Source organism: Ostrinia furnacalis, unplaced genomic scaffold, assembly GCF_004193835.3.
Source record: "Ostrinia furnacalis isolate ACB-3 unplaced genomic scaffold, ASM419383v2 OfSCF1132, whole genome shotgun sequence".
Classification (NCBI taxonomy): Eukaryota; Metazoa; Arthropoda; class Insecta; order Lepidoptera; family Crambidae; genus Ostrinia; species Ostrinia furnacalis.
The window spans coordinates 29,798-85,137 of record NW_021131371.1 but is presented as its reverse complement, the minus strand read 5'-3'; the positions used below and the strand labels follow the sequence as shown (position 1 = coordinate 85,137).

The following is a 55,340-nucleotide window of genomic DNA, read 5'->3' as shown; positions in this document are numbered from 1 at the left end:
ATGTTTAAGGTAAGGGACATTTTTTTAAAGATATCAACATTTCAAGTATACCAATCGATAGAGCCGAAAATTCTGAATGCGTTGGTATATATAACTCATTTTGGCCAAAATGTCCCTTACATTAATTGATACTTCCACTATCGATGTATGATGTACTGTCTTAGGTACGATACAACTACGGATTAAGATCGTTTAGTCGACGCAGCGTTGAAATTGTACAGATAAATGCAGTTTGCGCACTCACTACGCGACGTCAAGTAATAAAAACCTAAAATTCGAACGCCAACTTTTTGCTACAACGCTCTTAAGAAGTTATAGCGATTTGAATTTTCCATCTTCATAGTAGAATGTCTCTAACCTTCGGCAGGCAACACTTTTTTTGTATACGTAAAAGGCAACAGGGGTGACCAGTCACCCCACAAATATAATTTGAAATAAAATAGCTTTGTAATGAAAAATCAAACTTATTAATGATTAGATCTTTTACTTTGTTTCGTTATAAAACTAAAAATGCTTTCATTTAACAGTTTATATATTTTTAATAAATTAATTTTTAACATAAAGCACAGTTAAAGCAAATATCTTTTCGATTTTCAGGGCATGAGGGTAGTTGACATTTTATACGAGATGTCATAACTTTTTTGTTCAGTTTTCTTTGACACAGCACTCACCTTGCCTGCTTCTATAACTTTGCTGAAGGTGCACCCTCAGGAGGTCCCTAGTTCATATTTAGAATGCCATGTGTAATTGCTCTATAATAAAATTCTCGCATCTCTCGCAAGAGTTACTATATTTCGTTGAGGTGTTTAACTCCAAGGTGATGAAACCAAGAAGACCAAACATGTCTGTTCTTACATAGTAGCACATTTTATTTGAATTGTGCTAGTAGAACGTCATCGTCGTAACAATTCGCTATTGGAAATAAAGTATTCCTCCTCCGACTGAACTGAGATTATCGTCTTCAATTTTAGAAATCTTATTATCACCTGAGCAGCGTTTATCATAGGAATTGACATCAGCAAGTCCATGAAAGTATTTTTCGATTTGATAATCCGAAAACAAAGCCATTTTTACTCCAAAATCAACCATTTACTTTAGCAACACGAAAAAATAAAGTATACGTAAAAGGCAACAGGGGTGATGAGTCACCCCAGCAGTGTCAAAATATCAAAAACATGAACCTAACGCGATATGTTGACGCATGCAACTGATAGCTCTCCCTCCAATTAGAGAATAGACCAAACGACAGAAAGACACAACAACTGCAACTAAACGTATGAAGACTTTTTTGACCTAGTGGGGTGACTGGTCACCCCTGTTGCCTTCCGAAGGTTAAAGATGCATCTCACATTCTCATTGGGATATATTTATAGATAATTATGAGGGCTTATTCGCAAGAACAAGGGGCACGCTTTCATCAAAATATAGTGGGATTTGAGAGACGACGTTACCAAGGCCAGTATACTGAAAGCACGTTAGGGTTAGATTTTTATGAGAAAAATCTTCTATGGAACATGACAGGAAATTATAACTTCACATTTTTAATAAATATTTGGACTCTATTTTAAATTTTCTCTTGTGAGAATGAATCTTAAATGGATATTTGGTATGTTTTAATAATTAGAAAGAATGAAAGAAAGAAAGAAAAAAAATATTTGGCAATAAATAAAATTGAATTATCTCTATGTTCATGTTTCATACATTCATTGATATGGATTTTTCTATTTTTACACATACAAGCAAATTCAGAACAATAAATAAAATAAATAAATAAAATAAATAAATTCTTTATTGAATAACTTATTTGACAGTTTAAACTTTAGTCTAATCTAATGCTACAAAAGGTAAAATTATACATGTGCCTGAACTAGGAAAGGACATTGTCAGAAACCGCCTAAAAAACCGCCCAAAAACATTAACCCATCATAATTATTTTCTATTTTTTTTAATACATTAAGCACCCTTTCATTCTAATGGACACTTAAGCATTGAAAAATTAAATAAATAAGTCTTTTAACGTTTATTCTATAATACTATTACAACTTCCGGACGTTTTGGTGCGTGGCATGGTCTAAAACCTATCAAGTTCCATAATTTTTGCCGATAAAATCTGTACGAGGCATTACCGTACTTTATTGCTGGGAGTCCATGTATAGTGATGTTCCTGCGGCCATCATAGACAATAAAATATCGATTTTGAAAATAAAATAAATCGATTAAACTGCTTTGAAGACTAGATTTGCGTTAAAAGCTAAAAAGATATTGACAGTTTGACACTATTACAAGAAGATATCTAAAGTGTCCAACTGGTCGAAGGTCGTAAATAAAATAAAAATAATTAGGACCATAAACTGATATTCATGGTATCATAACTGTAAAAGTGTCAGAATCCGATGTTGAATCCAATGCCAGTTGAAGTGTGAGAAACATATATATTTTTTTTTTATGTGACAGGAGGCAAATGAGCAGACGGATCACCTGATATCAACCTAGTATAGTTGCCAGTCTCTCATAATCTATGCCAATGAGGGTTTTCGCGATTGAAAAATCCGCCAGATGGCAATACGTAGACGTGAGGTCCAAATGCTGCATGATTGGTTATTTTTGACATGACATTGACAGATATCCACCAATCATGCAGCATTTGGACCTCGCGTCTACGTATTGCCATCTCGCGGATTTTTCAATCGCGAAAACCCTCATTCATAGCACATGTATAATAATAGACCAAATGAACTTTTATAGATTGTGAAAGAGAAGATAAAGATTTTATTATTTTATTAAAATCTTGCCACGAGGTAGTTTTTCAGTAGAAACCAGGATTGGATAATCGCTACAGGCAAGTATCAGAACATTTTATAAATATTTTTAATCGATTATATCCATGTGAATCGTTTTAATAAATTGTCATTTTACTTTTTCAATTAAAACTTTTTCAATCCCTAGTCTTGTCAAACTGTCATAATGTCAACAAATTATAAATGTCACGTCAGTTGACTCAATTTCAGTCTTCTGTGCGTTTATTGTATTTTTATTTCAATGAAATAGTGCTAAAGGGTTAGTACTAAAACTGAAAGCCTTTTTTCAGAAAGAAAACCAATGTGGTGCCCTTATTATTCATGCTGTTTGAAAGTTACAAGTCAGTGATACAGAGTTGCCGACATTATAACTCCGTAGTGATACCATACCAAAGAAGAAGTTTTCCTAAACACTTGTGTTGTTTTTATATGTGATCGAATAAAAAGGATTAATTCTACTGCTCAAATGGAATAACTTATCCCAAGAGACCGAATAAAAAAAAAACCTCTCCATAGAAATTATCACCATCACGAGGATGTGAATTTTTTTGAGAATTTGATATTGGTCCTGTAAGAAAAGTAGTTGTATTTCAGTAGTAGAATCAACCCTTCTTGTTTCATCAGCAAGAGTAACTATAAAAACGCCCTGTAGGTAGGTATTATTAAGCTGAAGAGTTTGTTTAGTGTCAAAGACTGTCACACAGTGTAACTTAAATTGGCATATTATGATAATGAACATAAAAACTTAAATAAATATTTATGTTAATATTTTTTCTATTTATTTATTTTCCCAAAGCTTCACAGTGACAGCTGAAACAGCAATACTGTTAACAAAACAGTAAAACTAAACTTGGAACAAACTGTTACAAATATGAGGGGTTTAATATTTTACAAATTAAAATAAAACCGCATGTTGCTTTACTTTCTCGTATAGGTAATAAATGTAATTAATGGCTAGATTATTAATGTTACTTTGTTACCCTCAATAGTGAGGAAATCTTATAAAATGGTAACCCTGATTTTTATTGTCATTCAAGTGCTCTTTCTTCGCATAGGCTTCTGTGATTTGGCCAAGGGCCACACACATTGCGATAACATTATGCGACATTGATTTGACAGCAGCGGAGTGAAGTCTTGCGACTATGCAAAATGATACCCTGTAATCGTAGCGCATACAGACATAGACGGGGCGGGGCACATAGCTCGTAGAGCTGATGGCCGCTGGGGCAGGAAAGTTCTTGAGTGGCGACCACGAGCCGAAAGACGTAGCGTGGGCAGGCCTCCCACTAGGTGGACCGACGATCTGGTGAAGGTCGCGGGAGGTGCCTGTATGCGAGCGGTGCAGGATCGGTCTTCGTGGAAATCCTTGGGGGAGGCCTTTGTCCAGCAGTGGACGTCTTTTCGGCTGAAACGAACGAACGAACGATACGTATTACCACTATTTACCAGACATTACTATTTATTGCATACTCGCCGGATTACACGTAGGAGCACGCGCGTAACAGCTTCGGCCTTGCATTATTATAAGATCTTGTTCCGCCCTTTTACGAACTTCCTCCGTGAGGATATCCCCGCCGAATTCTATGATGAACCTATCAAAAGTCATATTCTGCAATGTCAACCCACCACAAGGTGGACCGACGACCTGATAAAGGTAGCGGGAAGGCGCTGGATGCAGGCCGCTACCAACCGTGCGATGTGGAAGTCATTGGGGGAGGCCTATGTTCAGTAGTGGACGTCCTGTGGCTGAAATGATGATGATGATGAAGAAATGAATGAAAATGACAAATCTTCGAACGTGTATAATACCGTGCCAAAGTAATCATATAATTTTGGCACCTTAATAACTATTGCCGTTTTTGTTGTAAAGATCATGCAGCGCTACTTGCGGATATTATTGGAAAGAAAACTATGTGGGCTCTAGATCTGAAGCCGCTTTAACGAACACGAAGTGCTCATACAATGCGGCGTATTTTCTTCCAGTCTTTAGTCAGGACTTTAGTCGAATTAAAACCCCGGTTGAACGTGATATAGCCGCACTAGAATACGATGCTTTTTTGCATAATCGCAAGACTTCGTTCCGGTGTCGACCGAATGTTATCATGATGTATGTGGCCCAGGGGTTACCGTAGCCGCTAAGGTTTGAAACTTCTTGCTTAAAATATTGTAGTCTTTGGCATAGACTACGATGGTAGTCATGGAGATAGGAGTTTGTTATCTCGTGTCAGATGTAAATGGTGAAAAGAAAACTCATGATTCGTGGTATTTTTATGTAATATGTAGGTATTTTATAAAAGTGGAACCCCGAGTGATCTCCAAAACCCATTCTATTATTATATACGATTCGGCTTCGATATCTATAATACAATAGGAGTTTATTTCATGTGTCAGATGACAAGGGTGGAAACAACCTACGATTCATGTTGTTTATTTACGTGCAATATGTGGGCATATTGTAAAAGTGGAATGCCGAGTTGTATTTCTAAAACTTGTTCTATTATTTTATACTATTTGGCTGCGACTCGGCGTGACGACAATACAAAACATTTTTCGCGAATCGGTGTTCATACATTCACACAATACATTAGACGCCATGTTGTCATAAACGACATATTATAAAATCGCTGTGATTTAATATTCTTAATCATTAATTTTATGGCAAGTGTCCATCAGGAATCATTGTTCTTACACACAGAATCGTATTATTTCGCTTTCGGGTAGTAATATGTCAAAATTGTTGGTTCTTTAGGCGAACAATGTATGGAGAACGAACATTGTCCTTTATCCTGTATCTCAGGCGAAATAAAGGCTTAACGATACTTTATTTAACTACAATGTTTTGTTGTTATTCTTGTTTCTAGGTTATAAAGCAATAAAAATAAGCTATGCATAACCCATGCGCAAAAATACTGTAGACAGTTGTAATAAAAACCCTAACTTGTTAACAAAACTTATATTCTTACCGCAAACAATAAATCATATAAATTAGTGGGTAACCTAACTACTTAAACTTTAGAATTTAACTACCATTAAGCTAAGCACTGAAAATTACCTTACATTAAAGTTTAGCACTTCTTAGTAGGTAAAAGTTAATTTTAATGCCATCTAATGTCTTTTTATGTTCTGGAATGGCATTACTTAATGTTTTAGTCATAATATAATTACCTTTTATTACAATGATCCTACAAATTGTATTTAATGACTTATTTAGTTAAGAATTCGACGAAGTTACACTGTAAATAAGATTGAATAACTTTAAAACTCACCATTACAATTTGTTATTAAATTTTCATTTACTGAATTCCAAAGATTTTTTAGATTCATAACCCTGTACCCAATATTGTCTCGAGTTACAAATATTTGTTAATTTATATAAATAAGAACTTCTTATAATTTGTACCATAATGCCTAATGTTATCAATGGGAGAGCCTCGAGAGGTATTTATTTACTAAGTAACTAAGGAACTGCTAAAGTTCAAAAGATACAAAGCCTGTGCAGTGACTAGAATACTGATCGGCCACTGCAAACTAAACAAACACAAATCAAACATGAACATGACCGAGGAAACTCTGTGCAGATTCTGCCATACAGAAGAAGAAACGGCCATGCATGTTCTTTGCTCATGCGGCCCGCTTATGAGCAAAAGAAGTATCCATCTCGGGCGACACATCATGCACCCGGATGAGATAGCAGATATCACGCTCCAAAGAATCTGGAAATTTATAGACTCAACGGGACTAAGCAGTGAACTCTAAAGACAAGGGCTGCCACAATAGATCAAACCTGGTCGAGCTGGCGCAAATAAAGGCCCAAAAACCAATAATAATAATAAATATTCTATTTACTATTTTTAGATTAAAAGAAAAACAATCGTAGTTCGTAACTCAGTAAATTTTTAAGTTGACTTGCGATATTAACTTTATAAGTTAAGACAAACTACTTCAGTTTCACAAACACTTTTCAAACTTATTGTCTAAACTTTTAATTGAGACATGTAGTAGGAACTGCAGACATTACAGAAAGTTTAATAATCATTTTATATTTTCGAGCTGTGAGAACTTATTCTCGTAGTTTTAACCGTATTTTTGATATTTTTGCTGATAGAAAATAGAAACGAACGTCGAACTTTAAAATACTAGGTTCTGCATACCAAAATATAAATTTCGTACTCGTACCTTCCTCTTCCATTCTTTTTTATCTATGGAACAGCAAGATCATATTTTTGCAAAGATTTCACTGACTTAGCTGTTTCTAGCTAAAGCCCTAAAATCTTGCGAAAGCCTAAGACCCTTGAGGTAAACAAGACTGATCGCAACACCTCAACGTGAATGAAGAGTAAGAACGACTTCATTACCCCAGCCGCGGTAATGGCGCTGTCCAAACACCATTTACAACGCTGACCGAGAGTTCCGACGCCGCAGTAACCGTACTCATACCTAGGCGCCGGTATTTGGACAAGGCAAGAGCGAGCGCGAGTAATAAAACAAAGATTCTTTCAGGGTCAATTCTTCTTCTTTTTGTGTCGACAACAAACTTACACAGTGTCAGCCCAAAACTCCGCCACAAGAGTGGCGTTATCAGCAGCATTCATCAAATCCTCCTGAGTGCAGTTGTTCGGGCACTCAGGGCACGACATCAGGTGCTTCATCGATTGGGGAATAAAACCGCATCTGCACTCCATGTTTAAGCCATCCAAGAATCCCCACCTAACCAGATTGTCCTTACTACGGCCAACCTGCGTCCGAAGTCTATTTAGAGACTTCCAGGTAAGCCAGGGGAGCTCATGTCCAGGTGGAGGACTCTCAGACACAGGGACAAAAGGGCAGGGGAGATCAGCTCTCTCGCGCCATAGCCTGTATTTCTCTTTTTTTTAGGGTCAATTTAAAAACAGTAAGAAGCCCACTTTTCAGGAAGATTACATTGTCATCTATTCCATAAAAGGTTTTATGGACAGAAACAGAACGACTTCATTACCCCAGCCGCGGTAATGGCGCAGTCCAAACACCATTTACAACGCTGACCGAGAGTTCCGACGCCGCAGTAACCGTACTCATACCTAGGCGCCGGTATTTGGACAAGGCAAGAGTGAGCGCGAGTAAAAAACAGACTATTATAGAGCTAATTTTAATATACTAGAAAGCGAAATTTTCAGGAAAATTACTACAGCTATATTCCTTATAGATTGAATCTAAAGAAACAGTCAAAACGACTTCATTTATTTCAAAGGCACTGGTATTTCACGCAAAGTAAGAGCGGACGTAAGTAAAAGAAATATTATAATAGAGACATTTTAAAACAGTTTTCTGTGGATTTCAGCTGCTTTTTGTATGGAAAAGCTGATTTTTTTCTTGCGTTAAACTTACAGTGATTTATTTTTTATAAGTATGAAAAGAACTCTAATTGAAAACATAACTGTTTTAAAAATAACCACGTCTACACAGTAATATCATTTAAATAGAAGACAGTACGACAAAATAATAAAATACAATAAAGCCAACTACTTACGCCCTCGTCGCTTGTTTATTAGTCTTCTGTTTAAGTTTGATAACTGAAATCTATTGAAAATGAAATCTAAGGGACTAAACTTAACTTCCAAAACACGGAATCTTGTTTCTCTTCAGACAATTAGGTAGACTCAGACGGGCAATGTCCTAACCAAACTAGGAATAGTAACATTACAAAGCGATTGTCCCCGTGAGACTTTGAATTGCTTTACCAACGACGCTACTCTAAACTGATATCAATCTGAATAAGAATAGATTTTAAAATTTAACTAGCAGCCGCCCGCGACTTCATACGCGTGGATCCCATTTTACCCCTTAGGGGTTGAATTTTGCAAAATCTTAGTGAGCACCTACGTTCTAAAAGGAACCCCCATGCAAAATTTTGAGACTCCTAGCACTTGTAGTTCCTGAGATTTCATGATGAGTGAGTCAGTCAGTCAATCAGTCAGTGATCTTTCGCTTAGATGTAGATCTCATTTCTACTGAGTTGGCGACCTCTGCCTTAGATGATATTGAGAATTCGAAATAACCCTCCTTCTGGCGCAGTCGGGTAAAAAATGTTGTCAAAGAGGTCCCCCACCTCTGTTGTGATGATAAATCATCATCATCATCATCATCATCATTTCAGCCATAGGACGTCCACTGCTGAACATAGGCCTCCCCCAATGCTTTCCATGTCGATCGATTGGTAGCGGCCTGCGTCCAGCGCTTCCCTGCTACCTTTACGATGTCGTCGGTCCACCTTGTAGGTGGACGTCCCACGCTGCGTTTTCCGGTACGCGGCCTCCATTCCAGAACCTTTCTGCCCTATCGGCCGTCAGTTTCTGCGTACTATGTGCCCTGCCCATTGCCACTTCAGCTTGCTAATCCGTCGGGCTATGTCAGCGACTTTGGTTCGTTTACGGATTTCCTCATTTCTGATTCGATCTCGCAAAGAAACACCAAGCATAGCCCTCGCCATAGCACGCTGTGCAACTTTGAGCTTCTGTATAAGGCCCATAGTGAGAGGCCACGTTTCCGAGCCATAAGTTTTCACTGGTAACACACATTGCTTGTACACTGTGTGATGATTAATATGATTAATGTTTGTGTGTATTATTTAGTTGTCAAATAATTATTCTACTGTGTCCGCGCCTGCCTTAGACCAAAACGTCTGTCTGTTCGTCCGTTGCAAAACAGACCATTTGTTGCGACCACTTGATACATTATTCAAGTCTGTGTTCGAAGGGTTTCCTCTGTTGTGTAATATTACGACTACACTGGTACTGGCATATTGATGGCTGGTTAATAATAAACTGGGGAGCAATTATTGTACGGTCATTAAGTAAAAGGTGCTTTACGAGTAGAAATTGCTAAGATGCAAAAATAATTTTTGAGAGTCGCCATACTATGATAGCTTCAGTAATTAATTAAAGGAAGAGAACTGTGTTTTAAAGAAATATACCGTTATTTTTACAGAAGCTAATAATTTTACTGTCCCTAGGATTTAATTGTGAAAACAATGATTTCGTTAAATAAACCTTCGGGTGTAAATTATTAATAAATTGATAAAATCGCTAGTGTTACTAAAACATCTGTTACATAAGAAAAATCTATACTTATAATAAATCTGTAGAGAGGTCAATTCTGTACATGAAATATATTTTCAAAATAACTATCAGGAGGTGATTAGTGATCGATACTGATGCCAAAACTGCAATCAGTAAATTTTTTATCTGTCTGTCTGTATGTTCCTTATAGAAACAAAAACTACTCGACGGATTTTAACGAAACTTGGTAAAATTATTTTTCATACTCCTGGGCAGGTTATAGTATACTTAGGAATTCCCACGGGAACGGGAATTAGCGGGAAAATCCTTTTGTATGAAAAATCTAAACCGCTTAAGTTAGACGCTTGAAATTTGGCATGCAGGTACCTTAGTAAACTTAAAGCTTAGTTACAACAGGATATTTCAAAATTCCCACGGGAACGGGAGTTAGCGAAAATAAACATTTGTATGAAGAAATCTAAACCGCGTAAGATAGATGAAGGGGGTATAACGGGATCCACGCGTACCTACGAAGTCACGGGAGGCCGCTAGTTCTTAAATAAGTAGTTAAACTTTCTCATTTCAATTGATGTGGTTTCTTCAGTTACTATTTTACTAAGTTACTTAATTTATTTCACAGTCTACACTGCACTCGAATCTAGAGCGCAGAACAATTTTCTCGGTTTCCAAATGACATAATTTATTCACCACAATGCAGTCGCTCTATTAATACTCTTCAGTCTCTGTCCCCATCCTACTCACTAAGCTCGAATGCATCGGTATCCGTGGTACTGCCCTGGACATTTTTGCCAGCTACCTTTCGAACAGAACTCAGTGTGTTAAAATTGGTGCGATTACCAGCGATGAAGAGCCAATCTGTTATGGAGTCCCGCAGGGAAGTATTCTGGGGCCTACACTATTCATTATATACATTAATGAGTTGTGTAGTATGTCAATCAACAACTGTAGCATTTTTACGTACGCTGATGACACGGCACTCCTAGTTTATGGCGATAGCTGGACATCTGCTAAAAGCACTGCTTCCAAGGCTCTGAAACTGGTCAAAAATTGGCTGACACGTAATCTTCTGACCCTTAACTTAGACAAAACCCAGGTAATACGCTATGACATTTCTAAATCTTCTAATAATGACAATCTACCTGATGGCCTCACTTTTCATACTTGTCAGAACGAGGATTACGTTGTCACCAGTCCATGTAAATGTAAGCCACTAAAATTGGTAAGTGCTGTGAGGTACTTGGGAGTCTATCTTGACGAGAGACTTGACTGGCATGTCCATATAAGCACAGTAACTACGAGAGTCCGTAGACTGATTTATATCTTCAAAAATTTACGTAATTGTGCTCCAAAGGAAACACTATTAACAATATACCATGGGTTATGTCAGTCAATAATTTCCTACTGTGTCTCAATATGGGGTGGAGCCCCAAAGACCACACTTTTAAAATTAGAGAGGGCACAGCGAGCTATTCTCAAAGTTATGATTAGGCAAAAAAGAATTTATCCCACAGATAAATTATACTCCGATTGTAATGTGCTCACAGTCAGGCAATTGGGGATTCTTGGTATGCTCCTGAGACGGCACTCATCCTNCAGCCAGATAACACAGTCATCTAAACGAACCATACTCATTTACGGATCCCAACAATGTGTTGGTTTGGCTTCTACCCTGATACAAGCAAGACAAAACTCGGAGTACACAAAGAATTGCGTATTATATAATTACCAAATAGTCGCTGAAACAAAACCATATGCATTGAGCAAAGATGTATTATTGCGAGAAGATAGGGGTACACATCTCAAACCTGGCGACAAACTAGTATTAAGCGTGGGAGAAAATGATTACAACCCGGAAATGACAGTATCGATACTTAGAGACATTATAGTAAAGTATAGTGATATAAGTATTATAATATTAAGCGTCTTAAAAAACCATAACTTAAATATTGCGCATCTGAATAACAAAATTAGAATGTTATGTAATAATTATAAAAATTGTCACTTCGTAGTTTGTAATCAATCTGGAAAAATATTTGACATTTGTGAATCTATTAATTATGTTATTGACTCTATTGACTATAATGATATGTACATCAGTCCTGGACAAGTAAGAAAACTGATATGTCGTAATAAACCAAACAAAACTAACGAAAAAATAGCTCTTAAGTACCCTAGAGGCACAATTCCCTACTACTTCGCACGTGAACACACTCAAATTACAGGCCCTGCGGGTGAGGACTCTATAAAAAATCATATTAATACCACAACTATAGAGAAAAGAGGCACTATTCCGTATTATTTTTCTAAAGTAAATAAAAAACAGACATTTTTTCGAGCCTAATAAATTACTGACTTATTTTAAAATTCTTCATCAAAATATTGCCAGTGTCTTATCTAAACAAGAAATTATAGAAATGACATTAGAAGAACTAAAAGAAGGTTCCGAAGAACCAGATCTCCTAGTTTATGGCGATAGCTGGACATCTGCTAAAAGCACTGCTTCCAAGGCTCTGAAACTGGTCAAAAATTGGCTGACACGTAATCTTCTGACCCTTAACTTAGACAAAACCCAGGTAATACGCTATGACATTTCTAAATCTTCTAATAATGACAATCTACCTGATGGCCTCACTTTTCATACTTGTCAGAACGAGGATTACGTTGTCACCAGTCCATGTAAATGTAAGCCACTAAAATTGGTAAGTGCTGTGAGGTACTTGGGAGTCTATCTTGACGAGAGACTTGACTGGCATGTCCATATAAGCACAGTAACTACGAGAGTCCGTAGACTGATTTATATCTTCAAAAATTTACGTAATTGTGCTCCAAAGGAAACACTATTAACAATATACCATGGGTTATGTCAGTCAATAATTTCCTACTGTGTCTCAATATGGGGTGGAGCCCCAAAGACCACACTTTTAAAATTAGAGAGGGCACAGCGAGCTATTCTCAAAGTTATGATTAGGCAAAAAAGAATTTATCCCACAGATAAATTATACTCCGATTGTAATGTGCTCACAGTCAGGCAATTGGGGATTCTTGGTATGCTCCTGAGACGGCACTCATCCTTACCATTTGAACACCAAAGCTCAACGAAGAGACGGGCAGCACCGATCTGTCCTCGGGTTATTGGTCGAACTGCCTGGGCTCTACGTCAGTTCAAGGCCTTAAGTTCTAAAATTTATAACAAAGTGAATAAACGTTTAAGTATTTACCCACTTACCAGATATGAATTCAGGAGAGCAGTTAAATTATTTCTTCTTTCGTTAGACTATAATGAAACCGAATCGCTTCTTACATAGGATCAGGTTATGCAGATGCCACCTTACCACTCAGCACAGACTTGCACACCTCACTCACTTACACACTGATAATTTCACTCACTCACTCTCACTCACTCACTCACTCTCACACACTCACTCTCACACAATAACACGTTCATTCGTTAGTACTCTAATTGTTATGTAACCCTGTTTTACTAAATTTAAGTCTTCTTTTTCTTGTTTTAAAAGTTTTGGTTTTGTTTTAAAAGACTAACCAATCGGACCAAGTCATTGTATTTAAATCTTAGTTGAGGAATCACTGGCTACTAAGATACAGGTTGTAACCTAGTTTAGTAGTCATGGGACCCCCGATTATCATGCCACTTTTTGTAACTTTTGCATAGTAATACATGCATAATGTAACTTTTGGTTCAAATAAACGTTTTTATTTATTTTTATTTTATTTATTTATTTATTGCAAGCCAACGAACTATGGGAGCAATATTTTCCAGACAATTTTCGTTCATTATAATATTTAGTTATGAAATTCGCGTCTGGCGCCGACGTCCGTCGCCTATGTATTATTCATAACTGTTTATTTTGATCAAAAATTCGATCGAGTCGATCACAGAGAATTGATAATTAGTGGTGATGAAATAGCACTCTAATTGCACAAAGCACCACATCATTTATAATGCTCAAAGGCACGATATACCCTGCTATTTAGTGTTCGACCCAAATTCAGCCCAAGCTCAAAGTAGGAATAGTGAAAAGGCTATTCATAAGCTAGCTCATAACGTCGCTTGCCTCTCTAACTGACGTAACTGACATTTTGAAAAATTTTCAGGTGATTAGACAGATCGATTCGTCTTGCGAAATTGATTAAGATGGTGTAGATAGCTCAGTTTCGAAAAAAATCTCAGATACGTCAGTTAGAGAGGCAAGCGACGATAAATTGCAAGCACTTTGCTGGTGCGAGAATGATCATGGGTTAAGCTTTTTTTACATTGAATGGACTCGCCATTCAATAAAAATGTAAAAAAGCTTAAGCAAACGTAAGTGGCCTTTTCCTACCTAATTTATTACGTCATATTACATTATAAAGCAAGTACTGGCCGCTATGATTTTTTCAAATGATAATAATACTATTGACAGTTATTTGTTTTTTCTTCTCGAATATTATACACGCGCCAATTTTCGCGATTCTATTTTTGAACACGCAATCTGAAATAAAATATTAAAACGGATACAGAGATTTGGATTCAAAACTCGCTACATTGATTTTCCAGGATTAAATGGTAAGGAAAATTTAATTTGGCCGCTGTTTCCCATAGGAACGCTCCGGAACGTTTTCGTTACCAATTTTTTTTCTAAATAAAATTCTTTGCTATGGGACAAAAATACATTTCTTATTTTAAATATTTTATTCATAGATTGAATTTTGATTGGATTTAGTCAGATCAAACAAAAAAAAATGTAATGGATTATTTTGTAACATGAGATAGAAAGATAGAAAAGATTTCATGAGAAGTAAAGTAGTAAAAAGAACACATAAAACCAGTAGTAGACAATAAAGGAAATGCATAATCAAATCACAACTTTTCTCATACTATTTACAGCATCATTCATGATACCTCAACTATGAACTCTTATGTAAAAAGTTAGGAAATAAATTATTCCTCAGAGCACTGATGTCCGGATTAACAAGATTTTTCGTCATAGACGCAGGGTTTCACAGCAAGTGCTCGTAAAAGAGGGAGGATCACTTTGAATAGAGAGCTTTATGTTACACAAGCATAATTTGCCAGTTATTTTAGGAGCTATTTTCCGTCTCATGGGCCTTGTATTTCTCTCATGTAGTTGTTAGATCAAACTGTAGTTGATAAATCAAACTCCTAGTACCTAAATTCGGAAATTCAAAACCAGTTTTAAAAACTTATCATTAGAAGATAAACAGACGTGCTGATCTATACATACAATTCTACAACTCTTAGTACTGCATTGAATGCAAAAATGAAATTAATTATATTTTTGTAAGTAGGCTCTTAAAGCACTCTTACATGTAAGGTAAAGGTTGCAGGTTTTGTACCCTCATAAATGAGAAATAAGGTTATTAATAAATTAAGCATCGTTTTAGCTAAGCGCAATCCACAATAACCAAAGAATAATAAACCTAAAGATATCAAATCAATCTGTTGACCCAATTACTTTCCTCTGCAGTCGAGCCGAGAATCACATTTCAAATCAAGCTGCAGCTGCCACCCGACTGGCTAGAAATATCGGGATATTGACTCGGCTGTCCAATGCAGTACATAACTGCGACTGACGCGACCCTTATGCAAGAACTTATAGATTTATACAACGTGGAATAGAATTACAAATACTAGTATAATCGTATAAGGCAAAAAAGGCACACTTACAAGGCTTATAAGTTGATGAAGCACATGATATCGTGCCCTGCGTGCTCAAACAACTGTATGCAGGAAGATTTAATAATGCTACTGACAACGCCACTCTTGTAGCAGAGTTTTGGGCTGACATTTTGTAAGTTTGTTGTAGACACGACAAGAAGATAGGGCAAAGACGCTAAAAACTCGCTTTTGAGATTCGAAGTTTACTTTCAAAGTTTTATTTATTCAGTAAGACTTTCCAGGGCGCTTATACACGTCCCAAATAGCTTGCCCTAACTACCACTTCGGGACAACATACGGGCTGGTGCTGAGAAGTGTCGGAAGAAAGTGAAGTAACCTTTTGTCAGCCTCTTTTTCAGATCGAGCACAGATCAGTACTTGAATTGGTTCAATTTTAGATACTTAGGTAACAGATCAATGCTTAATGCTAGAGAATTACACGTATTTATTTGAAGTCACAAAAAGTATTTGTTTTTATTTAAATAGTGTCGATATATTCAAGTAATTTATTACGTGTAGCTTTTAATCAAAAACTTTGTGGTCACTTTAATTAAAATAATATCAATATGCCCTCTGCAGTTGTGTTACGAATCGGAAACAAACTTGTTCTGCTGGAAAATTCCATGAAACAATAAATCTGTAATGCCTTTCTCGTGAATGCTGTAAATAAAATATAATAAAATTATAAATTTATAGGACTTTTGTCACATTTTCAATTTTCATTGAGAAGGCGCCTGATTTGTGATCTATTTTGGGACTGAGTAATTGTATGAAAGCTTTGGAAAGGCCGCGCGAAACGCGATTGTCAAGAAACGTATTTATTCGTGAATTGTATTCATTACCATTCAGTTGGTGTAAAAGGTTTTGAATGAAAGAGGTAGTGAAACCGTATTTAATGAGATCAAGTTGAGAATGGGCTTTGAGCTCCTAAGATCAGAATTAACTTTGACAAATAAATGGAGACAGTGTCACCCATGGAGACGCGCCCCTCTAATTTTTATTCGAGGGAAGCGCTGGGTGGAATTATTCGAGCCTTACTAATACTTATTCTTTTAAAGGCCGTTATCGTAAATGATAAAAACTAGTAACTTGATATTTCCATAGAGTTTCTGAGCAGCAGAGTCGGTGCCAGTTTGCAAAATGCTAAGTAGGTACTAAATTTACCGGCACCGACTCCAAAAATATCATTCATGGTCATAATAATTGTCCTAATTAAATAAATAAGTAATAATGTAGAATAATTATTTTTCTACTTTTTAGTGTACTTTTTTTGGAGACAGTTAATTTTTTTTAAAGTCGGTTTTTTAAAACGCAGTTTATTTTTTTAATCAACGAGATTTCTCAAATAATAGGAATTAAGTTATGAGCTGGCTGTTACATTCAGGGTGGGTATTACCAGCCTATCATCGGAAATGGGCAAACTTCGATTGAGTTTCGTTAATAAACTTTTAATGAACGCTAAATTGCGACAGGTGCTGTCTAGTTTGACAAATTAAAGCTCTACAATGGAAATTTTGACGTGAATCCATCGCGAAGATGAATATTGTTGCGTTGAAAGAAGAACCATTAATATTAATGAAATTGTCATCATAATTGTTAGAGAATTCAAGTAGAAAACATATGTTAATACGACAATGACAAAGTTTGACTGGCACCAGAATAGAAAGAAAGAGAAAGAAATAGACTTTATTGAACACAGTAAGCTCAAAATTATTATAAACATTAACAACACAAAACGAATATAGAAAATAGTGGGCCACTGTGTCAATAGGCTCCCGCTCAGCATTTATCCTGACATGCTCGTAAGGGCATGTCAAGAAACTGGTCTTCCGCGAGAGCCCTTATTAGAGGATAAAGACTTGTTTGTAAGAAGTATTGGAAAGACATCAAATTCTATAATAGGAAGACTATCGAAAGTTACAAATGGAATATCTTACAGAATCAAAACAAAGATCATGGTGTGATAGATGAAAAAGATGTACCTACTAGATGTACAGTCAAAATAGTGATAATAAATGGAACATCGACAATTCAAATAATGTAGAATATTCTTGGGTTAACATATTATACAAATAGCGTAATATATTCGGTCGTGAATGCGTCAAGCTGGCGTCTACAAAGTTCTGATATTTCGGTCGCGACATTTGCATCTAATTTACATAGATAGAGCAGATATTTGACTGAAAATCCACATTTGAATGGTGCAGTTTAACTAGGAAGTTTGTACATGAACGACTTTGAATTTTAATACATGTAAATAAAACCCAACTTCCTCTAATCTAATGTGACCTACATATGAGGTATTGATTACAAATCAATAAAGGTAAAATGAATAACAAATGTACCGGATAGCGGAACCTATCTATTCTCTCAATTTTGATTTAAATTCGCTAATTAGCTTATTAAATTTGTACACGAGTAAATAAGCTATTTTGATTAATTTATTGTTTTATCAAAAATACTACCTTTTAGTCGTAACTCGCAATCTATTTGGAAACCAAATTCAACATGTGACAAAGTAAACAATAGAAATACGAAAAGCCATCGTTCGTTTGTTTCAACGACAAGACGCCCACTCTGAATTGTCCCATTTCATCGTCCCAAATGAAAATCTTTTCTAAACGTCGTAGAATGGCAAAATGCTTCGTCATTTGTTCAGATTATCCGAATATTTACTGTACCGATATGATGTTTATACATACCATAACTAAAGGACCAATTACTCAACTCATAAGACGATGTAATTTGTAAGGAAATATCGGCAGATTTTTTGTTAGGGTTCGGCTGGTTTACTAAAACTGTACTAAGAGGCACTACAGTATAATGTCAAAAGGGAGGGCAACCCTAATTAACTACGAGTATAAAGAGCAAAGTGGGCAGTTATTTGTAGCTTTATTTTCTTACTAGCGGCTGATATACTCGTAATTTGTCAACAGTGAGTAGCAGTTTTTCGCTATGATATTATTCTAGTATTTAATATTATTATTATGTAGTAAAACTAACTTATTATAAAGATTACAGAAAATCAATGCCCATAATTTGTTGAAGAAGATACTAGTGATTAATAGATTTTAATGCCGTTATAGTCATGCGTTTTTCGCTTTATCAGAGTAACTTCACGAGGAACATAGTTTTAGGTTGACAACCTTTAGTGGTTAGGATGATTGATAATTATTATTATAGTAGTCAGTTCTGAGAACACTACTAAATTCAGGACTCGAGAATATCAATCAACACCACAATATGAATAGGTATTCTCCGCAGATGTCGAGACAAAAGATCAATTAATCGTTTGTCAGCTGTTTCTAAGGCTCTACAAGAACTCAATTGGAGATAGAATCTGCTTTTAGCTATATACTCAAATATGTAGCAAGAAACGAAATTCCCGTGTAGGTAAAGTTTGGAATATTTGCCTCGGTTTATTAGAAGTGCTCGAGTTTACAAGCACGCCAATTAAAGCAATAGTTTAGAGTTGTAAATAGTAGTTTGTTGCTACGAACGTATTTGTATGAAAATATTATAACGTTGACATCTATTTGCCCCTCTCAACAACAATTTTATGGAAGATCAAAAGAGTATAAGTTGAGTAGTTACTGCCTAATCAACTTATTTTATAAGCAGTATCCGAAGAATTAAGCTCACTAAATAAACCGAAGAATTAAGCTCAATAAAATGAAATAGGCAATAACATGAATCTAAATAGTATTGACAATATAAAAATTGATAATGTTATTATAACGGACCCTACAGACATTGCAAATGCATTTAATGGACATTTCATTAATTTGACTTCGAATATAAATAATAAACGTAATGTGTTAATTAATAACAAAAATAAACAAAGTAACTCAATATTTTTGAAACCTATGACACGTAAGGAAATTAAAAGTATAGTTATGTCCTTAAAAGGTACACAATCAGTGGGCTATGACGAAATTACTACAAAAATATTGAAAACTTGCATTGAAAAAATTATAGCAGTTGTGACTCATCTGGTAAACTTCTCATTTGAATCGGGAATTTTTCCAGAGGTGTTAAAATTATCTATCGTAAAGCCACTTCATAAAAAGGGGTGTAAAGAATGTGTTGACAATTATCGCCCNCTACTATTCGAAATGTTTAAAAAGAACAAGTTCAAAGGTAATGTGATTATAGTAGGTGATTTTAACATTAACATATTAAAACAAAATTCAATTACCAAATACTTTCAAGATGTATTATATAACTATAACCTAACAAATCATATTAATGTTCCTACACGGAAATCTTCGTGTATAGATCTTATTTTAAGTAACATAGTTAAAGCAAACGCCTCAGTACTGCCTCTGCACCTCTCGGACCATAATACAGCACAAATGATAAGCTTTCCCATTAAGTGTAAACAATTAAAACCGGCCTTTCATTACATTTATGTGAGAGACTACAGTCCTGAAAATATGAGTAAATTTGAAAAGTGTCTAGCTAGTCTCTCTTGGTCAAATGTATATGCAGAGACAGACTTTAACAAAGCTTTTAGTGAGTTCCACGAATTGTTTTGCCTACTTTATAAATTATGTTTTCCAAAAGTTAAAAAAAAGGTAAACAATATTAAGAAAACGAGACATAATTGGATTAGTAATGGCCTTCGAGTTAGTTGCAAGAGAAAAAGATACTTACGTTACCAACATTACAAATATAAATCAAATTTAAGCAAAAATAAATACAAAATATACTCTAACATCCTACAAAAATGTATAACTAAATCAAGAAAGAATGCTAACATTAAATATATAAATAACAGCAATAATAAATGTAGAGCATCGTGGACTATAATTAAAAATGAAATAGGCAATAACATGAATCTAAATAGTATTGACAATATAAAAATTGATAATGTTATTATAACGGACCCTACAGACATTGCAAATGCATTTAATGGACATTTCATTAATTTGACTTCGAATATAAATAATAAACGTAATGTGTTAATTAATAACAAAAATAAACAAAGTAACTCAATATTTTTGAAACCTATGACACGTAAGGAAATTAAAAGTATAGTTATGTCCTTAAAAGGTACACAATCAGTGGGCTATGACGAAATTACTACAAAAATATTGAAAACTTGCATTGAAAAAATTATAGCAGTTGTGACTCATCTGGTAAACTTCTCATTTGAATCGGGAATTTTTCCAGAGGTGTTAAAATTATCTATCGTAAAGCCACTTCATAAAAAGGGGTGTAAAGAATGTGTTGACAATTATCGCCCGATCACCTTGATTTCAGTTTGGTCAAAATTATTTGAAAAGTGTATGCATGATAGACTCACAAACTTCATAACCAAATACAATTTAATCAACAGTGAACAGTACGGCTTTCAAAAATTGAAATCAACTTCTACAGCAATTTTTTCGCTAATGCATCATGTTTTAAATAGTGTGAATGACGATAAGTTGACTACTGCACTGTTTCTTGATTTGTCGAAAGCATTCGACCATATCTCCCATGAGAAACTACTTACCAAAATTCATGAAGTTGGCATTAGGGGGCCTGCGTACACATGGCTTGCATCATACTTATCAAACCGCAAACAGAAAGTAGTCATTAGCGGATTAACCAAAAATAAAGATCTTTTATTTTACTCGTCTGACGAAAGACAAAACAAGAGTGGAGTCCCACAAGGGAGTGTATTGGGACCCACCCTATTCTTATTATACATAAATAATTTATCTGACGTAACAAATCATAAATGTATTCTATTTGCTGATGACATTACAATAATTATAACCACTGACAAAAAAATAAATACAATTAAGGACCACGAAATTGACATAAACAATACTTTACATAATACTATCCAATGGCTTGACAACAATAATTTGACAATTAATCTGAATAAAACTAATTACATACAATTTAATCAATCCAAACACTTACAATATAATTTTAATTTAAATATAAATGTTGGAAATGTAGCAATCAAGAAGGCATCCGAAACAAAATTTTTAGGTATAACAATCGACCAAGACATTAATTGGAAGGCACATGTAGATGATCTCTGTATAAGAATCAATCGGTTTGTATATGCATTGAAACAAGTTAGGAAAGTGACTAATATATCAACAGCACTAGTGTCTTACCATGCCTATGTTGAATCGATTCTGCGCTACGGCCTCATAGCGTGGGGAAATAGTACAGATTTTAATAGAGCCTTCATCGCGCAAAAAAAATGTATTAGAGCTATAGCTGGGATACCATCCGACAAATCGTGTAGACCCTTATTTATAGAGTTTGGTTTGTTACCATTACCGTCTTTGTATATTTTAGAAATATGTACTTTTGTCAAGAAACATTTTACGTTGTTCAAAAGAGTCTGCGATATAAATTTGCGAACCCGTAGAGACCCAGATAGACTTGTTCTGGAAGTCATACCTAGATCTGATTCTTGATTTGTCGAAAGCATTCGACCATATCTCCCATGAGAAACTACTTACCAAAATTCATGAAGTTGGCATTAGGGGGCCTGCGTACACATGGCTTGCATCATACTTATCAAACCGCAAACAGAAAGTAGTCATTAGCGGATTAACCAAAAATAAAGATCTTTTATTTTACTCGTCTGACGAAAGACAAAACAAGAGTGGAGTCCCACAAGGGAGTGTATTGGGACCCACCCTATTCTTATTATACATAAATAATTTATCTGACGTAACAAATCATAAATGTATTCTATTTGCTGATGACATTACAATAATTATAACCACTGACAAAAAAATAAATACAATTAAGGACCACGAAATTGACATAAACAATACTTTACATAATACTATCCAATGGCTTGACAACAATAATTTGACAATTAATCTGAATAAAACTAATTACATACAATTTAATCAATCCAAACACTTACAATATAATTTTAATTTAAATATAAATGTTGGAAATGTAGCAATCAAGAAGGCATCCGAAACAAAATTTTTAGGTATAACAATCGACCAAGACATTAATTGGAAGGCACATGTAGATGATCTCTGTATAAGAATCAATCGGTTTGTATATGCATTGAAACAAGTTAGGAAAGTGACTAATATATCAACAGCACTAGTGTCTTACCATGCCTATGTTGAATCGATTCTGCGCTACGGCCTCATAGCGTGGGGAAATAGTACAGATTTTAATAGAGCCTTCATCGCGCAAAAAAAATGTATTAGAGCTATAGCTGGGATACCATCCGACAAATCGTGTAGACCCTTATTTATAGAGTTTGGTTTGTTACCATTACCGTCTTTGTATATTTTAGAAATATGTACTTTTGTCAAGAAACATTTTACGTTGTTCAAAAGAGTCTGCGATATAAATTTGCGAACCCGTAGAGACCCAGATAGACTTGTTCTGGAAGTCATACCTAGATCTGAGAAATATAACCGAAATTGTGTAGCAATGTGTGTTAGAATATATAATAAAATACCAAAAAGTATAAAAACATTAAATTCTAGCCAATTTTCAAATAAACTGCGTGGATGGCTTAAAAGTAAAAACTATTATAGTGTCACAGAGTTCCTTAATGACCGAGAGTTTTGAATATAATGATTATGTAACAATATTTAGCACTAATGTATGTACCTTTAACATGACTGGGTTTTTTGGCCCAAAATTAATATTTGCATGCTTCGTGTAAGCAAAACATGACTGAACATTTTTCTGTGTAACATCTGTATATACCGTGTTTTAAGCAAATAAATGTATTCTTATTCTTATTCTTATTCTAAAAATAGTTTCCAGAATCCAAAGTCGAGTTATTTTTTAATATAGAATACTTCAGCTTTATTCATTAAATGCTACATCCCAATTTTCCTTTGAACACATTTAGGTAGATATAATTTTAAATATAAAAAATATAAAAACTTTTAGGCCGTCAGAAGCCATTAGGTGCCGTAGTAGTAGTAAACGATAAAGCAAAATGGCATTTGTATCGTTTGCGTCATGAAATTGGAAAGCATTTTGTACGTAAAATGTGATAAAAATCTATTGTAATAACTTGTGAAACTTTTTCAACTGTAACATCACTTGGGACATATCAACATAATTTTTGAAATATTTTTTTATTTTTATCGACTTGAACTTTAAATAAGGTTTAGATCAGTAAGGAAAACCATTTACTTAATGTGTATGAAACTCTCGCCTACAAATATATATTTTTTACCTTTTAACTGAGTTTTATCTATTAGTTGTCAATCTGGCAACGTACTTATTAATGATACCAAGAAAAAGTACAGCTTTTTGCGATTGACATCATCCGTGTCATTTTTATTTTAAAGTGCTCTACTGCCGAAGAAGGTTCTTGGAAATTGGACGTTCCCAGAAAAGTTTGAAAGATTCTACAAATTACATACGTTTACTGTTTTTTGTTTATATAAAAACCCAGTTAAGAATAAAAAAGTGAAATCGTGTTTATATTATTCAAATTCAAATTCAAATTTATTTATTTGCCAGAAACAGGTAACATAATGATGGTCAAATATAGGTACATAAAATAAAGTCCATGTTTCGCTAAATACATCTTAGCATGCAGTAAAGAAACAAGATTACAATCAATTACAGTCATGATGTTCATATTCAGTTACTATTGCAATCAATGTCCATAAGTTTTATCACAAAACAACCCTACGTACCTACGTAATTAATAAAATTGCAATTAGATTAACCTTTAGCTACTGAGGTGGATTTAATTTCACGTAAACACTGACGTGGGGGCCTGAGAGGCCCGTACATATGTGTGCTTATATTTAAAAATATATAATCTTTTTAGGGTTTTATGTTTAATAATTATTAATAGTGGTTATATTTCAATACAATAAAACGATTTTTATGTAAATTATTTGTTAATAAGTACGTATTATTTCAATATTAAGAGAACATGTAGCATTTTTTGGCAAAAATCTCATGAAATCATGATTCATAAAGTAATCATGAAAAATATTCATAAATTCAACAAATCAACTTAGAATCTTAATTTTCAATAGTCTTTTTAGCTAATGATATATCAGTAATCCTAATATGAAAAAGGGGGGAAAAAATTACACACATCAAATAGTGCGAATTAAACACAGTCTGAATAAACTTGCTTTGGTCAGTGAAGGAAGCCATACATATTTTTAAAATGTAGATTTAATTTGAGTCTTCAAAATACATGTATGGCACTTGGTTTCATCGTTTAAATCTTGATAGACAGCTACAGGCTTATCATTTCCTAGCATACGTGCCAAAAACTACTGTTCTTCTATTTTTTCGTTAAATGCTGGTTATTTTTACTTCCGAGATACCGCTTTCTCTCGGACGACGTACTGTGGGCTCCATATTATAGATTTAGTCAAATTATTTCAAGAAAAGACGACAACTAAATGAAAACTATAGATAAAAAAAGTTACGCCAATACTGAGGTGGGGGCCTGAGAGGCCCACAAGAAACTTTAAAATTAATTTACCTACTGATATTGCGCGTGCAATAACGTGCACTGTTTGTTGACAGCCTCGGCGCAATGAAACTTGAAGGTACTAAAAGATTCGCGTGTGTCGTGCACGTGGGAGAGGAGAAATTCAACAATTTGACTTTTGCAAGGCCTGAGAGGCCCCCACGTCAGTAGTTAAAGGTTAATTCAAGTCTATATAAATTTATATAAAAAAAAAAACTCGACGCTACCTTTTTTCCAACGCCTTCGGTCTACAAACGTTTTTTGGTTTTAAGCCAATAGAAAAAAAAGCAAATCAAATTATTCAGAATTCATTTACCTAACTTCCTATTCAGTTCAGGGCTGAATCGACATATTATTACATTATCTATTGACATGTCAAACTTCGTCCATCAATGTTAGTAAAGTAAACGTTACTCATTTGAAGTTTACAAAGGGGTATTGGTGGTACAAATCAAACTAAAGTAATCTACTTAATTTGGGTCAAAGCACAAGCTGAATGTAACTATTCTATTGAATTTATTGATTGTTCAGAACTTGGAAATGTCACTTTTAACATGTTGTAAAGAAAAGTTATGCAGTGAGGATATGTGTAGTTATAATAATTATTTTCTACAGATCTTCAGCTTGCACCGTTATGAACAAAAGAGAGAAAATGTAAGAATTTATAGACAAAGACTTTTAGGCTGGGTTGCACCATCTTACTTCGACTGTAACAAACGTCAAAAATCTGTCAAACTCCATACAAAAATCAACGGTTATCGGTATAGTTTCGGTCAAAGTTTGGTGGTGCAACTCAGATTTAATCTTAAATTAAGATTTTGATTGCGTATCATTTACCCAATTGCTACTAATTTAGAGCGAGTGATGGAGCAGATGGTCCGTTAAAGTTGTAATCGAGACACTTAAACTCATATCGATTAACCCATTAAACCTCAAACGGTTGCATAAGACCGCATACAAATTCATTTCAATTGTGTCTCGAATTCTCAATTCGCGAGGTTTTTAAACCTTTAAGGGTTAAGGAAACCGATAATTCGTTGTCACTATTTATTGTTCTTTAAGTTAATCAACCCATGCGCTCAGAATCATTTATTTCTAAGCAGCAGTAGACAATAGTAGCCTGTAATTGGAACCTATCGGAGCCTTCCGAAGAGTCTGTTCAGACAATAGCTGAATAGGGTTTATCGGGGCGTTGTAGATCTAGATTCTAGAACATTCCCTGCGATTGGCTGAATGACGTCTCATCTGTGAATGACTGGTACCCAAAGATACAAGCCTTAACCTTAGTCTTAGCTTAGTTAGGGACTAAATGACGCAGTGTAAAATGTTCAAAGATATTTATATTCTTATAGATGTTGCCCTCGACTTCAGCCGCGAAAATATTTAGCTCACGAAGGGTTTATGGGATTATAAGTAATTGGTATTTACAAATTGCTAATATTCTTTATAAAAAAATATTTGACGTCTCACCTAAACCTTCCTCAAATTACTCTATCAATTGGTGAAATTTAAATTTTTCTTTAATCCTTTTTCGACTTTCCATTTCGATACAAGCAACATCAAATTCAAAGGTTCTTTGCTCTCCTTTAATTAAAGAGTCAACACCACTGAACCGTAGCTGTAAATTGGTTGGAGTAATTGATTTGAATGCTTTTTGAGGTCTCGACCGTTAGGACCGGCGAGGTGTTCGTGAAGTTCGGTCGTTACGCTCGATTTGACGAATCGCAAGTCATTGATATCGGTCTTGCTCATAACTTGGCTTGATCAATTATTTGAGATTTGTTAATTGCTAAAAATAAAGTTTGGTTAATGAGAAACAAATGACCTTTCAGTAATTTGCGACAAAAATGAATCACGATTTTTGTTTTGGAGAGAAATTAAATCGACTACATACTTATTTTCACTTTGCTCAAAAGAAGGTTTTATTCCATTTCAATATTATACTCATATGTATCATTGAATACTGTACGGACGAGGAGCTATTGTATCAATGTTTAATTCCGCAGGCACTATTGAGCTCGGAAACGTGCGATTCAAAAGCATTGGTATATTAAATGTTACACTTTGGAATCAAAAGATACTTTGAAATGGTCGCTTTTTGAAAATAAATGAATATCTTTTTATTTATCTTCCGTTATGGGATGACGTATCAAATGGATATTACTTACATTTTACTTTACCTACTTAGGTTGGGTAACTTTAACAAACAAAAACACCGGTTATCGTTAAAGTTACTGTTAAAATTAGATGGTGCAACTTAGCCTAAAAAGAGAATGACGTTTAAAATATGTTGAAATAATTATTTTACCACGTGATTATTATAATTATAATGTCAATATTACAAATGTTTACATAAATTCAAAATTAATAATCAGCTCGTACCAATCTGGGAACGAACATTATCTCGATTAATGGAGAGAATGATTCAGAACAATACTTCATTATTATTCATCAATTTAGGTTATGCAAATTGGAAACAATCTAAGGATGTTAAACAATTTGGCCTATATTCAGCAGTGGACGTCTTGTGATCAAATTTAAATCTTATAATAATTATCTATAAATATTAACGATGTTTTTAGGATTTGCGAATTAATAAACATTGAGTTTAAGCCTCTACTATGTCAGCTAAATATGAAATTGTTTATTTTAGTCGGGAATTTTGCAAATAATTTGTACTTCATTATTTTACCGACTCTCTATCTTCCGTTGTAGCTTCCGAAATCATGTTTACTTGCCTCTATTAATATAAAAATAACTCTCCAGCCTTTGTAGTTTCAGCTGGATAATATTTTGACAGTCGCTTAGAAGTTAGAACCCTTGTCTAAGGTCAAACTTTATGTAGGGTAATCACGAATACCTTGGTAAGCAATGTATAATAATTTGGAGGACAATCTTTGACTAGTTATGTAGGTCAATGATCATAAGAATGTTTTGGTGCAGTCGAAAATAATTTAAAAGATGTAGAGACCTCCTCAGGCAGTTAATTTTTCGAGTGAAAAGTCACGATTAAACAAATAAATTGTTAAATTCGGAAAAAAAATCAGCAACTTTCTTTGGGAGATAGTCCTAGCTCCCAGAGACACAAAAACCGATTCAAATTCAATGTTTTTTTAAATTGACTCTACTCGTACTTAACTTTGAAAGTAGGTTTAGAACAAGGGTGATGACTATCAGCTGTAAAAATAATCGTTTGTCTTACAGACAAAAAACTAAAACAACAAGTTTCCTCCAAGTGTATCTAGCTACCAGTGCTAAAACCTTTTTCATCTCATTTTAGAAAAAAGTTTAGCAATTGAAAAATACTTTACATTCAAGAAACGTAAATAAGCAATTTGGGCTATCTAAGTAAGAATTTGCACAGCAGTGCCTTGAATGTCTGCCAGCGATCATTACTGGCAAAATCAACTCTATCGAGTTCCCGACCCGACCACCTATTTTCGTTTTGCTATTGCAACGCCAAGATAAAACGGTTAATCAATAAAAAGTTTGAGCTCATTCGATGTTTTAGAGTCGTGTTTCATCACGAATCACGATTCATGATATCTGTAGGTCAAAATATTTGATAAAATAATACGTTCAGTACTATCCGACCTTTATATGATGGTCGCTGTAGATTTTAGAATCGTAAAAATATTTTTATGTGAAATACATTCCAAGGAAAAAATAGCTTGCAGTTATGCATGATGGCTTGATTTACATGGTACAACTAGTCCTAAGTTTATAATATTTTGCATTGCTTAAAAATAAAATGTTTGTTCTCATTGGGTAACGTTGCTATTATCCTTTGCTGTCCCGTCGGGACGATGAGTTTTTGATTACTCCTCAACCGATTTAAGTGGCATCACTCAAAATATTACGAGGTCCCGTTTTGGCTGACATCATTATTATCAAGGTCATTAAGGAATTGAAAATTGCGAAATATTTTCCCAATTAAAATAAACATTATGGATTATTTTTAGTTTAATTTAAAAATACAAATATAATAAATTATTTTAACCGGGCATAAGGAATAAACCCCTTGACATAAACAATGTGTTTTGTAAGTTTGTTGTGTCTTAGGTCGTTTTAAATTATACCTTCTTAAGCATTATTCCTTCAACATATTAATACGTATAGTGTATAGAAGTGCCCATTATTTCTCGTCAAATCACATTATTAATAAGAAGAGCGGGGGTTCTGTGAATTGAAGCGAAAATAACCAAGTAATGCGAGTCAGCGCTCTAATTATTGAGTACCCTTATTATATTCCTTCCGTATCGGTTATTAATAACTGAAGAAGAAGTTGTATTAACAACGAAGTATAAATCTTAAGAATTCAATTATTTCAACATGTCGATAGTTTAAAACTAATCAATACTTTATATTAATGGTGTATTATAACGACCCGAGCTGAAAGTTTCAAGGAATTCCTGACGCGCGCATTTGGCGTTTTGTTTCGAACCTGTTGAGGAGTTTTTAATTAAGTAGGCGTTTAGCCTGGAGTTTTAGTTAATTAGAGAGTAAGTTTTTTCATTAACAGTCTTTGGGCTGAGCCAATAATATAAAATAGTTAATCATTGTGTACCTTTAAATTGATGAATTAAGACTTCCGTATAGGGTAAAATAGTCAAAATCCAGAGAATTAAATAAAAGCATTTTCTACTAATATAAAAGCGAAAGGTCACTGATTGACTGACTCAGTCCCTCGTTATGAAATCTTAGAAACTACAAGTCCTAGGAATCTCAAATTTTGCATGAGGGTTCCTTTTAAAACGTAGGTGCTCCTAAGACGTGATTTTGAAAAATTCAACCCCTAAGGAGGTAAAACGGGGTCTACGCGTACGAAGTCGCGAGCGGTTGTTAGTTATGATATGTTTACATTTTCTTTGTAGCTCAAACTCTTTAATGAAAATTGGGCACTCTAAAGTTAAACTTTCTTAATGAAAATTCGCAATTTTACTCAGATGTAATAAAAATGATGAGTGTTTCGTAATCAGATCCGGTGTCTCAATTCTTTATTTTCCAATAATTCCTACGATTCGGAAATAAAACTCTTTCTGGGAATTTCAAAGTAATTAATTAAGTATTATACTGTTTATTGAGCGTCCTAACGTATTTTGAAAGTATCTGTTTCTTGATCAATCACCAATTACCTAGCTACAGGCAAAGCAAAACTCAAAAGTATACAGGATGACTTTGCAATCAGTATCCAATTTTTTAGGAGAGACTCAGAATCAGTAACTTTAACTTAGTCGATTTACGTAAAGAAAACATTTTTTATTTTATTTTTTTATCCGCTGTGCGTGGTTTCAAAATAGGCACACGTGGATAATTTGTTTTGTTCATAGAAAAATACGTACACACAGTTAATTGCAAAGCATTATTAATCATCATTGTATGCGAAAGTAAGCCTTAACCTTTAAAAATAGATTTTCGCGAAAAATACCACGATTGAAATAATTAAGATAAAGTTGTATTTGTTAAATTGTTCTAAAGAGCTTATTAAAAAAATTTGGATGCTGATTCCAAAATCGCCCTGTATAATGTACCTACCTACATAAAGTCTATGACTTCAGACGTGCTAGTCAAACTAACATTTGCTCCCAGCGGAATTCGAACTGGCAACACAGCTGGCGATAAAAATTCAAAGAACAGGATACGTAAATCCTTATGTAGAAAAGGATAGTATAAAGTAAACGAATATTTAAATGACAAGAGTGCGTTGACTTTACCTGCCTAGCTCACACTTCTGACGTGTAAGCTAGAAATTAGGCGTATATGATTTAAAAAGAGCACTTTTTCTCAGCACCAGCCCATAATATTGTGTCGAAGTGGTGGTAGGGCAAGCTATATTTGGGACGTGTACAAATGCCCTGGAAAGGGCCTATGTACTGAATAAACTATTTTATTTTATTTAGTTTTATTCATTTATTTAAGAGATCCTTGGAAAGAGTGGCTTTATTCGAATCCACATGGTTATTCGATTAATTTCACAAATTGCAATTTATGCTAGTAGCTTTTAATGTAACCGTAAGGGTTCGGACAAACCAACGCGATCACACCGCGATCAGCCGGCGTGCAGCGATGGCGACCAGACCTAAAAGCATTGATCGCCATCGCTGCACGCCGGTTGATCGCGTGTGATCGCGTTGGTTTGGCCGAACCTTAACTTTTCACACACACACGAACTTTAAACGGCCTCATGAACTTTATTCGTGTTTTTAAAGAGATTGTTACTTTGTTATCAGTAGTTAGCTCAAGTACTCGTTTAGTTTGAAACTAGGGTTGTGACCTTTGTAGTTAACCCCAGACAAGAAAAAGAAGTTCAATTATAGCTAATTGGTTTCGTTAGTGTGCGGAGAAACTTATGAAAACATGAAAAGGGCTGTAGCGTAGTAAACGAGATCTTTGAATGAAATTTTTGACTGTTATATAGCAGCTATTAGGAATACTTTTATCGAAGCAAAGTAGTGAATTAAGGGATTATTCTCAAACGTCCTCTATCCAATTAACGATCTCTATTATAATCTTTGTGATGCTAAACATTATACTATTGTACCGATCATCGCCTACGGTGTGTGTACACAATGGAAAACGGTTCAATATACAAACAAATGTAGGTATATTATGAGAAGACACAGGTTGTAACCAGTATGACGTCTTACGACGTCTTACAACGATTACACATCACTGCATAAATGCAAAAATTCGCATTGAGTTTAAATCGTGTAAGGTACGAGTTGCTAGCTCTGAAGCTGAAGAGCTTTATTCTCAAGAACTATTGGTCGAATTTGAAGTTATTTTTGTAATAGATAGCCCATTTATCGAAGAAGGCCCTACAGCCAATAGGGGCGGAGCAGTAAAGAAAAATGTTGCACAAAAAAGGGAAATATTACTCAAACTATTTTCACGCGTACAAAACAGCGAATTCGCTAGCGACAGCTCAGTACGTTATAAAATTTATATTTCAGAAGAATTTTATCTAATGTTATTTACAAAATTGACAAATTCTGTTCATTCGATTTTCACGAAGAAAGCACTGTGTGTATATCATACTTTTGTTATTGTGTTAACAATATAAAAAGTTAATTCCTAAAAGAAAATATTACCTATCAAATAATACTAAGCCAATAAAAAAAAAAAAACACGGGACTATTCCCACCTCTCGTTCCCACCACTGCAACTCCTGTGTAGCCAGGATCTACAGCTTGACCGCCACAAAAACCCAACCAATGAAGGTCAAGTTTGTCCCGGGGGAAAGTTAAACTGTCATTGGACCCGCAACGAAATTAATCAGAAGAACATAGGAGGAGTTCGAAATTAAGGTTCGACTTCCCTCCATTGCAAAGCGGATGACAGATGACAAACAAAGGTTTAAAACCTTTAAGAAAAAGATCATGCACCACGGACAATAAATTAAATTAAGGGGGCCTATCTTATGAGCAATTAGCAACTACCTGCCAATAATATTTTTCACAAAATCGCTTAAAAGCACGGAAGTTTTTCCTTGTCGCGACAAGATCGGTGTAATAAATTGCGGAAACAGATGTATGTTGTATTGAATTAAGCATTATATCACGTTCATGTTTCCAAAGATCACACTCCCACAAGATAAGATACTAAGCCAATAACCAAGTTTCTCATATTTTATTCTTTCTATTTCATCATATTTTATCCGATACTTCCAATTCTCGTGTGTATTTTATTAGGATAGACCAAATAAATTCAAGATGCCTTATTACCAGCGGTTTATAATATATTATTTGCTATAAAAATATTCTTGATATTGTGTTACTCCTGTGTATAAAAGTTCAATTCATTTTAATATAATATTCAAGGTCTAATCTAGAATAGGTACACTAGTTCTCAATTTTTTAGGAAGAGTCTTCGTCGCTACTAGATATAGGTACGGTTTCTTGCCTACGCCTACGTTATAAAATATTTTTACAACTCTACTCTCACATATCATGACTTTATATTTTGTAACGAAGTTATCCTATTACTTATATCTATCTGTATACCTATAATTTCATCTAAGAATTAACAGTAAAATGACGAACTGCGTTTACGATTTCTGATATCTAAAGCTATTGTTAATGTAAAAAATACTGTGGGAGATCAAAGTTCAAGCTGAAAGCTCGCATATTGGAAATTTATTCACAACTTTACTAGAACTAAAACGGCACGTACGAGCCACCCACGAGATGTTGTGGCATAAACGCCTTTATTTTGATGCCCGTAAATTTCATAATGGGAATTCAAGTTTGGGAAGTTTAGTGCTAAGTGCAACCAAGTAGACAGTAACTTTAGGAGGTTTCGCTCTAACGATCGTCAGCTTACAAAGATTTGCGGTCAACGGCTTTTAAAGCTCATGTGCTTTGAGATAACGCTGTTGTTCGCATATATTCTGGCTTCTTAAGAAAAAAACTAGCCTTATAATTATGTATGAAGTACAAGTGCTGTATTTTGACGTTCATAAGTGCCACTATGCTGGACGCTGGCCGCTACCAACACGGCAACATGAAAAGCATTGGGGGAGGCCTATGTTCAGCAGAGGACGTCCTATGGTTGAGATAATGATGATGAAGTGCCACTATAGTGGTCAAAATTGAATAAAATATTTTTGATTTTGAATTAATTTCAGGCACGGATTTTAAAGGAAGCGCCAAATGGAATGAAGGGGGCGCTTTGTGAAAAAAAGGTGTTTTAGCGCAAGTTATTCTGTCGATAGTTAATTTGAAACGCTCATGTCATTCCTTTGTAATACATCAAAGTCATGTGTGCGTTTTTTAGGCATCTCAAGATGCCCCAAAAAAATTGCCCCGGTTAGAAAAAATCGTTGATACGTGGCTGGTTATTTTATATACGCTTGTGCTTACGTCGTTCTGCTATTATGAAGGCTTGCATGACTGGAGTCACTTTGTCTGGAGGTTTTTGGTTCGATTGGCAGGTAGGGTAGAATACACAGTGCATAATCAGATTATGTCCCGATTTGATTATAACATTTCAAGCTTGAATCAATCGGGTTGTCCGTAATAGGAATGCTTCGAAGGGCACGTTAAGGTACACTATAAGAGATCAATATCGAAATCTTACAGCAAATTATTCATGTTAAATTACGTCATACCCTCCAAACGCGACGCCCAAAATAAGTATGATTATTTTTATAATAAGTAAATAATTATTATAACATTATAAGAGTTTAGATACTTTATGTGATAGAAAAAAAGAAAGCAGAAATAAGGAAAAGTGGATTCCAAGAAGAAAAGTTAATCAAGCTTGAGTTAACTCTAACTTGTAATATAATATTACCAAATCTGTTTTTCCCCCTAAATAAGATTTCCTCAACAAGTATTATTTCCCGAAGGGCAAAGTTACCAACCATATTGATGTTAAAGTAAATAATCTGCAGATGGCATACGAGTAAGTTGCTTTTAATATGTTTAATGTAAGATACGAGTATATCGGACTGTATAGTTACGGGACGCGAGACTGAGACTAGTTTTTTACTACTTTTTTCTGTGATTTCCCTTTATTGAGAGGCCTGTTAACTATGACATGTTTGGTATTGTTTACCTCTGATTAATATTAGGTATGTACAAATAAATCGCTAACAATTTATAATTAAGGTATCATTATTTATTGCAGTATCAGTTAACGGACCATTTAAAGCACCTAATTACGTCTCCTGTCATAATGTTATGTACCTAACCGGTTGCAAAACTGTTAATATTCTTGCTATGAAACCAAAACGATTTCTTCAACTGGAAATATAAACCAAGACGGGATAATCTAAACCCTTATTTATCGGGCCTTAACGCTGATAGTCACGCCTCATCGCACACAAACCTCATCTCTGAGACGTGAACAGGTTAACAGCTATCATCTTTAATTTCTCGATCTAATCAAATAAGTAACACATCGATATTTTTACGATTTTGAAAAGCAAACATCATATTCCGAGTCAGTGACTTAGAAAAACTGGATTGCTTTTTGCGGCTTGCAGACCGAGAGCTAAACTGTTATTACAGATCAGGATGCATCCTACCTGACGCAGTTTTCCTTATGGCACGGGGTGATTTTGGGCGATTTTTGAAAGAGAATTATGTAAGTAATATAAAATATTTGGATACTACAATTTAACATAATATCAAATAGGTATTTGATAGAATTTATTGAACCAAAATGGCACGTACTCAGCGTGTGTTATGCTCTACTGAAATTGACGCTGCCTAGTAGGAACCATCTTGAATTTAGCTCAACTATACGTCCACTAATGCGGAAACTTCTGCAGCTTTATTTATGTGAAGAAGCTGAACTTTACTTATGTGAGCTTTTGGTCTGTGACCCGAAATACCTTTGATTTGGGAAAGAGTTGACATTTTTGCTATATGACCGCGCAATTTGTTTTTTTTTTCTGGGACCATCAATCGAGTCCGTCAAAGGCAATTCAAAGCGGTTTCACGGTGGGTAGTGTCATCAATCTCTTTGAACGATTTGGGATCTCTAACAGTTCTGCAGGATTATCTTATCTCTCATCGATCGAAATCGCTGAAAGGTAGCGATAGTGATCATAGAGCGATTTCGAAATCGTGTCGTGGAAGTTTAGGGCGCTTTATTTAAAATGATTAATTGGTATTCCTACTTCTAGTTGTGTGTTTTACAAGTTGCTAAATTTTTGTTAGCCTTCTATGAATATGTGGGTAGGGATCTACTATTCTGTAGTAAAAATATTTTTTGTTTGTACTTCATCGTTATATTTTTGTACTCATTACTAACTTTTGAATTCTAGGAGAAACTAATTACCATTTTGCTTTAATAAGCAATACAATAAATACTAACTTTAAGCAAAACATTGCTGAAAACACACCATTCCTATACTACCACGCAGTTTGAAACATTTTCTGCTTGTTTCCTTTAACTAATTCCTTTGAAAATTGACTGTTACTAAGCACGATAGGTACGTTTTGTTCGACAAATTTAATTTAATTTTCAAGATAATTACTACAAGCAAATTCGTATTACGAATTTAAACTAACGCTTCGTAATACACGCTCTACTTTTTCCTTCTATCTTATTTCTAAAAACAAGTATATTCTATTTTATTCCATTCTCTGCGGAGCGCTACCACCCTCACAGTAATGGCACCAGCATGAGACGCTAGTGTAGTTTGTCCATTTAAGTCGACTTTTGCAGCGTCATTTCAGAGAAAGTACACATAATTTGTCAATTAGTGTCAGGGTTCTTTTACTAAAGGGAATTACATGGTTGATAAAGTGATGCATAATTTTCTTTTATCATGAGGATGTTTTGCTTTCTATGTTACCAGAAACTGATAATTATGGCGCAGTTACACTATGCGAGAAATTGCTCCAATTGCAAGTGCATTCCAATAGCACATACTTACAAAAAATATTATTCAGGCAGACCCAAATTATCACAATCCTCAGGGACAGAAAGTATAAAGATAGAGATTCGATAACAGCCTATAGCCCTTGGGTAATATAAATAGTTTCCTAATAAGATCCTCAATAATTTAGTCTTTACTCCGCCATTGATTTATGTATTAACCTCTTACCTACGGGAGGCAGAGTCAGAATTGATAATAAGCCGTGTCTTCGTGAAATAAAGTTAAAGTTTTTTTATAGGTTGGCACTATGCCCTATCGCATGACATATTTTTAATCTAAAGTTTTTGTCACACCCAAATCAAGAGATACAGACCTATATGGTGACAGACACTGTTTCCAATAAAGGTGGACATACACTAGAATATTCTCACGAGCATCTCTGCAATGTAAAGTTCTTACGAATGGAACAATACTCGTATAAGGTAAAAGCTCAGTTGCCAAAGTGCGTTTGGTTCGTAAAAGGGTAATTCAATAGAACATAAAGAGCGGCTCGTTGTTCTGTTACAAGTAAATGCTCTAGTCTGTACTCACCTTAAGGTTTCTATTATTATCGTATAAGTCGATGATAGGGCTCGGTGACGGTTTACTGCTAATGACAAGAATAAAAGTAAGTAGAAAATCGAAGACAAACAACAAAACGCCTCGTGTTCGTCACGAAACAATCCCGGGATTTATACCTCGTCTTTGATGAAAATATGGTATTGTTTATGTGAACGTAGTTACGAAAATCAACAATTACTAATATTATAATGCGAAAGTACATAATTGTCTGTTACTTTGAGTCCTAGGAAAGAACAAAAGTAGTTTTTACCTCGGTTTTGAAACAGAGACACGCACGTTAAAATTTTTCTGTGACAGACATTTCACGCGAAGTTAAAAATCTAGTTTAAAATAATACGGGTCCGGAGGAATGATCAAAATCCCAATAAACCTGTTTCTATCATAATAGTGTAGTAAATATGAAGTTAACGTTAAATGAATAAGGATAGGATAGGCTTTAAATTATCCTGCTTTCGCCTCCGAGATTTATTTTACCATGTAGTACCCCTGTACGACAACCCAATCCGCACACAATATTCAGCGTAGTAGTATTAAAAAACAAAAGAGCGGGCAACCCCACCCCTACCACGCTGTGGGCTCGGTGTCCGAGCGGTCTCATTCCTTTGTGCGCACGCGCAACGACCGCACGCAGTATAAGAAAAATGCTTAAGTGACGTCACCAGGACGTTTTTACCGACAAAAAACGTAATTATTTTAAGTTGTGCAGTGTNCTTCGTGTAAGCAAAACATGACTGAACATTTTTCTGTGTAACATCTGTATATACCGTGTTTTAAGCAAATAAATGTATTCTTATTCTTATTCTTATTCTTATTCTTATTTTTGTTCGTTCCTACCTACGACTGCCTGTATAGCCAAGATATACAGTTTGGTGTCCAATGAAACTCAACAAAGAGTTAAGTATGTGAACAAGTACCGTAAAGGTTCCTAAGTTTTACAAAATCTATTAGAGGATCGCGTTTTAGCTCATAAAAAGCTCATATTGGTAGCGGGTATCATGTAAACTACCCAATTTTCTCCCCAGTAGGTAATGCTGAAGCGTTATGGTGGGTGTCGTTACATTACACTGATATACTCGTATTAACATACGCATTACACGCCAAGGTAATGTCTAGAATCACAATCATAATGGCAGCCCCTTGTACAGACATCAGCACATCAGACTACACATTTTTGCTCGAAAATAGCATTTATTACAACCACATAAGAAGCCACAATGTTTAGGTAAATGTCTTTACCTACTTAGCGACAGAATAACAAGTATAGTTAGCGAACTTGTGTAAATTAAAGTTCAAAAAGCAAATTACGAGCTGGAAAGTTAACGGAATTCATAATTCTAAGGATTCCTATTTGGAAGAGGTAAAAGTCAAGTTTCTGTAGTAGGTATTTATGGCCGTTAAAATCATATTGATATTCAAATTTTATACCTTCCTTTTAATATTTAGTAATCAGTACACGTTTTTAAGTTCTGAAGTCTGATAAAACACCTGCCAAATGCTAACTCTTTTACGAGTTTTGTGTTAAAATTGCTCGTCTCCCAGGTTTGTTACAATCAGTCTTACAGACAGACTGTACTGTACGCGTGTAAAACAAATTTTGGTCATTATAAACACGAATACTTGTGGTTCCAAACCTATTTGATAGTGATACTATTTCTTCGTGCTTTTTGCAGCAGTGTGACTGTAGGGTTCTGCGCTTTGGGCAAGTTTTTGAAGCACTAAGGCTGGGTTGCATCATCTTACTTTAACTTAAACAAACGTCAAAAATCTGTCAAACTCCATACAATGGATACTGTTCAACTACGGTTAGGGTGAACTCTGAAATTACCTCGTGCTTTTTGCAGCAGAGTAACGGTGGGGTTCTGCGCTTTAGGCAGCCGGCTGGTGTTGCTCACTCCGCCCAAGGTGTTGAGACCGGTGACTGGAGCACTGTGAGAGGTGCGCAGGCGTCCTTCGCTCTCCGAACCGCTGGTGCAACCGTTTTGTTCAGAGTTCTGCAATGGAGTAATGTTTTTCTTAGTTAGTTTAGTATTGGCTTTGTATTTATTACGCATGTATTTCCAATGCTGCTATGTTGACTGGATTTAAATAAGTAGCGGAACATTTTGCCAATAAGCTAAACATGTTTGTTGCTAAGCTGATATTGTCTACCTCTGTCAATGTGATTATAACAATTTTTCTGTAACGAAATTCGCGAAACTTTGTCTTCTCTACCTACGTTATTAAAACATTTTACAAGAAGTAACTTTTCGTCCGTTTTCAATATTTCTGTGAGACGCTACAAAAGTTTACGAGTTTAGCTTTGATGTTAGATACTTTGTTGTTCGGATATGCTTTTTTAACTAAGAACACTTAGGCAATCCAGTTTTATTACTTTCCAAGGTTGATTGATATCAGCACTTACTGAGGTGTTATTATAGCACTCAGCACAGAAAACAGGGTTGTGGAGGCCCTTTTTTCTTACCTCGAAAATATAACTAATTTAATGTCAGGACAACCAAAGAGCTGAAGGCTAGGGATGAATAGAAATTGTTCCACCAACAAATCAAAGCTCGAAAAGTATCAACGAATGTAGTGCCCATCCTCATTGCAACCATGGGACTTCCACTACTGAACATAGGCCACCCAAATGATGTTGTCTGGTTGGTGGCTCATACCAAACTGTATAAGTGAAAAAATATATGAAAAATTGACGACCTAACCAAACTAATTGGTAGCTCACCGCAAATTTACGGCGGGCGGGCGGCGTCTCCTCGAAGGGGACCGGCCTGAAGGACTTGCGCGGCGCTTGGGGCGAAGGACCCGCGCTGCCCGGCGTCCACACAGGTGGCGGCGGCGGCGGCGCGCCGGGATTTCACGCGGGCATCAATTGGTGACTCACCTAATTGGCATCTTAAGTAATTGGTAGCTCACCGCAAATTTACGGCGGGCGGGCGGCGTCTCCTCGAAGTGGACAGGCCTGAAGGACTTGCGCGGCGCCTGGGGCGAAGGACCCGCGCTGCCCGGCGTCCACACAGGTGGCGGCGGCGGCGGCGGCGGCGCGCCGGGGCTGCGCGCGGGCACCGGCGCGGGTGGCGGCGTGGGCGCACCCGGCCTCCACACGGCTGGAAATGTAATACAAATTCAAATTATTTTTCTTATTAAGAGGCCATTTTCAGGGCACTTTTACATCCTAAATAAACGTAATTTTTCGTAAATTGTTCACATGGTCGTGATGTTCGTTCGTTCGTTTCAGCCGAAAGACGTCCACTGCTGGACAAAGGCCTCCCCCAAGGATTTCCACCAAGACCGGTTTTGCGCCGCTCGCATCCAGGCATCTCCCGCGACCTTCACCAGTTCGTCGGTCCGCACCACTAGTGGTCGACCGACACCACTAGGTGTCGTGATGTTATTGTAAAATAATTTATGTAATTGACTACTTTAATGCCCAAATTAGGCTAACGTATTTGTCGGTAAAAATGCATCTTAGAAATGAAGTTTGTAGGTACCTAAGTACCTAAGAGGTACTTTATCAATGTCGAGGAAAAATCAGAGATAGTTATAATTTGGTCGAAAAACACATTTTTCATGTTAGTTTAAAGCAAGCATTCAGCCCAATCGAGATTGATCAAGTACACAAAATGCGGTGAATATCAGCCCACACACAAGGTAAATCTATTACTTGAGGAAAGGGCACATGAAATGTGCTAATCCGTTAGGTTGATTGATAACCGTCAACATTCAATTTGTGTTTTTTCACACGTTCGTACCATAATGCAGTAAATCTCGTCCGGCGTATGTTTGCTTTAGTACGGTCGTTTGCAACAAATTGGGTTAGTGGTGGCGCGCCCAGACTACGTAATCGCTTAACCTATTAAGCCCTGACATGATCACGCCCTGGATCTTCCATATTTACCGTCGCCGATACCCCTTACGTTTCCGTACAAGGGTAAAGTTAATTTACCACATAATTTATTTGTCACACATTTTAAATATTACTTCTTCTCTATCGTTTAGCTCTTAGCAGAGCCGTCGGTGTGTTAAATTCGTCATAAACGTGAATAAGAACAGCAGGCCTAATATCTGGCCAGCGTAGGGAGTGTAAGTCAAATCTTCGATTTGCCTCTGGCAAATTGGAGCCAATCCTGTTCCTACACTGAATGACTCGATGATGATGATGATGATGAGAATTAATACGCGTCAGTTTATGATCAGAAGTGTTACAAAACACATGCTTTTTTCCGTGACGAGTCGACTCTGTGGCAATAACCCCCGTACAGTACACACTCGCGCTTAATCAAAATGGAAATGATTCGCCGCTGTTGACATTGTAACATTTACCCACATTCCTGACAGCGCGTGCTATGTGTCTTATGTGGCGCCTGCTTTAATCACATCATAGTCCAGGAGCTGGTGTGAATCACATCACAGTCCAGGAGCTGGTGTGACTTTAGGGAGGTTTATATTAAAGCTTCAATAAATGGAATCCTCTCCTGCCTGATCACACTTTACTGCAAAGAACTGCCTCAAGCAGTGCCTCTAGAATTTTAGACAATGTAACGTCAGATAGGATAGGTATACATGATGAGGCGTAAGTAGTGGCTCAATGCTAAGCTATTTTTTAATTCAAACCTTGTCTATGATATGATGAAAACTCAGTCATTGATGTATTTTAGTTCCTAATAATCTCTCTTCAAACATTATCATCAGCACTGGTTTTCATACGTTGTGTACGGTTACATTACCTACATCTAAACCATCACGTAAAGTGAATAAAACATGCGGCGGACTCTTACCTTTTCGGATTACATTTGCCTCTATTTGTTACTTACAAATCTTCAATGACATCTGCTTGCTTGTTTATGTTATGTACGCGTCGACGTGAGCTTTTTTTATTCAAACCAAAAATATGGTTCCTTTGGAACCACACAAAACGAAGTTTGGTCTCTATTGTAGTTATAATATTATGTTGTGGTTAATTTTAGTATTTAACAATTTCCGATCTTTTATATTACATTATGTAAACAATTCTCTACAGAAATGTAACACTCTTCCTATGTTTTTTTGTGTTCAAAACACTTAATTTGATAGCACTTCGCGACACGGTCCGAATTCCGGATGATTACACCATTCGCCAGTTAATTGGTCATTTATCTACAACTCTAGGGAACGTGTGCCGACGTCAAAGTAATCGGGTGAAAATAAATTAAAAAGTGGGCTAAAAGCGGATTCAATTAAGGCGCAAGTGAGAAAAATCCCGGGTATATTGCGCCCATGGCGGTATCCATCCAGCGCTGGGGTTGCAAGCGCCGAAAATTCGATCTTGCAGGATATATTTTTTAGATTTAAACGGGTTACCAGCACTCGCTGTGTGGCGAAAAACCCAGACTCAATTTTGGACTTGGTCGTTTTTTAGTCTGACACCAGTATGTACTATCGACAGTATATCACGTTTTTGTTGAAAAAAAAAACAATTACAACAATACACGCCGCTGCCGCTGGGGCAGGAAAGTTCTTGAGTGGCGACCACGAGCTGGAAGACGTAGCGTGGGCAGGCCTCCCACTAGGTGGACCGACGATCTGGTGAAGGTCGCGGGAAGTACCTGGATGCAAGCGGCGCAGGACCGGTCTTTGTGGAAATCCTTGGGGGAGGCCTTTGTCCAGCAGTGGACGTCTTTCGGCTGAAACGAACGAACGAACGAACAATACACGATGCTCAGTTTTTAAGGCTTTCAGATTGTTAGTCTGTTCAGATTTTTATCTATAACCGCTTGCATTAAGTATTAAAGAATATAATATTATAGTCATGGTCTATACAAAACTTTATTTACTGATACTGAAATTATTATTTTAATTTCATGAATAAATTGATTAATTTATCAGAAGAATCTAATTTTCCTTCCCCATCTGCCACATTAACCGTCAGCTCGTAACTAACGGGTTAAGTTTCCGATAATTAAAGCTTGAAGTTTTTGTGTGACTAGGGATTTACGTGCAATTTTCCGTAGTTTAATGAAGAAATATTTTATGTAGGACCACTTTGGACTCTGCTATGCTCACTTTCACGCCCTGAGATTCACTAAAATTACTTTGTTTTTAGGCTAAACTAGTATTAAATTCGATTTACTACTAGCTAAATAAAAATAAAGTCATAAAAGTTTTTGAAGTCGTGATTTGCTATACATGGAAATTAAAACATTGTGTTAAAATACTTGCTGTGGTAACGTCATTGTGTGGTATGGTTTACAATAGGGTAATTCCAGGATACATGCCCCTGTGGGATAGGTGCCGCGATTTTAAGTACACTATGTTACAAGCAACTTAGCCTAAAGTACGTATAATAGAAAGGGACCTCCTCGTACCACTTTTCGCCTCGCAAACCATCAAAGAGTGCGTTCGTTTAGCTAGTGAGAGCAAAAATCTTCCGCGGCCAGACCTTAGCGAGCGTCGAAATAATATTGCTAAGTATCTTTAAATAGATAATTTTTTTGTTAGCTGTAAAATGATGCAAATTTTTATATAATTTGATAGACTATCTTATAAATTATACGGGATAGCTATGTTTAATTCGATTTTTAGTGTTATTATATTTTTTATTAAAAAAGGCACCTATCCTGTGCTAAAAGGATAGTTGCCTAATTTTTTTTGGGTATAGATGCCCTTAGGGCCATGTCCCATGCACCTAGGGGCATCTATCCTAACCTGCTCTTTTTGTCACAGGTAGCAAGTGAGAAGAAAAAAGAATGTAGTACGGCTAACCTTAGGAAAGTAATAAATAGGGTGCCCTTCTGATCGAATTTTCTTTTTACCCGACTGCGCTAGAAGGAGTAGTATTATTTTTAATAAAAAATATTAAATTTCATTTTTAATTCATTTAATAACAAACAATCTTAAATAATAAAACTTGGCTTGTTTGATTTCAAAATTCATTTGACCCTTAAAATTCAAAAACTATATTAACGAGTCATCTATCCTTGCATCAGGCATCTATCCTTTGAAGCAATCATACAGTGAGTCTTCTATCCCCCACATTAGGCGTCTATCCCACTTTTTAGAGGTCAATTAAAATGGTATTTTCTCAGAATCGGTATAACTTAAACTAAAATAATTATAGTATTATCATAGACGAAAGACCAAAGTTTATAGATACTAAGGTCAAATTGTTGATAAAAACTTACTGACTGAGTTACAGAGCTGTTTCAAAAAGTGGGGCATCTATCCTGGACTTACCCTACATATGTCGGCATCCGGCAGAGGAGCAAGTACCTACTTAATGTGCTATCAACTAATGTAAGTCTTTACTTTTCAATCTTAGTATGGACGATGGCACATTCTAAGCATTTTTGGAAATATCTGTCAGATTATGGTGTCGACTGTACGCACATATCGAGTCAAAAATTCTAAAAGCTACTTCGATTTTTAACTACCCAATGCTAAAATAATACACTAATTTTGTTATCTTCGAGTCGATATGTAGAGAACACACAACACTTTATCGAGTTTTATTATGAACAGATAGAAGAATATAGATCTGCCTCTCACAGAGGGCTTCAACTTTTCTCGTTACTGTGCATCTGTTTGCGGGGCTCTCGCGGTATCAGTCCACTTCACTGCTAACGGCATAAGTTTGAGTGGCCATGTTGTAATAAGTTTCAGATGCAGTTTTTACTTATATCACGTCATTGGCAGGCAATAGATATTGAATAACAAACTAGTTATCTCTGCGAAAATATTTTTTGTTGTTGTAACAAAACATACAGGGTGGCCAGAAAATAATGGATTATCGGAAAAGGCGAAACAGCTTAACATGAAACCCAGTTGAATAGTTCATAAAACATTGCATTGGGTAAGCAACAAGCACAGAAATATAAGAAATGAGCTTAAAAATAGAGAATGACTGGTTGGCTCTTTTACTCGTATTTGGTACCAGTGTATAACGATCATTATTGTTAAACCTACTTACTATAAACTTATTGAGTATTGAGTATTGAGTAGGTATGTGTATATTTAATAAAAAATAAGTATAATAGGTATGTACCTAACGTGAAATCAATTTGGCCACGTTCGTACGGGCTCGCGTCGCGACGGTTTCAATATGTTTTTCACTACCCAATAACGATTATGTAGGGATTCTCATTTCCCGGACGTGGTATTCAAGCGATACCAATCTAGTTATCGAACGAACTCGCCACGATATTAAAATCTAATATTGTATACCTCCAGCCCTGTATATCATGCATTCCACTTCACAAAATTAAATTTCGCTGCCCAGCGGCTGTAAGGGCGAAATTATTCGAGTATGAAACGTTATTGGCTCAAAAACTCCACTTATCTCCCCGCTCGTAATTCGATCTAACAACAGTTGTTACTTTGCCCAAATGTTATTACATTTATCGGTCATAGACAACATGACACCGTATCTATTGCTTTTTTGTTAATTGCAAAATTCAGGCAGTTTCCTCAAAATTATAATACTCAGTCTCTCTTCACATTAATGAGACTTGAAATGAGGAGGACGAAAACCAAGCAATTAAGCTAGTCAAATTACTTAGGTACCAGAGAATAATCACCTTTCGTAAATAGCTGTCTACAGCCGTGAAACACTGTCGTTATTGCTGGGCATTTATAAAGAGACAAATGAGCAATGAGAAATATTATCGCGAATTGAGCCGCGGAGAAGAAAAACTGGGAGGAAAGGACGCCATTTGTAAACGATTCAGGCGAGGGCAGGGTTTAAATATTTTCTAAAGAGATGCTGATAAGGACATTGGTTAAAAGAAAAGAGGCGCAAAAACAATAGAATTAAAAAAATCTATTTGTACTACTTTATCAAGCATTCACTCGACATTGGCAGTAATAAACCTCCCATAGAAGAGGTTTGGTTTCCATTATTAAAAAAATGGGGCTCTTTCAATAAGGTGAATTAGACTTGGCCCCATGAAGTAACAGTTAACCTTCTACATAAAATTAGTTCAATGTTCGCCTTATCGGACAGATAAGTTAATTCAGTCGGAACATAATTTAAAGGGGACTTTAAAATTTTTGCCTAAGGTTGAAAATTAATTTTGTAGTACTATTATTGTATTGACAACTAACCAATTTAGATGCTACCTCATCGATTTGTTTGATGCAATAATTGTTAATTCAATTCTCTAAATTGAACAAACAAAATATACATATGTTGGTAAATTACAAATAGTTCACTAGCAGATTCCTTCTAACATTTCTGAAGTTTATAGACTACAAAGGCCTAAAGCTAAACAATCTACGTTAGAACATAAAAGGCAACACGGTAAACTACAAAACCAACACTTATAAACATTTTGCTATTTGAAAAGGTGTAAATGGCTCTAACAAGCTCTCATAGCGTTGCCATTCTAATTAATTATTTAGAATGATGCTTACTTTTCCGCAAGCGAGTAAAATAGGCTGTATTACGCTTATTTCTCCATTAATTAAAATCCTTCAGAGGGCCAACCATTCAAACTGGCAAAGTATTTAATTTGTAGATAACGTCAAATCTTCTGAGATGACTTTCCGTAGCGAGTTTTTTGTGCCAAGTCTATTGAAATTTGGATCATCACAGGAACATTTTACAGTATACCCACTTCTCTTGGATTAAACAACACATATTAGAGACATTAACTAAAGTCCTTGTTGGACAAATAAATATACAGTTCAGTTTAATAATGCTTATTACAACCAATGTGTGTTCAGCAAATAAATTGGAAAGAAACAGGAGCACGGGAAATATTCTTGGAGCCATTACCCAGATAGCAAGCGCACTTGCTGCAAACATGATTTTTATTTGAAATTAGATTGTCACGTCAAATATGACAAATCAAGTTTGTGGCAATATTGCTGTAAGCTTTTTGATTTAGATATGATGTTTCAATGGTTTTTTAATTTTGAAGCAAGTTTGCATTTTGCGCTATGTTTCAAAGATGAAGTATCAAGTTTGTTTTTAGTTTGTTACAAACTTGCGTTACTGTCATACGCATGGAGCAAATAATCACTAGATGACCCACCAAACTCAATGACAGGGGGGCGCTACCATCGTACAACTATATGGTTTCCAACATGGCAAAAATCGGAACCAGCGATCCGGTATTGACGGTGGCGCCCCGCTGTCAATGTCATTGATAGGACAGTTCAGTATTTTGGAACTATAGTGGTCATACGCCAAAAGTCACTAGCCCGAAGCCATAAAAAAGAAAACAAAAGAGATTCCGTGGAGGGTATAGTTCCAAAATACTGAACTGTCCTATCGATGACATTGACAGCGGGGCGCCACCGTCAATACCGAATCGCTGGTTCCGATTTTTGCCATGTTGGAAACCATAAAGTTGAACGATGGTAGCGCCCCCCTGTCATTGAGTTTGGCGGGACAGTTCAGCGTGGGTCATCTATAGTTGAACGGGAAGCATGGTCGATCTGTTTTAATGGTTTCAATTTATTATTTAATGGACTTTAGTGTACAAATTTGGTGTTATTTTGTGTTCTAAAGTGCAGTGAAGTGATAAATTATAAAAAACATTGAAATACTTCGAATTTGAGCGCGCATCGAGTGTCTAGTGGGTTGTCGTAATGAACAACCCGCTTTGGACCCGGTGGCGTCTCGAAACCTGCTTACGGGCATACTTAACTCCACGGAATCCATGAAAAATCAATAGAACTGAAACACCCACGTTCTATTGATAACTATGTCAATTTTTTTCACTCGACATTGGCAGAAATAAACCTCCCAGAGAGGTTTGGTTGCCACTAAAAAAAAAAAAAAAGAAAACAAAAACTTCCGCTTCCGGAAGAAAAAACAGCCAAACGTTTTGCAGTGCACAAAATCCAGTGTTGCCAGAAGGTTACTTTTGTAACCTTTTAGGTTACTTTTGAACTGCATTGGTTACTTTTAGGTTACACTAATGAAAAGGTTACTTTTAGGTGATTTTTCAGAAATTGTAGAATTAACTTTTACAGGTTATTCAGTAAAAAATATTAATAGTGACAATTTAAAAATTATGTCATAAACTGCATTTAAACATGAATTTGATTTATTATTTGTTAAAGAAAATGAGTTTTAGCGAATGTTTTTCGATAATAAAACGCAAATCCATGAAACGGTTTTATACGACCGGTCACTCTTTTCGGTCTTCATGGAATGGTCAAAATTTCGAATTTAGGTAAACGATTGATGATCAATTGTATTCATTTTCCATCCATGAACAACCTTACACAATCGCTCCGCACACCCCCCCCCCCCGTATGAAGGTTACTTTTTATTCAAAAAGGTTACTTTTTTTTATATTTCTGGTAATTTCTGACTAGACCCGACTGGCAACACTGCGTCAAATTGAAAAAAACATTAATCGATCGAGTGAATTCGAGTGGTGTTGGTTCTTGGTTTATTTTGCGAATTTTACATAAAATGAAAACTAATTCGGCTAATTAAAGAAAAGCGACAAAATGGCAGAGAGCAACGTCGTTATTAAAAAGGAAATCGAGGACGACGAGCCGTTCCCTTCGTACTGTGACACAGAATTAAATAGTGTCCCAAATTCCGCGAACTACTATGAAAGATCTACCGAATTTGTTAAAATTGAGAGAAGCTATAGCCCTTTAAGGTAAATATGTTTATTTGTCCAAAAGAGCTACGACATTTCTTATCCCTACTTCCTTCCTAATATTATAGCGAAAGTAACTGTCTTGTTTGTTACGCTTTCACGCCTAAACCACTGAACCGATTTTGATGAAATTTGGTATAGAGGTCACTCTGTGGGCCGTAATACCCCAGATCAAGAAAATTAAATAGTCCCGAGAAAGGACATAAGGTAGTTTTATCCCTGCTTTTGAAATAGGGACGCGTACTTTAATGTTTTCGAATGTCCCAATAACTCTTTTTCTGTGACACAAAATTTAAAGCAGAATATCAGCTAGTTTGGTATAAAAAGTACCCCTAAAAAGTGAAGTTTTTGAAATTGATAGTTTTGCAAAAAATAGTTATTTTCATCAGTTTTATGTGGTACCCACAAGTACATAAAACTCTAGGCTGTTACTTTATGAACATGAAAATACCATATTTATTGACTACTGTTGACTGCTATTAATCAAACTTTATTATGAAAAAAATTTGTTTTCAAGCAGTTTTAAATATTGTTTCCACCATTACCATCATCATCATCTCAGCCATAGGACATCCACTGCTGAACATAGGCCTCCACCAATATTATTATAAGTAAAGTACCTACTTGTCCCGAAGCAAAGGTAGGGTTAAAACTGGGACGTGTAAAAGTGCTTTTTAAAAGCCTATTTGAAAAATAAATGAGTTTTATTTAACATATTAAACCTCTTCTTACTAAATTTCCTGTCCCCTACCACATACTACATCTAACGTTAATATTTTCACCCGTTCCAGGCAAATCAAAGAAGAGCCCCTAGACTTGACCCCTGAGCGACCCCCGGCGTGCCGTCCGGACAGCCCGCAGGAACCGGACAGCACCACGGACACCATCAAGGTAGAAGAACGGACACAGCACACTCAGATAGAGTTGGAGCTGATCCCTGAGGATTGTCATAGTCAAGTATGTATGTTCGATCAGTGATATATTAAGAATTAACTTTCCAACTTGGCTTTGTATGGTTGCAATGGAATTTCCTAGCTTTTCTCTTCAATAGTATGCATATTCTAAACATTATACAGAGCTGTGAAGTGGTTTTCTGAATAAAGAAAAATAAATAAATAAATTAAACCTTCCTCTTGAATCACTCTATCTATTAAAAAACCGCATCAAAATCTGTTGCGTAGTTTTAAAGATCTAAGCATACTTTGTTTTATAACGTAGTGATTATCTGGGTTACAGGCAAAAATGACAGATTTTTCAGTTTTTTCAAAATCAAAAATGCCTATTTCTGGATAGATTTTGCCTGGCCCATTCCCATTTTATTTGGGGTCGGCCCTCCGCGTCATGCGTCTCCAGCCGGCTCGGTCCTGTGTCCTGGGTTGTCTTACTGTTAACTTGGGCTTCTTTAAGGTCGTTATTGATCACGGACATCCATGTAATTCAGGGTCTTCCTCGTCCGCGGGGCTTAGTTTGGATGTCTAGCACTTTTCTGGCTTACTAGCTGTGCCCGCGACTTCGTACGCGTGAAAACCCGTTTTCGCAACATTTTTCCTTGTTGCTCTGCTCCTATTGATTGTAGCGTGATGTTGTATAGCCTAAAGCCTTCAGTGATAAATGGGCTTTCCAACACAAAAAGAATTTTTCAAATCGGACCAGTAATTCCTGAGATTAGCGCGTTGAACTAAACAAACAAACAAACAAACTCTTCAGCTTTATAATATTAGTATAGATAGTATAGATTTCTGGACAGATATAGTAGTTAAAAATTATCAATTGCTCTTTAAGGAGCTTTTGCATTTTGGACAAAAATGTATGGAATTGAAACCTAGCTCACATCAGTTTGTATGCAATATTATATTTCTATCTAGTCTGTAAAATCTTGAAATAGAGGCTGACAATAGTGACTGAGTTTCTTGCGCTGCTTCTTCTCAGCACTGGCCCATATTATGGGATGTGAAAGAGTGCTCTTTGGGAGCCTATTTTCATTAATAAACAATTTTAATTTTCTGTTCTTTCAGGAACAGCCCGAGAAATCGCAGATTAAACATTTATCGTCAGAAAAACAGCGAAGAAATGGTAAGATTAACCTACTCCTACTATCACAAAAGGTTAAACAGAGAGTTAAAAAAGATAAGTTATTTAAAAGAACAATTTGACGTATTTACATTATAATTTCAAATCAGTTACTTAAGTATTGAAAAATACACATGAGACACAATCCGCGTCTTCGTGAAAACGCAAGAAAAATAGCTTCTGTGAATAGTTCATTAACAACCGAATTTTTCATTCCAGAGTTGAAGCAAAAGTACGTCACTGACAACGGAAAATTCACCTGTCTGATTTGCCGAAAGATCTACATGACCAAAGCTAGCATCATTCGTCATCTGCTCTCCCACACAGACGAAGATTTCAAAAACCCACCCCACCCCCAAGACTTGATCTACAAGTGTGAATTATGCGGCAAAACGTTTAAAAGTTCAGCTAATTTAATGCAGCACAACTACATACATTTAGACAAAAAACTATTCAAGTGTGATCAATGTGATCGCTCCTTCACTCTAAAATCGAATCTTATAAGACACCAAGGGAAAAGCCAATGCAAGTTGCCTGATACACCGCTGGTCTGTCATCTGTGCAACAAGAAGTTTCCTAAAAGTTCGTTACTGACAAGTCATTTGAAAAAGCATTCAACGGAAAGGCCCTTCGGTTGTGACATGTGTGGAATGAATTTCAAGTACAAAAGCACTTTAATTAGACATGTCCAACATCACAACGGATTTAAGCCGTTCTCTTGCAATATATGCAACAAAACATTCACACACTTCGGTCTGATTAAACCTCATATGAGAATGCACACTGGTGAGAAACCATATGCTTGTCCGGTGTGCTCCAAAAAGTTTTCTCACAAACACAATATGTTGAGGCATTCGGTGAGGCACGATAAAATTGTAAATCTAAACTGCCCGGTGTGCAATAAGGCATTTCCTAAAGAAAGCCGTCTGAAATACCATATGAGAACCCACATGGACATCAAGTGTTTTGCATGTGCTATTTGCCCGAAGAAATTCTCACACAGACAGAACGTAATCAGACATTATTCAAGAAAACATCCGGATAAAATCTATGAGAGTGCAGAGACCGATGCAAGTGTGGCCCTCAAGTTGTGGAACGAAGTGAAAAACAACAAAATACCTCTACCTACCTTAGATACGAACAAACGTAAAGTTAGAATTTATAAAAATAAAGCCGATCAAACTGACAATAATCATGATGTCAACGCAAATGAAGCAGAAGAAATATTGCCAGATGTAAAAAAGCCTGAGATTGCGTTCGAGACGGTTAATATTAAAGTAGAATGTGAAACGGATAGTGATTGAACAAATAATAAGAATAGTCTACGTATGTACAAATAGTACTACTTTATTATTTTTCCCCTATTACTTTAAAAACTGTATAATGGCGATTATGGTTTGATCTTCATGAAAATTGAAAAAGTTATTTTTCAAAAACCTTAGTGATATTAATTTATTTTATTCAATGCAGATATTAGTGATTTTTTTTCTACCCTATGTAAGTAAAAGTATTATAAACTACATTGTAAAACGGGTGTAATGTTAACTAGTAGTGTTGCCGAATTACGATAAATACCGATAGCATATCGATGGTATCGATACTACCGATATTCTTATATTTTTTACTATGACACTACCCTACTCTACTGTACACTCAATGGTGTGTGTCGTAGGATAATTTATTAAAAAGTGAACTGTATAGGTTTTTTGTTATAAAAATTGATGAAGGTAGATCAGAGCGCTTAGTGTGAGTTTAAATCAAACGTCCTCATTAGTGAGCGCGTAAAAAATGTCATTAAATGCATGACGGATTGTACAGCGCCCCTAGCGGAAACTTTCAAGAACTAAAATTTTCATATATTTTTTTAAGGCGCTCACTAGTGAGAACGTTTGATGTTAACACACTAAGCCTTCAGTCCTCGCAATACAAACAGGTAATCTGAGCATCACCTACCTTAAAGTCGACCCGATCCACGGACAGAAGGCAAACTGCAGACGCTCGAAGTTCAGCGGTGGAGCACTGATGATGTTGATATGATGATGCACGTTTACACTACACTCGCGAACAATCACAAAAAACACGCTCTTTCGGAGTGAACCTCACTAGTAGAATTAATTTAAAGAAGTTCTAACGCGATTTAAACTAACTCAAATTATCCAACGCGAAAGTTTAAAATTAATATTGTCATTAATAGACTTGCAAAACGTGCGCGACACACGTGTGTGCGCATTGAGCGTGCCCGGGCAACTGCAGCAACTGAGGCTTGCTCCGACCGTTAATGACGGTAGGAAAATAAAGTTGGCGAAGCAAATATGCGATTACCCACCAATATAAGATTTTTAACTTACGCGTTCCATTTCAACTTGTGACGATTCTACACGCTAATATTTTTACAAGTTCTGAACAGTCATTTTTAAGCATTGGTATCGATTTTATTGACTAGTTATTGATAAAACTATCGAATATTATCGGCAACACTTAATATTAGGTAGGTCTGACACTGAGTAAATGCTTCCTTTGTTTATAATACGTGTCGAAAATATATTAAAGTTTACTATTTATTATTCTTACATAATTTTGATTTCTCATTTTGAGCCACTGCCTACGTGATCGTATCGTATTTACTAGTTATCCGATTTCAAATCGATAGCGAATAAAACTCTTCTAAATGTTTACGAATAAATCGTTAGAATTCGATTAAATAAATTGGTATAAAAAACATAGGCAGTGGCTTAGTTGTAAAATCAGAAATTGTCCATAACTTTCACTATTTATTAAACAACTTAACTATAAGATTAGATGTTGCTACAGATATATTTAAATATATCGTTAATAAATTATTTAAACGAATATTGTGTTTGATTATTTTTTAAGCAGAAAATATTGCATTTTCGGATAGATTCAGTTTATTTCGTAACCTAATATTGATACCGTTTGATAGAGCTCGTGAAGCACTTTCAGGATCATTAAACAGTTTTTCGATATCTCGTATACAGTGTGAGTCACGTTAAAGTATACATATGAGAATAGATAAAACTAGACCTATTCTTATCGACAAAAAAGAGGTCAAAAATTTTTTGAGATTTTTTTTTAATTTTTTGTAGATTATTTTTCTTCCAATTACTTATTGTAAAGAAAACGTAATAACTTTTAAACTAAGCGGTATATCCTGATAAAATAAAAACAGTCATATTGCTAAATAACAGGCAACACTAAAAAAATACATAAAATACACAAAAAAGGCCAACAAATAATAAAAAATGATACTTTTTGTAAAAAATCTGCTTATAAATTCGTGTTTTTTTGGTTATTTGATCAATTTCTCCAAAAAATGCCCCTATAACAGGTAGTTTTTATTACTTTGTATTATTCTCTATCGTATTATCTTCNTTGGCGCAACCACGACTGGCTCCCCGCTAATCCCCGCTAAATTGTGTCAGTGTGTGCGTGCGCGCCGCATACGTGTTGGCGCGCTCACATACAAACCGCGCCCGTGCGTTTCTATGAAGATGACTTACTCATTTGTATTTACTCTGCTTTTGTCACTGCGCCAGTTTAGATTCTTTGGCTGAAGTCACTTGTCACTCACGTCATCACGTGTAGACAAAATAGATTACTTACGAGTATATGAAGCTGAAGGCTGGTTTTAGAGTCGCGCTGACCGCACGCTGATCGTCGGCGCTGTCTGATCAATATGTATGTAATGAGGGCTATCGTTTTAGCGCTCACCAGTTGGCGCCACTGTAGAGTAAGGTCCTGTCACTTGCTAGTAGCGAAGACAGTGGCGCCAGCTGGTGAGCGCTAAAGTGGCAGGAGGACTATCGCATTTGCACTCATCAAGATGGCGCCACTGTAGAGTAAGGTCCTGTCAATCGCCAGGGGTGCCAACTGTTAAGTATAAAAACGATAAACTCATTGAAGGGAACGTTCCTGAGTGACGCTGATCGCTCGGCGCCGACGCTTCATACAATTAAGAATGTTACTAGGTATGCAAAATCACTTGAAACCTATGTTACAGTTAAGCTTTTACATATACAAATACATTTGTTTTTATTTAATTCAAAAATACCAAGTAGTTATGATTTTATAGGCATTCAAAGTTCGCTTAAATATCGAGACCCGCCGACGGTCACGTGACCCCGCGTGACGTACAGTCGCGGAATGAAAAAGTTCGTCAGTTTTCAAATTGATTCCTTCAACGAATCGCGAGCACATATTACCTTTTGAAACTATGTTACAGAATAATCTCAAATTAGAGAAAATAATCTTTAACTGTTCGTCAGTAAAGTTCAAAATTATTCAGATCAAAGTTGTTTGACGATTTATCTTGTCAAGAAGATTACACTAGTTTACAAAAAAAAATATTTTCTTTTACCCAAAGATAATTTATATGGGATGTGTTTTCTACCAGCCCCCTTATTACAAAAATATATGTCTCATATTTTTATCACGTCTAGTTTTTGAGAAATCCACATTAACCTAAGTAAGCTGTCTTGTTAGCCGTATCGGAGTTTCTGCTTTATTTTAATTGCGTTTAAGTATTATTTTTACATTTTCACTTGTTTTAAAATATCACCAAGGCAGTGTAAATTAAGCCCAAATAACTTTTGCTATGTTTGTGGTCAAATTATATTGTCAAAAAAAAAGTAACCAATCACTAAGACCGTAAAACGGGCCTATTTCTATTGCTTTCTAATCTCGGTAACAAACCTGATAAAAAATGGGTTCCTGGTGTAGTGTGC

General features: G+C 35.7%; 2 protein-coding genes and 1 long non-coding RNA gene across 3 annotated transcripts; 1 reads left to right on the top strand and 2 right to left on the bottom strand.

Annotated features, from left to right (window-relative positions):
- Positions 1 to 20,078: 20,078 nt before the first annotated feature.
- LOC114351419 (uncharacterized) lies at positions 20,079 to 22,964 on the bottom strand. Its single transcript, XR_003655783.1, has 2 exons — positions 22,915 to 22,964; positions 20,079 to 21,941 (listed from the first exon to the last, which is right to left on the bottom strand). It is a non-coding gene; the product is annotated as an uncharacterized LOC114351419 (long non-coding RNA).
- Positions 22,965 to 30,704: 7,740 nt separating this feature from the next.
- LOC114351361 (proline-rich protein 12-like) lies at positions 30,705 to 41,758 on the bottom strand. The gene is made up of 4 exons (XM_028302545.1): positions 41,743 to 41,758; positions 39,845 to 40,035; positions 38,760 to 38,925; positions 30,705 to 30,724 (listed from the first exon to the last, which is right to left on the bottom strand). The coding sequence occupies exons 1-4, from the start codon at positions 41,756 to 41,758 to the stop codon at positions 30,705 to 30,707; spliced, it is 393 nt and encodes a 130-aa protein (XP_028158346.1).
- Positions 41,759 to 48,271: 6,513 nt separating this feature from the next.
- LOC114351381 (zinc finger protein OZF-like) lies at positions 48,272 to 53,422 on the top strand. Its single transcript, XM_028302572.1, has 4 exons — positions 48,272 to 48,528; positions 49,320 to 49,485; positions 50,544 to 50,601; positions 50,818 to 53,422. Exons 1-4 carry the CDS (start codon positions 48,371 to 48,373, stop codon positions 51,900 to 51,902), a joined length of 1,467 nt encoding a protein of 488 aa, XP_028158373.1. The 5' UTR covers positions 48,272 to 48,370; the 3' UTR covers positions 51,903 to 53,422.
- The last annotated feature ends 1,918 nt before the right edge of the window (positions 53,423 to 55,340 follow it).

What these genes read in the sequence shown, in the direction of transcription:
- LOC114351361 (XM_028302545.1), bottom strand. An exon ending in CCGCCCGCCGTAAATTTGCG is followed by an intron (nt 38,926 to 39,844) that starts GTGAGCTACCAA and finishes ACTCCATTGCAG; the next exon opens with AACTCTGAACAAAACGGTTG. An exon ending in TCTGCTGCAAAAAGCACGAG is followed by an intron (nt 30,725 to 38,759) that starts GTAATTTCAGAG and finishes CCTAATTTCTAG; the next exon opens with CTTACACGTCAGAAGTGTGA.
- LOC114351381 (XM_028302572.1), top strand. Translation starts at nt 48,371, where the DNA reads ATGGCAGAGAGCAACGTCGTTATTAAAAAGGAAATCGAGGACGACGAG. An exon ending in AGAAGCTATAGCCCTTTAAG is followed by an intron (nt 48,529 to 49,319) that starts GTAAATATGTTT and finishes CACCCGTTCCAG; the next exon opens with GCAAATCAAAGAAGAGCCCC. An exon ending in AGAAAAACAGCGAAGAAATG is followed by an intron (nt 50,602 to 50,817) that starts GTAAGATTAACC and finishes TTTTCATTCCAG; the next exon opens with AGTTGAAGCAAAAGTACGTC.